At 40.7% G+C, this 72089-nt stretch overlaps 1 protein-coding gene and 1 long non-coding RNA gene across 2 annotated transcripts; both read left to right on the forward strand.

Annotated features, from left to right (window-relative positions):
• Positions 1–43836: 43836 nt before the first annotated feature.
• LOC124267332 lies at positions 43837–44501 on the forward strand. The gene is made up of 3 exons (XM_046702251.1): positions 43837–44032; positions 44147–44329; positions 44444–44501. The coding sequence occupies exons 1-3, from the start codon at positions 43847–43849 to the stop codon at positions 44465–44467; spliced, it is 393 nt and encodes a 130-aa protein (XP_046558207.1). The 5' UTR covers positions 43837–43846; the 3' UTR covers positions 44468–44501.
• Positions 44502–45109: 608 nt separating this feature from the next.
• Positions 45110–55436, forward strand: LOC124267334. Its single transcript, XR_006896006.1, has 7 exons — positions 45110–45137; positions 45351–45520; positions 47122–47227; positions 51944–52054; positions 54127–54211; positions 54857–55036; positions 55370–55436. It is a non-coding gene; the product is annotated as an uncharacterized LOC124267334 (long non-coding RNA).
• The last annotated feature ends 16653 nt before the right edge of the window (positions 55437–72089 follow it).

Raw genomic sequence — 72089 nt, forward strand, 5'->3', positions numbered from 1 at the left:
TTCTTACACTTTTTGAAATCACTCTTACAATCTTCAGTGACATGAGTAGTTTCACTACAGTGCGCACATGTGATACTATTTTTGCAGGAATTGACTCCATGGCCGAATTTTTGACATTTAAAACACCTCAATGGGTTTGGGATATAGATTTCAACATCAATTTTACAATAACCTGCTTTGACTGATCTGGGTGCCGTTGGGGATGAAAATGAAAAAAGGTACGTATTTGTTGGAATTGTTTCTGTACCTTGACGTCTGGTAAACCTTTTCACAAAGGTAACTCCCTGTTCTTTCATTTCGTAAACAATATCCAGTTCTGTCATATCCTCCAAAGGTCTGTCCCGATCTCTTATGATACCTCTGCTAGTGTTGAGAGATCTGTGTGGAGAAACAATTACAGGGACTCCAGCAAGTTCATCAGTTGACAGCAAGTTTGTGGCTTGTTGTCTTTTAACACATTCAATAAGGATTGATCCTGTTCTCAACCTTTTGATATTTTTTACATCACCCGCTATCCCTTGAATACCCTTAGCAACAGCAAAAAGGGTTCAGTTTAATTGGGGTCTTATCGGGTGTTTCCAGCACCAGGAATCTAGGCCAGTACTCAACAGATTTCGAAGTGAGAGAAACATCATCAGTCTCAGAATCGTTTTCAAGCGTTCGCTTTGATTTTTTAAGGGGGGTTTGAAAAGCCATGATTGTATAGATAAAGTTTCGTCATCCCCACTCGCCACCGAGTGCCAAGAAAGGCAGTATCTTATTGCCTGTGGATGACCTACCAGTTTGGCCCATGAGCCATCGCCTTCTGGCACCAGCATCTAGGCAATTTTCTCAAATTTGAAAATCCATGTATCATATATTATATACATACAAATAACAAAATACTTCCAAAATGTATCACAAAACCAAGCCAAATAATGACAGAGCAATAAAAGTTAAGTGCTCAGGGCTCGGCATGACCAGCCGATTGGTTGAACCGGGCCCATTCAACCACCCGTCTAGGTGAAGTAAGGGCCGAAGTGGTGTGTTAGGCAAAGGAACACTGTTCCTGGCTCCAGTGCCCTCAACCACCAGAATCCCGTCCTCCACCGACACAGGGGCGCAACCCACGGCAAACGGGTTGGTGGACCAAATATCCCCCCGGGTCCACAACGGGGGTTTGAAGGGCGCTTAGCGTTACCCAGCACCCACCACGAGGAGGTGGCCCTTCATGGGTGCCCATAATGGTACAGCCCTAACTAGATTGATGAGTAGAGTGTGCCCGTAGTTAATCTGTTCATGTTGTTGTTGAGTTTCTATAACAATGTAATGTGTTTGTAGCGTGTGGTTTAATCTCTCTCATTTCATGTTTGATCTGTTTAACACTTGTCAAAATGTTTTGTTTCAGTTTTTTCTCTCTAAAAGTCAAGCAAACTAATTTGTGTCACAACAAGAAGGGGGTATAAAATAATTCCACAAACACCTTGATGATCTCCATAGACCATCAAATCTCCCAAAACAATAATACAACTTTTTACCATTTTAAAAATTGTTATAAATATGTATATATGTCCTTTTAACTTTTCAAATCAGTTTTCTCTCAAATTTTCTATTTTTTGTTCCACCTCATTTCTTAATAAGTGTACTACCCCGTCGCTGGGTTTGCTCAACAGCATGTGGGCTACTGCGTTTATGCGTAGGAACGTAAGCTACGAGAAGCTTAAAGCTTTTTCACGACTTTCGTCAGGTAGTGATCTTTATTGTCCGTGAAAACGTGTGGAGAGTCCAACGTGATGTTGAGATTCCAGTTGATTTGGGATGCCACTAATATCCATTTGTTGTCGTCGTTGAAGATGAGTGTGTACTGCGTGTTTCTGGAGACAGCCTTGGTCTGCCGCAGAACGCTTGGGTTATCGTCCATTCGTCCTCGTCGTTGCCGATCAGGTCGTACCGCATGTTGTTGACCGCTCCTTCAGTATCCACGAAATCGCCTAGCTGGTTGCCACCAACACCACCACCAGCGGCAGTAGAGGATGGCAGTTTCACGCCTTTGTAAATGCTGTTTTTCACTTGCAAGGCATACAGTTTGCCGTCGACTCTGGGTTCCTCGAATCCGCGCGTGTCTCCGATGTTGGAGATCGCTATTTTGGCATTTTTTTAACGCATGTTCCTGGACCATGAGAATCCGTCATTGTCGTCGTATGTGCAGCGTCACGCTGAGATACCCTATACTTACGGGATCGTATTTAACGTCTAAAACCGATATTTTCAATTCCGTGATGTTGCCTCGGATTAATTTCTTGTAATGCCGCAACGAAAACGATTCGGTTCTGCCGTCGTTGTACTTTTCCTTTTCACCAGCACGGCTCTTAGCAGTGTGGAAGGTCGTTCGCCTTGAACGTTGTCGGTCATGCTCAGTAGTAGGTGATATCGCTGAGTGCAACTTTGAGCTGACCCGACATGTTATCGATCGCATGCAACAGATGAACGGACTTGCCGCTCGTGATTCCTGGAAGCGTCACATACATATTGAAAAGTAGATATGTATTCTAAAATATATAACAATTCAAATATGTACAAATCGGGAGTGTTTTATTCTAAAAGTGATAATATATGTGCTACCTATCTCATGCAACCGAGTATTGTGGTCGATGCAAAGGATGGTTTACATTTTATAGTTCAGTTCACCGACGTGTTTAAAAATTACAGGTTTTCGGTCATGAATGTGAAAACCACCCACAACCCAGTTCTACAATCCTGGCAGATTCAATTCAATTTCGCCGTGTGGTGCGCGACCACCAGGTGCGGTGTGACGTTGAACAACACTCGTCGTGAAAAGCTGAGTACATCTGTATTCACGTTTTACGTGTACTACCAGATCAGACGTATCCTCAAAAAAAAATCAGCGCTCCAATTCCGCAGGACAAGGCATGGAATGCTGTAAACAATCCATACGATAGACGTGCGTACGAACGCGTTTGCAGTAAATTTGAACTATATCCCAAGACGGTCGATTGGCGTTTGCCGGGTCCAAACCACGGTTTGGGCATTCCTATCATTCACAACATGCCTCTCGTGCAAGCCAGCAAACAGCTAGTGAAAGATTGGGGTTACAAGTCGTATCATTACGTCAAGACGAATGAGTGAATGGAACGACGATTACATGGATTTCAACGACAGCAAGGATCACCACGTTTGGAGGTTTGAGCAGGGACCAATGGACGATTGGAAAATGTTCATGCTGGACACTTCGAAAGGGTTTTCTCGTGCCGGTGTCATCAGATTGAACAATTCGATTCGAACGTATGAGTGGGCCGTGCTAGGCGCTCAGACACAAACGCGTTCCAGCATCGTGGGTCGTGAAGGGACGCCTGACAACGCGCAGAAACAGTTCCTGGCTAACGTCGAGGATGCCAATGCTAGACCGATCTATCTACCAAGTGCCATCAAACACTATGAAAATGCGCTGGAATACGCACGGTCGAAAGTCAACTATGTGCTCGGCACGAGATTGTACATGGCTCCGAGCGACATGCAACTGAGGGTGAATAAAGTGGTGGGCTACAACAATGAAATCGTCATCGCGACCGCTGAACAAAAGTTGGACTTCAACCAGGACGTCCATAAGGATGTCGAGTCGTGCCGCAGTACGAAACGGGCATCGTGGCACCGACACCAGAAGTACAAGTACCACCACCATGCCAACAAAAGCAGCAGCTGCCCCCGCACGTGCAGGCAAACAATCAGCGGCACGTCGATCGCAAAACGGCGATGGTGGTTGGCGGGATCGCGGTTGGACTGTGCCTAATTTGGTTATAAATTCCTTAGCCGTGACATACAACAGACCCGCCACGGCGACGACAAAAGCCCACAGGTTTGACCGAGCCACGTGACGTTTTTTGACAAGAATCCTAACAACCAGGAAACGATGCTGCCCAAGATGCCAGGCAGCGCTTCTGCAGCTTTGCCAGCCAGTTGAGCCAGGGCTTCACCGAGAGATTTCAAATGTTTTTTGACATCGTCGCCTGATGATGATGGGCTTGGTGGTGTTGGGCTTGTTGGTGGTACACCACCACCGCCGGTCAGCGACACGACCAGGGTCGATATGATGAAGCCCAAAGCCGCGAGAACCATGGCGATGGTGATTCCTTGTTCCCGGAAAGAAATCGGATCCTGTCCGCCAACGTGGTGTCCTCGCTCAAGACACCCAATTCTGAGACGGAGATTATCAAAAAGCCTTTGCTTAAATACTGAAATAAAGGTATTGAGGTGCCCTACATCTTGTGCAACCCAAGCAAATCCAAAGCCAAGTCTAAACAAAATGTTTTTGATATGTATAACCCAATTTGTTCTTCCACCTTCATCCTGTGACAACAACATATTACAGCGTTGCAAAGGCAGCCTATTTTCGTTCATATTAATAAGTTTCGTCCAGTACTTAACCGCTCTAGTCATATAGATATACTGAAGTGGGACTCTTCCACATTCTCCAAGAACCAACCTTCTCCAATATTTGTAGCATTTCTGCCAACTTTAAGAATCAATTTGCTTAATTTAATCTGAAACACTCTCAATTTTCTTACAATAATTTACACCCCATACTTCTGAACCATAACACAATATTGGAACAACTGTAGCATCAAATATCTTTAAAACCTCCTTACATGATAAAGTGCCAAATTTCTTTGAATCAGTATAAATAGCTAATAATGCTTTATTTGCCTATGCTGCAAGAGAATCCTGTGCCTTAATCCAGCAAAGTTTGGGTCTAAAAACAAGAACAAGGTATTTGTATGATGAAACATATTGGTTCTCCTTTGAAAAAAACATCTTTCAAATTTCCTCAATGGACCACCATTACGGAAAAACATTACCTTTGTCTTACTCAGATTAACTTTCATACACAAAGATGCTCCAGAGCATAGATCTTTTTTTTCTGCAACTGCAGACATGAATCAGCCATAGATGCCACATTATCAGCAAACATGAAAACAAACATATTATCAAAGGCTGAAGATAAAAAAACACCCCTGCCGCCACTCTCCTTCATAAATCCCGTGAAGATGCCGGGGTAGAATAGGTCTTCAGCAACCCATGTGCTTGCCATAAAAGGCGATTATGCTTGTCGTAAGAGGCGACTAACGGGATCGGGTGGTCAGGCTCGCTGACTTGGTTGACACATGTCATCGGTTCCCAATTGCACAGATCGATGCTCATGCTGTTGATCACTGGATTGTCTGGTCCAGACTCGATTATTTACAGACCGCTGCCATATAGCTGGAATATTGCTGAGTGTGGCGTTAAACTAAACTCACTCACTCACTCTCTCCTTCATAAAGTCTATCAGCTTAATTATGAAAATGATAAACATTTGTGGGTTTAAAATGCACCCATGTCTTGTTCCAATATTACAACTAAAGTAATTTGATGGACCGTTTGTAAGTCGCACACAAGCTGTCAAGTTGGAATACATCGATACTATGATGTTCATAAAATTACCACCCGCACCTACTGCCTGCAGAGTGTTCAGCAACACATCATGGTTAGTTTACTGAATCAAAAGCCTTTGAAAAATCTATAAATAGACTATAAAATCTTCCATTCTTTTTAAGTGCATACTTACGAACAACAGAATGCAAACAGAATATGCTATCAATAGTTGAACGATCCTCTCTGAAGCCGAACTGTGCTTCGTCAATAATACCATTTTCTCAGTACACCAACTCTGAAGCCTAGAGTTAAGAATAAAACAAAAAACCTTGCATACTGTATCGATTATCAGTAGAATGCCTATCCCCAGACTTAAACAAGGGACATATAATACTCTTACCCCATTGTTTGGGAAAATTGCCACTTTCAAAGATCTTATTGATCAATAAAACTAATACAGATGAAATATAATTTCTTAGTTTTCTTTAGAAACTCTGCAGTTAAACCATCAGGACCAGGTGATTTGTTTAATCCAATCTTATCTATATGAAACCAAACTTCCCTGAGGGTAATAGGAGTATTTAGACTGAATATATTTTAATCTCCATAACTCTCCAAATTGTCGTAACTGAAATCACTAGTAATAAACTGAGGGGCAAAAGAAACGTCCCCGATCATTTTTGTATCATAAAATGATACAAACACGTGCAATTCAATGTTGAAATGTTTGATATAATTTTTGAACATATTATGCAGACTGTCATTACAGAACAATTGAAACAATTTGCTGTAAGTAGAGTTTTTGTGACGTTTTTCACAGGAGGTTCAAATGTCCGGTGTTCGATCATGACAACACATGCACATCAGAACTGACAGAGTGTCTTTGAGTGTCCAACTCCTCAGTAGCGAGTGTGTCCACCTCTTGCAGCGATACATGCTGCCACACGACGTCGTGCAGAGTGCACAAGACGTCTGATCACGTGATGTGGGATGCGACGCCATTCTTCCTGTAGAGCTTGAGCCAAAGCGTTTCTTGTCTGTGGGGATGTTGACGTTGCTTAACCTGACGGCCGAGATGATCCCATAGGTGCTCAATAGGTGATAAATCGGGGGATCTTTGCTGGCCAAGGAATGACGTTTACGTTGTTGTTGTTCAGGAAGTTCCGGGTAACAACAGCAGTGTGGGGAGTAGCGTTATCCTGCTGAAACAACACGCCTCGATTCTGCTGGAGGAAGGGTAACACGACAGGTCGTAAAACAACATCAATGTATCGACGGGCATTCAGGTTTCCCTCTATCACCAACAAGTCAGTCTTCCTCTCGCCACAAATTTCCCCACACCATCACACTACCGCCGCCAAACGTCTCAACTTCCTGAACGCAACAACGTGCTGTGCGTTCGTTCCGACGTCTGTAGACTCGTACCCGACCATCAGCTTTGTTCAACTGGAAGCGGCTCTCGTCACTGAAGAGTACCCGGCGCCAGGTCCGCGGCTGCCTGCCGAACTCTACGTGCTCAAGCCAATCGACGACGTCGATGTTCACGCGTTAATGTCACGCCCCGGAATGGTCTGTAGGCTCTGATACCGAATCGGCGGAGTCGTCTGGATATGGTCCTTCTACTGACTGGATGGGTAAGGCTGGTTGTTGCTGATGACGTCACAGTCAGGAATCTGTTGCGCAAGTGAAGCACCCGTAAATGGCGGTCTTCCTGAGGGGTGGTTACGGGTGGTCTCCTGTCCTAGGCCTGTCTGCAGTCCGACCTGTTGTTCTGAAGCGTGTCATCAGTCTGTGTGATGGTTTTCTTGCTGCAACCCATGATTCTTGCAACGTGACTGTGAGAAGCACCCAGCTGCAACATCCCAATAGCTCGTTCTTCTGTTCTGCCGTGAGTCGAGGCATGTTCTTTGTGTCCAACGTATTGAAGTGATGAATTCGAACAGTCGAGCATAATTTTTATACTGTACTTTCATACGGGTATGTTTCCACAGAAGCATGCAAAAAACGTGAATAAAAGCAATTTTCATGCTTACAAAAAACTCCACGTGGATTTCCTTTCTGTGAGACGTGGGGATGCGTTCGGGAGATGTGTTCCTAAATAAATTTCCGTCATAACGAAAACAGAAGAAATGTTTTTTACAATTTTACTTTGGGGACGTTTCTTTTGCCCCTCAGTTTATCATCTACACATGAGAGATTGATCAAATGACGTGTCCAATCTTCACTTCCAATTTTCTGCGAAACAACATCACACACATGACCTTGCTTTAACTTTCTCCAAAATAATTTAGCATTACATCTACATTCAATTAAGTCTGTTTTCATTTTCCGCTGGATAATATTTCTTTTTGCATCTAAATTTGGCCTTGAATAAATTTCTTAATGTTCTGAACTCACAAAAATCCTTGCCATTATCTCTATGAGCTCTAAGTGCCTGGCACTTTCTCTGCTTCAGGTCTTCTAAATCCCTATCCCACCATGGAGGTTGACTATTACTTCTACCCCAACTACTCCGATAAATCCTCTTAGAATTGACTGCTGCTGATAGGTAGATGCTAATAATAGATGCTAAAGCTTTGTCTGTGTCTGTATAAATCTACTTACACAAATCTTCATAAACCTCAGATAGATTACACAAAAAATTATCAATAAATATTTGACTGCCACTTCCTATCCATACATATTTTGACCATTCGTTGACATCATCAGTGCCATTTTCAGACACATTTACATCAATCCTCTCACCTGGTCGTCCTTTCTGTACATTACTTTTATTCAGTTGAATTCTTAGAGAACAGTACAATGGAAAATGGTTAGACTCATCACGCACGCATACCAAAAGATGTTACCTCTGGAAATATATCTGTTGATGCCAGCATATAATCGACAGCACTCTGACCATTGTGTGTAAAACATGTAAAATTGCCATCTTTATCATTAAAAAAGTCTGCCATTAAATGAATGTATCCCCAAAGTACAATATAATTCAGTCAGTTTTATACCGTAATTATTACAATCAGTGTCTTTGTTCGCTCTTGGCATACAAAACTCGTCATCACCGTACCTATAGGCAAAGTCAATATTGTCATCTTGAATGAAGTCATCAAAGTCTTTTGTTCTGGCATTAAAATCACCAGCCATATATATTTTTTTATCATTTTTGGTCACTTGCAATAGTTTCTAGATGCTGTTCGAGAACAACCATACCATCTTCTTTGTCATGATATATTTGTGAATGTTCTGGGGAAAGGTAAACAAATATCATAATCGTGTCAAAGTTCCATGAAAGTTTGCTGGTTTTGAATAAGAGCACAATTACGTCTACAAATTCATCATACAGCCTGAATATATACTGATTCGATACCCAGTAGTTATTTATAAAAACACTCAGTCTCCCGCGACGTTTAGTTTTCCGGCGTACACTGCTGTATGACCGGAAACCGGACATAAACGAAGAAAAGTCACCTGGACTCGTAGCGAAAGTCTCACTCAATGCTACAATATCGTAATTTCTGCAAAAGAGTTTTACCTGTGATTGTTCACTGTCCTATTTTTTTTAATCCCTCAATGTTCCATGATAGAATACGGAAGTCAAGCGGGCCTTGCCCGTGCTTTAATTTTCTTTCGTTGTTTGTCCAGTGGAGAACTTGGATTTACTTCCCTTTATCGACCGGACCGAGAACCGGACAAGTCCTCACCACTGGTAAAATCCGTACTTTCTTCATCATTTATTTGGGAGAGTGAGTGAGTGAGTTATTATTTAACGTCACATCGGCAATATTTCAGCTATATCGTGACGAGAACATATTCGACATTGAAATGGAAGATATGTAAATATTATAAAAACCTGTCGACGAAGGACAGTAAAACAACTAGAATATCACAATTACAACTAAAACCAGTGTAGAAAAATAAAACTAATAGCACTATTTGGACAATACAATATAAAGAACTGGCTATATATCGCCAACAACTGAAGGTAGATCCCCAAACTAGGGACCATGGGGACTTACAGTACTTTTGCTACCTGCATGGACCCTAGTTGGATATATATCACCCCTTCAGCCGCTGGCGATTGAGGTCAAAGTTAGCCTAACTTAAAATGACAAGAATACTACATTTTAAACAGCTGGTAATATTTAAATTTCTTTTGAATTTTTCGGGACGTACCTACTCATTTATTTGGACCACTTTCTTATCAACGATGAGTTTGTTAACACGTATTTTCGGCCTTTTGCCCTCACTCAGAGTAAACATTGTAGACAACGGCCTTCGATCCTCCCTAATTTTCTGTGGAAAATCTTCACTCACTTTCATGCCGGAATCTTTCGGGAGTGTTTCACGGCTACGTTTATAAATGTCACTTTTATCTCTCGAGAACGTACATTTGGCCACTATAGGTGAATTGTCTCTTCTTGGGTTTAAACGATGGGCCCTTAAAATTTGGTCAGCGCTCGTCATGCTAAAATCCTTCCTCAGAAATGCACGTACTGTATCTTCGCTTTCCTCCCATGTTTCATCTCTCACACCTTTGAGACCCCGGGAAACCAAGTTGTCAGCCTGTTCCTGCACTCTAAGTATTCTAACTTTTCCTCCAAACGAGAGACAGTAACTTTAAGTTGTCTGTTTTCCTCCATTACATTCTCCATTTGCACGTGCAGGTCCATCGCCATATTTTGTCGACTTTAACCTTCAAGCTTTCAAATTTACTGTTCATTTCACGGAGTTCATTCTGAATATCCTTAAGTATGGAAGCAATGTTAGTGTCATCTCTACCTGTTAATCGGTCCATGCAGGTAGCAAAAGTAACGTAAGTCCCCATGGTTCCTAGTATGGTGATCTACCTTCAGTTGTTGGCGATCTATAGCCCGGTTTTATATTGTATTGTCTTCGTAAATAAAATAGTTTTACATGTTCATGCTAGTTGTAGACTCCATCTGTGATACTCTAGTTATTTTACAGTCCTTCGATGACTGATTATTTAGCAACTGTAGTTTATTGTTTATGTAAAACATTTCTCGTCACTATATGGCAGAAATATTGCCGAGGTGACGTTAAATTCTAACTCACTCACTCACTAATCCAACGATGCCAGTGCCACTTTTTGTGAGAGTTCTCTGGGGTCGTGGTCCCGCGGTCTGTTCAATGTCTCCGTCGACCACCGAGAGGACGCTGAACAAGAGTAACAGCCTCAGCGACAAAGAAAGCTGTGTCCCGCACATTGTAATACCCTGAAAACTTGTTTTCGATTGATTAGGTTGTGAAAACCCGCCAAATTTGGCCCTGTATTGGGCCAGGCTATCTCCCATCGCGAGAGCCTCAAACACCCGCGTCCTCTCGCTACTTGCGCATTGTTTATTCCAGCAATATCACGGCGAGGGACACCAGAAATTGGCTTCACACATTGTGACTATAGGGGGGAATCGAACCCGGGTCTTCGGCGTGACATGCGAACGCCTTAACCACTAGGCTAACCCACCGCTCCTATTTGTTAATGCTGTCCTTCATCGACAGGTTTTTATAATATACAGCTTTTCCATTTCAATGTCACATATGTTCTCGTCACGATATGGCTGAAATATTGCCGATGTGACGTTAAATAATAACTCACTCACTCACTCACGCACTATTTGTTAATGAGGTTCTGAAGTAGTTCAATTTTCAGAAAGCGCTCGTCTCAAGCCAACCGTTCCTTAAAGAATAAATCAAGACAAATGTAGATACAGGTTCTTCGTTACACGTTAATTAATGGAGCGAAGAGATACATATATAATTCGTTCCAACTGAAAAGTTTACAGCTATAGCAATATATATATATGGTGCATGAACATGGATAATAAGTTATACACTTTTCTCTCACTCAATACCGTGTTGCCTAGTGGCGGGTCATACATAAGTTCCTATTATTCTGTTCAAGATAAGAACACTAATATATATATCCACAGTGTCACTACACATTAAACATTTACATGCTTAACATATAAAGAATACAACGTTACATAGATACCAACACGTAAGTAGGGGTGACTTAAATAGGATGTAGGAATAATGTAGATACAGACGACACAGAGCAAATTATATTGGGACAAAATTGCTTTGTTCTACATTGAATCTTGTTTGCCATTGGATGGTTGATTTTTTCAAGAATTATCTTTTCAATAAACAATATCTCCAGACAGTGAGTTCTGACTTAAAACCGGTTTCCAGTAGGTTATCAAGTGAACACATTTAAAGTGTTGATTGCCTGGGGAATGAAAATTGATTTATATATTAAAATATAACGTGGATGTATCACTGAGTGAAACTTATTCTCTCCGATGTATAAAGGAAGTAGGTTTTTGAGAAATATGTTTTCATTTTTGAATATTTTAACACATCTTAACACAATTATGTCTAGTTTAGGGGTTGTCCATGTTTATTCCCACCACTGTCCCCTTCATTTGGACAAACGCAATCTTTCCTCCTTCGTGCCATTATCAACCCTTTACCAGAGCCTGGCCGGGATCATAAGGATCCCTCAAATTACCGCCCTATATCACTTACTATATGTGTTTGTTCCTAGTAAGGTGATCTACCTTCAGTTGTTGGCGAGCTATAGCCCGTGTTATATACTGTATTGTCTTCTTTAATTGGAATGTTTTAGTTTTGCTCGCTAGTTTAATATTCATTTCTGTGATAGTCTAGTATTTTTTACTGTCCATCGTTGACCGGTTTTAATCTTCAAAATGTTTTCCCTTTTTATTGTATAAATTGTTTTCGTCACGATATGGCTGAGATAATGCCGATGTGACGTTAAATATTAACTCACTATCTCACTATCTGTGCTTGTAAAACCAAGGGGTCAATGGACAACAATCGATTAATCTGGTACTTGGAGACCAATAACCTCCTTAGTGAACCCCAATGTGATTTCCGAAAGAACCGAAGTACCATTGAACATCTGGTGCGTCTGAAATCATTTATAAAATAATCCATTGTGAACAAACAACATACTGTATTTATCTTCTTCGATTTAGAAAAAGCATACGATACAACGTTGGAAACATGGTATCTTAACAGATTTACATGAATTTGGATTGAGGGGCAGATTACCTCAGTTTATATCTCAGTTTTTAAACAACAGACAATTTCAAGTACGGGTAGGTTCCACATTGTCTGATTATTTCCACCAAGATCAGGGCGTCCCTCATGGCAGCATCCTGTCTGTCACCCTTTCAGCATCAAAATTAACAGCCTCACTAACGTCCTGAACAGTTGTGTTGATGGGTCCCTTTTCGTGCATGATTTAAATATTTCGCGGTGGTAAGAATATGCACGCAATAGAAAGGTGGGTACAACTCTGCCTTAAGAAAATCAATGAATTGTTTATTGCTCCAAATGGTTCGAACCTAGCCTGATTTTTGGTCACATGTTTCAACCCGTCATTTTGATTCGTTAATCCTCCATCCGACCTTGCGCTCATGTGTGTCATGATTAGTTGAATACCGGGCAGCACCGTTCTGTGACTGACCCCTTTTTATTGGTTTGTTCGTTTAATCAGTTATATCCTTCACGACAAATGTGTTTTATTGGTCCACCAACCCGTTTGCCGTGGGTTGCGCCCCTGTGTCGGTGAAGGAAGGGAGGCTGGTGGTTGAGGGCACTGGTTCCAGGAACAGTGTTCCTTTGCCCAACACACCACTTCGCCCCTTACTTCACCTAGACGGGTGGTAGAACTGGCCCGGTTCTATCAATCAGCTGGTCACGCCAAGCCCTGTGTATAGACTATATCTATCTATGTCATTGCACACATTTGATTTGGAATTCTTTTAATTTCGGGCTTACTTCTTATCTAAAACGTTTGTGATTTTGAAATATGATGTTATGAACTTTGCCTAGAGTCTTATGCCCAGAAGGCGGTAGCTCATGGGCCAATCTGGTGGAATTATTAATCTTTAATTCTTCTGCTTGAGTATATCATCCGGGTATCCTTGGTGCTGCAAGTTGGAAATCCACTTGTTTTTAGTATTGTCCTTGTGATACTCCGTGGTGGGTGGGGAGCTCGGATGATGAAATCTAACAAAATAACCATGGCTTATCAAACTCCAAACAAAAAAACCAAACGTCCTCTTGACAATGACCCTGTTGACAACGAACTTAGACTGCCCAAACCAACTGATTACTGGCCACGTTTTGTTGTAATTCAGACCAAAGATGATACACCATTAAAATTAAATCCTTTTGCTGTGTCTAAAGGTATCCAAGGCATTGCTGGCGATGTGAAGAACGTTAAAAGATTATGTTCTGGTGCGTTGTTAATTGAGTGTGGCAAGAGGCACCAATCAAACAACCTACTGAACACTGAAACTTTTGTCGGCATTCCCGTCACCGTCACGGCTCACAAGACCCTTAACACGCGCAAGGGAATCGTTAGATATCGTAAGCGATTGCTGGCTGGCATGTCGGAACTAGATATCGTTTCCGAAATGAAGGATCAGGGTGTACTCTATGTTAAACGTTTTTCTACACGTAAAAACGATGCATCCATCAAAACCAATACTTATCTGTTTTCTTTTTCTTTACCCATTGCTCCCAAATCTCTCAAGGCAGGTTATTGTAACCTCAATGTGCAGACTTACATTCCAAACCCTTTAAATGTCAGAAGTTTGGCCACGGCGTAAATACTTGTACATTGTCTGTTGTGTGTGCTCACTGTGGTGAAAAGACACACACAACAGAAGATTGTAACAGTACTGTCAAAAAGTGCATCAACTGCGCGGGGAACCACCCAGCTTACTCTAAGGACTGTCCCGTATGGAAACAGCAAATGGCAATCAATCAAATAAAATTCAAGCAAAACATTAGTTTTGCAGATGCCAAGAAACTAGTCCACGGCTCAGAACAGACAGACAGTTATGTTTCCATTGCCAGAACAACGGCTGAGGCAACATCTAGAGTAACTAAAGTATCTGCTAGTTGTCAGACAGACATTTCAAGTGTTCTCGTCACGATATGGCTGAAATATTGCCGATGTGACGTTAAATAATAACTCACTCACTCACTCACTTAACCTGGGTCAAAACAGAATCTCCTAAACCTGTCTCGCCTGCTACATCTACACAAACTGTAAACTCACTTCCCGGTACATCTCGAATCCAATCAGAGACATCCCCTGATCATGAACCATCTTCTCAGTTGTCCACGAAGTCTCAGCAATGTCTCGTTAAAACCAAAACGTCCGTAGTAGGGCACATAGCTTGTCGCCCACCAAACAAGTGCGGGGGTAGATCCCCAATCAATCCCCCTAAAAGATAGGATATCAGCATAATATCCTACAGTGGAATTGCAGAGGACTAAGGACTAATTTCAATGAATTGCAGCTTTTAGTCCAGGATTTAACACCATCAGCGTTCTGTCTGCAGGAGACCTATTTAAAACAGACAGATGATTTTGTCCTGCGTTCTTTCAATGCATATCATTGTTTTTCACCTCCGGGTGACAGGGCCACGGGCGGATCTTCCATCTTAGTCAAACAGAATGTTATCCATAGCCCAGTTTCACTAACTACTCATCTGCAGGCTGTTGCAGTGCGAATTACTTTACATGTTGCGTTTACATTGTGTTCTGTATATATCTCTCCGTCTTCAACGTTTCACAAAACTGATCTTCAAGCTCTATATGACCAACTCCCGAAGCCCTGTATTATTATGGGAGATTTAAATGGGCACAACCCACTCTGGGGTAGTGTAAATACAAACGCTAAAGGTAAACTACTGGAGGAGTTTTGTTCAGACAATGATTTATGTATTTATAATGATGGTTCCAACACGTATTTACACCCTGGTACAGGAACCTATTCTGCTCTCGACTTATCAATCGCGAATTCAGAATTACTAAATGAATTTGAATGGTCAGTCCATGATGACCTCTGTGAAAGTGACCAGTTTCCTACTATACTAAAACCTGTAAACCCAACTGATATTACTCCATATTCGAGATGGAACTTTAAAAAAGCTAACTGGCCTTTGTATCAAGCTCTGTGTTGTAGCAGACTTAAACCCGAACTCTGTATAGAATGTACTGATCCTATAAAGGATTTCTCTGATGAACTAATTAATATTGCTGATGAGTGTATCCCCAAATCCTCTGCAATTCCACACATACGAAAACCATGGTTCAACCATGAGTGCAAACAGGCTAGGAAGGCACGGAAGAAAGCTGAGAAGTATTTCCGTCGCCATCCTATGGTCCATAATTTATATACATTTAAAATTTTAAATGCTAAGGCACGGCGCACCTTCAAGCAAAATAAACGTCAATCCTGGCGAAATTATGTATCAAAAATAAATTCACGAACGCCGATATCAAAAGTATGGAATATGATCCAGAAAATAAAAGGTAAGGGTTCTAAATCTAGCATTCAGCATCTTAAATATGGAGGCGAATTATTAACTAGTCAATCTGATATTGCAAATAAACTTGGAGAAACTTTGGCCAAACACTCTTCCTCATCGAATTATTTACCTCAATTCCAAAATTATAAAAAGCAACAGGAAAAGAAAACTATTAATTTCATTTCAGATAATGGGGAAGATTACAATGAACTATTTTCTATTCATGAGCTTCATACTGCTCTTGACCAAGCTCATGATACGGCTACAGGTGCTGATAACATACATTATCAGCTCCTGAAACACTTACCGGATTCATGCTTAGAAACCCTTTTAAACATTTTTTATGATATTTGGACTTCTGGACAATTTCCTACTTCATGGCGTGATGCTATTATTGTACCCATCCCTAAACCTGGACGTGATCATACTGATCCTTCGAATTATCGACCAATCTCATTAACTAGCTGTGTTTGCAAGACCATGAAGCGCATGATAAATAATCGACTTGTGTGGTACTTGGAAACTAATAACCTTATAACAGATATTCAATGTGGTTTCCGTAAAAACAGAAGTACTATCGATCATTTAGTGCGTTTAGAATCCTTTGTTAAAAATGCCATTATTAAAAAACAACATGCAGTGTCGATCTTTTCCGATTATGAAAAGCATATGACACCACATGGAAAAATAGTATTTTAAGAGATTTACACGATTTTGGATTGAGAGGCCGTTTGCCTCTTTTTATATCACAGTTTTTAACGGACAGGCAATTTCAAGTTCGCGTGGGTTCTACCCTGTCTGATTGTTACAATCAGGATCAGGGTGTCCCACAAGGCAGTATTTTGTCTGTCACACTCTTTAGTATTAAAATACATAGTCTTTCACAGGTTTTAAGTGATTCAATCGATGGATCTCTTTTCGTGGATGATTTTAATATTTCTTGCCGTGGTAAAAACATGCGAACTATTGAGAGACAATTACAAATTTGTTTCAACAAAATTCATAAATGGTGTCTTGAAAACGGGTGTAAATTTTCCAAATCAAAAACCAATTGTCTACATTTTTGTAGGAAATACAAACCCCATAAAGATCCTGAATTGTCATTAAATGGCACACCCATCAAAGTTGTCAAGGAAGCTAAATTCCTTGGTCTCATCTTTGATTCGCATTTAACCTTTCTGCCACATATAAAAAATATAAAAGCCAAATGCCTGAAGGCACTCGACTTGTTGAAAGTCGTTTCCAGTTCAAAGTGGGGAGGGACCAAACCACCTCCTTCATTTGTATAGATCACTGGTCGATCGATCGAAACTTGATTACGGCTCTATCGTATATGGTGGAGCCTGTAAAAGCAACCTCAAACTACTTGATTCTATCCATCACCAGGGTCTCAGACTTTGTCTTGGGTCTTTCAGAACCTCTCCCATTGACAGTCTCTACGTTGAGGCCGATGAGCCATCTTTAAAACTTCGCCGCATCAAATTGTCCCTACAATATATCACAAAGTTACATTCTAATGAATCCAATCCTGCTCACACTTGCGTCTTTAATCCTCTTTATGAGGATTTGTATAATAAAAAACCTTCACTTGTCCCACCTCTTGGGATAAGAATCCAACAATATATTTCTGCTGCTGGCATTGAGTTGGAGAATATATCTCCTTCTCGTCTTCTTTCTTCTCCTTCTTGGCAATTAGTGAGGCCACAAGTTGACCTAACATTAACGAAGTTTAAAAAATCCGAAACTAACGAATTACAGTATAAACAAGAATATAATCAATTGAAGAATAAATACAATACATACAAATCCTTATGTACAGATGGGTCCAAGGATGGTGGCGCGGTGGCTTGTGCCACTGCCATTGGATCCAGAACAATCTCCTCTCGTTTACCAGATAACAACTCTATTTTTACAGCAGAAGCAAACGCCATCTTAACAGCTTTAAAATATGTTCAAAAACACCCTAAATATCAACAATATATCATCTTTTCTGACTCACTTTCTTGCCTTCAGGCTATTAAAAATATTTCTTGTAAACATCCACTTTTATTAGAAATTATTGAATTGTATAATGAGCTTGCTACTGGCCAATGCGACATCGTCGTTTGTTGGTTACCCAGCGACGTTGGCATTTCTGGGAACTCAATGGCTGATCTTGCTGCTAAGGCAGCACTCAACAAATCTGTGACACCACTTCTGATTCCATACTCTGATTACAAAGATTGCATTAAAACTTACATCCGTGATCTGATGCAGAAGAAGTGGGACACCCAAGTAGGTATCAATAAATTACATGAAATAAAACCAAATATCGGTTACACTTACTTGGGTTGTCAGTCCAGATTTGAGGAGGTCATCATGCGACGATGTCGCATTGGCCACAGTAGATACACTCATGCGTACCTATTGAAAGGTGAGGATCCTCCGTTTTGTATCCCTTGTGATGAGAGAACCACGGTCAAGCATGTCCTGCTTGACTATGTTGAATTCTCCATCATAAGGGATGAATATTTTACTGTTAAAACTGTTAAGGATCTTTTTCGTACTGTTCATGTTCATTTAATTCTTGCTTTTTTTAAAGAAATTGATTTAATTAATGAATTTTGATAAATATGTTCTGTACATATATGTATTTTAATTATTGGTAGATTTGATTAGTAACTTAGATTGTTAGTGGCTGTACCCTCAAAGGGGGGTTGAAGTATTGTAAAATTATTGTCCTCCTGAGAGGGTACGTAAGTCCCAAAACATTTCAAGTACATTTAGGTATACCAGGTGTTTTAATCGTAGTATTTTTGTCATTTTAATGTATGGCTAATTATCGGTATAAACGCCAATGGCTGAAGGGATGGTGTAAATCCAGCTAGGGTCCTTGCAGGTAGCAAAGGTAATGTAAGTCCCCATGGGCCTTAGTATGGTGATCTACCTTCAGTTGTTGGCGATCTATAGCCCATTTTTACATTGTATTGTTTTCTTTAATTGGAATATTTTAGGTTTGTTCGCTAGTTTTATATTTATATCTGTGATTATCTAGTATTTTTACTGTCCTTCGTCGGCAGGTTTTTATAATATCTATATATATTCTATTTCAATGTCAAATGTTCTCGTCACGATATGGCTGAAATATTGCCGATGTGACGTTAAATTTTAACTCGCTCACTCACTATTTCGAGACATTTTGACTCCATTCCTTTGCTTAATGGTAATGACTCATGAGCAAAACTGCAAACCTAAATACGGAATCTGATGTAATTCTCCGATTGTTTAGGCATGTATTTTTACCTTATAACAGAACCTGCAAAACAATATAGAAACACAAGACATTATACACCACGTAGGAATAAGGCTGTGCCTTGGTGTTATAAGCCCTCTCTTGTGGACATTCTGTCTGTGGTAGCTAAGGAACCTTCTCAAACAATCTCTAAGTAGACATTCACTGCAATACATTACACTGCATTTCAATCAAACAGAGCCAGAAAACAATCCGTTTTAAAATCTGCCAAGATATCCAAGTTATGTATACGCAGCAGGTAACGCAAGAATCAATGCTGAAGCAGCTCTTGATAAACGGTCTTATTCCATATTGTGATATTAAAGCAAACAAAACTAATGCTTAGGATTTTATTAAACAAAACGTGAGACACCTCGGTAGGAACCAGTAGCCTGAATAAATACCCGCAACCTGTCGCACCTCCTTTGACTTTATCTTATAAATTTGACGCTGTTGTTGAAAGTTTTACACATTCAGGTATCGTATTCAATAAGTTTATAGTGTGGATTCTACTTTTCAAGGTAGAGAGGCTTCATTTGATCTAAATAATAACGCACTGTCGTTGTATCTTAATCATCGAATGATATTGTCTGTTTCCGATTTGATTTGTTGGATGCGTCGTGCGTTATCCGTCTGACGTATGGGGCTCTCATAAGACGTAAAATGTCGAACTATCACATCTGGGTTATTGTAAGCGGTTATTGGGCGCCTAAATGAACCTGTAATTGTATGCTGAACGTTATTGTTATCCGTTGCGCTACAAACGAATGTTCAGTATGGTTAACATAGCAAAACTAACTTTGTTTCCGTTGTTGCGGACTCCTACTGGATACTGGGTAATGTAGTTGACAGGTTTTTACAATTTACCATTGAGTACTATCTATCAAATTAATTGTTCTCGTCACGATATGGCTGGAATATTGCCGATGTGACGATAAATTTGAACTCACTCACTGACTTAAATCACTTGAAGAAGGGGCAAGAAGTAGCCCAGAAACGTCGTGTTATACAATAAAGAAGACGTTACCATCCATATACACGTCTTATAAATCTGTTTGTATGTTCTTCTTACGCTCATATTGTACCAAACCAGCCATCCCGTTCATTAATATTTTCGTGTTCAAGGTCGATTAGATGTATTGTCAAAGGCAAATAAAGAATTGATTGTCTGTCAAAACATGATGAGGTAATTTTACGACGATGGCCACAGTCGGTATACTCATGACTATCTGCTCAAAACAGATGGAGATGTACCTCCTAATTGTATCTGAGATGAAGTGTTCACCATCGAGGAAATTGATTTTTGTAATATGTTTTAACAATATATTGTGTATGGTGAATTTCCTGTTTTTAAATTTAGTGTTATGACTTTTTTCTAATTGTAAAGAATACTGCAATGAAAACATTTGTCTTTAAAGAAGTATGCATTTTATGGAACCCCTTTAAGCTTTGTACTTAAAGTGGACTTGTTTGTATGTGCAGACTTAGTATCGTCGCTATATGGCTGACATACTGCCGATGAGACCTAAACTTTTAACTCTCAGGCAAGTTCGAAGTTGTAGTCCTATTTTATCAACTTCCACTTAAATCATGCTCCATATTTCGAAATTTGTAACTTTGGGTTGTTTTTATTCTTAATTTCACAAACCAAGGCAGATATTTAAAGATTTATTTCTTCAACTTCACACCAAATCACACCATACTTGTAAAATTCATGTACAACCCTAGATAAGAGAAAATTTATTTCATTACTATGTTTTTACATTATTTTTTATCATTATGTCACGTGAGAAGGAAATTGATAGTTTTAAGTCTCTTTACGTGATTATCTAGTTGATTTACTGTTCTTTGTCGACAGATTATATACTATAAGTTTATTCTTCATACGTTTCTGACTGGGTTTACTCACGATATGGGTGAAATATCACCGATGTGACTATAATTCTTAACTCACTCTCTTTGTGGTGGCACCCGTGAAGAGCCACCTCCTCGTGGTGAGTGCTGGGTAACGCTAAGCGCTCTTCAACCCCCCGTTGTGGACCCGGGGGTATATTTGGTCCACCAACCCGTTTGCCGTGGGCTGCGCCCCTGTGTCGGTGGAGGACGGGAGTCTGGTGGTTGAGGGCACTGGTTCCAGGAACAGCGTTCCTTTGCCCAACACACCACTTCGCCCCTTACTTCACCTAGACGGGTGGTAGAACTGGTCCGGTTCTATCAGTCGGCTGGTCATGCTAAGCCCTGTACATGTAAATTTTGCTGCACCAGTTTTGAAATTGTTTAAATTTGAAAATATATTGGAATCTTGATTGTTGAACTCCAATTTTGTAATTTGCCTTGAGTCCTATGTCCAGAAGGCAGTGGCTCATGGGCCAATCTGGTGGAATAACTACTTGTTGATTATTCTGCTTCAATATATCGTCCGGGGGTATCCTTGGTGCTGCAGGCTGGAAACCCGCCTGTTTTTTAGCATTGTCCTAGTGATACTCCGTGGGGGGTGGGGAGCCTGGATGACAAATCAAAATAAACTCACCATGGAATACCAAAGCCCAAACAAAAAAACGAAACGTCCACTCGACAATGATGACGACGAACAACGACCCTCTAAATCCGTTTATTACTGGCCTGGTTTTCTGATTCTTGAGACTCTTGATCAGACTCCCTTGCGATATCAAAGGGTGTCCACGAAAAAGCAGGAAAAATCAAAGGCGTGAAACGCTTCCGTTCAGGATCTCTATTGCGTGAATGTAATAGAAAACAGCAAGCAACCAACCTGCTGTCCACCGAAATGTTTGTTGGAGTTCCGGTTAAGGTCTCTTCACATAGAACTCTGAACACCAGTAAAGGTATTGTAAGAGATCGAGATCGTCTATTTGCAGATATGACTGAAATTGACATTGTATCAGAAATGAAGGATCAAGGAGTGATATATGTAAAAAGATTTTCAACCCGGAAAAATAATCAGACTGTTCCGACTAACACATATCTTATTTCGTTTTTTCTGCGCCCGAATCCGCCAAAATCAATCAGGGCAGGTTACTGCAATGTTAACGTTGATTTGTACATCCCCAAACCTCTGCGGTCTTTTTAATGCCAAAAGTATGGACATGGTGTGAACACTTGCACATTGTCTGTTACATGTGCTCACTGTGCTGAGAATACACATGTGACAGAAGATTGTGACAGTAGTTCCAAAGATGTGCAAACTGCCACGGTAATCATTCAGCCTTTTCTAAGGATTGTCCCATTTGGAAAAAACAGATGGAGATCAACAGAATTAAATTCACCAATAATATCAATTTTGCTGAAGCCAAAAAGTTGACACAGTCAACTGATACTACTGAAACCTATGCAGCCATAGCCAGGAAACTATCAGAAACAACTCCAAAAGAAAACACTTCACCAGTAATTACTTTGTCACATGCCTGTCAAACAGACGTGACAGTACGGACACTCCCGAACTCTTTTCCCCTGAACAATCAACACAGACAGCAAATTCACTTCCTGATCAGCAGAACCTCTCTCAGCAACAATCTCCTATTTCACTCACTCGATCTCAACCTGAGAAAACTGAAAAACAAAAGTCAAACCAAGATCAGAAACTTCAAGAACAAATTCAGCCCCTAAAGGGTCAGACAAGATCAAATTATCCAATAAGTTTGGGTCATTGGAAGATATGGATGTGTCAGATAACATCCATCCTTGGGCACATAGCTCGTCGCCCTCCAAGAAAGTGCAGGGTAGATCCCCAATCAACCCACCAAAAAAGATAATGTCTTCCAGAAATATAGTACAGTGGATTTGTAGAGGATTAAGGACTAACTTTAATGAGTTACATCTATTAGTCAAAGATCTGGCACCATCATCATTCTGTCTTCAGGAAAACCATCTGAAACAGACATATACTTTTAATCTACTACTTCTCACCTCCAGGTGATAGAGCCACTGGTGGATCTTCAATCCTTGTTAAGCAGGATGTTATTCACAGCCCTGTCCCACTTACAACTAATCTTCAAGCCGTTGCAGCGAGACTTACACTTCATGTTGTCTTTACATTATGCTCACTGTATATTCCGCCTTCATCAGCACTTCACCTGATTGATCTTTAAGCTCTTTATGATCAACTTCCGATATCCTGCATTATAATGGGTGATCTTAATGGCCATAATCCACTCCGGGGTGGTACAAATAATAACACTAGAGGTAAAATACTGGAAGATTTTATCTATAATAATGACCTGTGCATATTCAATGATGATTCAAGTACTTATCTGCATCCTGCAACAGGCACCTACTCTTCTCTGGATTTGTCTCCTGCAGACTCTAATCTACTTAATGAATTTGATTGGTCAGTCCACAACGACCTCTTTGGAAGTGATCACTTTCCAACGATACTATCAAAAACGTATCCAACTGATTCTCCATCTTCTACAAGGTGGAAATTTTCCAAGGCAGACTGGTCCTTATTTCAAACTTTATGCACATCCAAACTAAGACCCGAATGTTTCAGTGATATTGCAGATCCTATTCAAGTATTTTCTGGCGTTTTAAATGTAATAGCTGATGAGTGTGTTCCAAAGTCCTCTATAACTCCACATGTACGAAAGCCATGGTTTAATACAGATTGTAGGCAAGCCAGAAAAGCGAGGAAAAAGGCAGATAATTATTTCCACCATCATCCAACTGTCCACAACTTAAATAAATTTAAAATACTCAATGCGAAGGCACGTCGTACCTTCAAACAAACAAACGGCAATCTTGGAGGAACTATGTCTCCAAAATTAACTCACGCACGCCAATGTCCAAGGTATGGAACATGGTTTAATGAATTAAAGGCAAAGGATCAAAATCTGTTGTTCACTATCTTAAAGATGATGATAATTTAATTACTGACAAATCTAAAATTGCAGATAAAATTGGCGAAACTCTTGCCAAAAATTCTTCATCGCCAAATATGTCCTTAGTTTCAGAGATATCAGAAACAACAGGAAAAGACTGAAACACTTACCTAAACAATGTCTGATGACACTTTTGGATATATACTAGGCACATAAAGAAACTGTGCATACAAAAATTTAAAATCTAAATTTATCAAACATGTGTAGACACATAAGGATTTAAACTCAGAGATTAGTGACATGTATCCAACATGCATGCACGTGCCACGTTCCGTGACGTCAGTGGGTTCGTCCTTGAGACGTGCATTCCGGGAAAGAGAAACAGAGCAAATGAATGCCACACAATACTGTCACTTTGGAAAGCTCAACCCCTTCCCCTCTAGCGATCGTTCAAAAAATTAAACGGCTATTGAAACGCATAGCATGCCAAGGCTCACGTCTGCACAACGTCATGAGGCCATTGGGATGGTCCATGGGGGAATGTCTCAACGACAAGTGGCTGCACATTTCCACTGCCACTGGAACACCATTTCTGCACTGGTGAGACTCTACCAGAACACAAATGATGTTATCGATTGGCCACGTTCTGGACGTCCACGTGTAACAACGCCAAGACAGGACAGATGGATAAGGGTGGCCCATCTTCGCCACAGGTTTCAGACTGCAGTGATGACTGCCCGAACCATCCCAGGACTTCGCCGTATCCACCCCAACACTGTTTGACAACGTTTCCGTCATCACGGGATCAGACCATGACGTCCCGCCATACGGCCTACTCCTGACACAGCGTCATCGACAAGCTCGCCGAATGTGGTGCCGAAATCATGTCTGCAGACCCTTGTTTGGTGGAGAAATGTTGTTTTACAGATGAGTCCAGGTTTAACATTTCCCATAGTGATGGACGTCAACGTGCCTATACGCATGGGAGAACGTTATACACAGGCCTGTGTCTTGGAGAGGAATCGCTTTGGTGGTGGTTCCGTGATGATTTGGGGTGGAATAACAGCACGCCAAAGAACACGTTGATGATTGTTCAGGGCTACAGGGATCAGATTCTTCGACCTGTGACAATTCTTTTTCTGCAACGTCATGGCCCTGGGTAAACATTCCAACAGGACAATGCCCGCCCTCGTACGGCAAGGGTTGCTATGGATTTCTTGCAATACCACAACGTTGTCTTACTGCCTTGGCCTGCAAATTCACCGGATCTCTCCTCGATAGAGCATGTTTTGGGACGAGATGGATCGACGTCTACGCCGTCTTCCTCATCCGCCAGATAACGTCCTTGACCTTGCAACAGAACTTGAGTGCATCTGGCGTGACATCCCACAAGCCTTCCTTGCACGTTTGATAGGCTCTATGCGTCGTCGATGCACTGCTGTTCTCAATGCCGATGTTGGACATACCCGTTATTGAGCTTGTGAAATGGTCGTTTGACCCCTGTCCCGCTTGTGGACTCGTGACGTCATTGTGATTAACTTTTCAATTGAAATTCTCCCGACTTGTTATGGTCTCATGATCCCTCCATTAAAGTTTATATGTACCTTTGACATTGTTATCGTACTTATCAATTGGGATAATATTTTGACTATGCACAGTTTCTTTATTTGGCTAGTATATTTGACCAAATATGGACGACTGGAGAATTTCCTCCTTCCTTGCGTAATGCCATTGTAGACCCAATATCAAAACCTGGCCCGGGATCATACAGATCCGTCGAATTACAGACCGACAAAACCTCGCCGGGATCATACAGATCCGTCGAATTACAGACCGATATCTCTAACTATTTAATCCCCTCCATGAGGATTTATACAACAAAAACCTTCTCTTGTCCCGTTCATTGGGCACAGAATTAAGCCCTTCATTTCTGCTGCCGGCATTGAGCTGGAAAATATAGCTCCTTTCCGTCTTCTTTCTTCTCCTCCTTGGCAACTGGTGAGGCCTGAAGTTGACCTAACTCTGACAAAGTTTAAGAAATCTAATGAATTACAATATAAAGAAGAATATAATCAACTAAAAACTAGCTATAATACATACATATTTTCACAGCAGAAGCTAACGCCATCTTACCAGCGCTTAAATATATTAATAAACACCGTAAATATAAGCAATACATCATCTTTTTCGATTTTCTTTCGTGTCTTCAGGGTATTAAATATCTTTCTTGTAAACATCCACTTTTATTCGAAATTATTGAATTGTACAATGAACTTGCTTCTGGCCAAAGCGACATCGTCGTTTGTTGGTTACCCAGCCACGTTGGCATTTATGGGAATACAATGGCCGATCTTGCTGCAAAGTCAGCACTCAACAAATCCGTGATACCACTTCTTATCCCATACTCTGATTACAAAGCTAGCATTAGAACCTACATACGTGATCTCATGCACAAGAAATTGGACAACCAGGTAGGTATCAATAAATTACATGAAATAAAACCCTACATTGGTTACACCTACTTGGGTTGTCAGTGCAGATTTGAAGAGGTCATCTTATGACGATGTCGTATTGGCCACACAAGATATACACATGAATATTTGCTTAAAGGTGAGGTTCCTCCGTTTTGTATCCCTTGTGATGAACGAATCACGGTCAAGCATGTCTTGCTTGACTGTGTTGAATATTCCATCACAAGGGATATCTATTTCAAATCACGAACTATGAAGGATCTTTTTACTTATGTCCGTTACCAATTATTTATTGCATTTTTAAAAAAAATAGATTTGTTAAATGATTTGTAAATAGATAAATATGTTATTATTGGTAGTTTAGATTAGTAACTAAGATTGTTAGCGGCTGTACCCTCAAATGGGGCTTAAAGTACTGTAACATTACTGTCCTCCTGAGAGGGTACGTATGTCCCAAAATTTCCAAAGGAAATTTAAATTTTCCAGGATTTTTAAACGTAGTATTCTTGTAAGTTTATGAAGGGATGATCCAGCTAGGGTCCATGCAGGTAGCAAATGTACTGTACGTCCCCGTGGACCCTAGTATGGTGATCTATCTTCAGTTGTTGGTGATCTATAGCCTATTTTTATATTGTGTTGTCCCCTATGGTTAAAATGTTTTAGATTCAATTACTCGTTTTACATGTATATCTGTGATGTCCTAGTTGTTTTACTGTCTATCGTCGGCAGGTATTCATAATATCTATATATATTCTATTTCAATGTCAAATGTTCTCGTCACGATATGGCTGAAATATTGCCGATGTGACGTTAAATAATAACTCACTCACTCACTCACTCACTCTCATCCTAACATGAATGGACATATGCGGTTTATAAGTGGACTATTATTATATTATTACTATCCGACAGTCCAATATCTTTTTTAATAATCTCGCATTACCATGGCAGTTTGTAAAGCCACAGGTTCATTAAACATTAAAGAAGTACATAAATCCGAATAATTGATCATGAAGAGTATATCCAATTAAAACACGCGTTCAATAATTACAAATGTACATTTCCAAATGCGTCCAATGATGGGTCCCGTGCTCCCCTGCACGGCTCTCTTTAAGAAAGAAAATTATTAATTCATTGTTGGCTGTGGCATTAAACGATACATACTTATTAAAATCTGTGGAAATTACTATATTTTGTATCAAATATAAATTACAAATTATAGGCTGTTGGTTATTCATAATCCAACCGTAAGATTGCCATGAATGAGCTTTAATGTATCCACAGTAACTGTTTAATTAAGTTGTTATTAAAAGCAGTGGGTACTACCTTAATGTCATCGAAAGGTAGTAAAATAAGTAGAACATCACAGACGTACATAGTCAATTTAAGTGTACCAGGTTTTTAATCGTAGAATATGTGTACTTTTAAATTATGGCTAGGTTTCTCTTCTGTCGCCAATGGCTGAAGGGATGGTGTAAATCCAACTAGGGTCCATGCAGGTAGCAAAGGTAATGTAAGTCCCCATGGTCCCTAGTATGGTGATCTACCTTCAGTTGCTGACGATCTATAGCCCGATTTTGTATTGTGTTGTTTTGAAATGATTTAACATTTTACACTGAACTCAAACTAGTCTTATTTAATTTGTGATAATCTAGTCGTTATACTGTCCTTCGTTGACAGGTTTTTAAAGAGTATAAATGAATTTCTTCTTTGTACATAACTTTTTGTCGTCACGATATCGCTGAAATACTGCCGATGTGACGTAATTTTTTCAACTCACTCACTCAAAATACAACAAGCAAGTAACCACAAAATGATATTTCTATACGGATTTTACATTATAAAATCCGGCTATAAATCCCTACAAATATTCCCCAATGCATAAAGTGACGACTTTCGTCATTATCATGACAGTGTATATATACTCACACGCAAAAGTAACGCAAATCAAGTATAAAGCATATATGTATGTAATTTTCAATATTAAACACAAGAAATGCAAACAGGGTCAGATAGACAGATTTCATTGGCTAACAAGAATGATGACATCATTAAGTTTTCGAAAGGTAAAGGTGTTGACAAGAACGGATCTCGCTGGTGTTGATGGGTAATGTGCCGATCTTGTCGAGGGGTGGTGACCAATGGATGACCGCTGCGAGGAAGGTCATTTGTGGTCTTTGTAGCGTTGTATCGATGCTGGAGACGGTAAATAGTGGTTATGTTTACGTCGAAATGACGGGCACCATTTTGGGAAGACACTCCAGCTTCCGAACGTCTGATAGCCTGGTTTCTTTCTTTCAATTGGAGTTAAGCGTGGCATTGTTGAACAAAAAGTAATAGACATAATTTTTGTACAGTCTTATACCCACTTGGTGGTGACAAGACGTGCATGTCGGATTTCACGATAAGTGTGTGCTTGATACCCACATGTCCATTGGTATGGTGCGTTTTGGTGATTCCTTCTATTGATTTGTTTTGTTCGGGCCTTCCAAAACGCAACAAAAGGCATTGATAACATCATCAGGCTTCACTATATGCCAAAAAAAACATATCAATTTAGGGTCCGAGTTTGTTTCCTATTTGGAAAAAAAAAACTTGCGTTTCTTATGCGTGTGAGTATATATATATATATATTGTTAAGAAAATCACAAACGCAAAAGATATGGACAACGCACACACATATATATATATCTTTTGCGTGTGAGATTTTCTTAACAATATCATCATTATCATAACAGATAATTCTAATTATCAGCTTTAATCCACATTCCAGTGTTTGAATGTAATGAACGTAGCTTGCCTATACCGTGTGTTGAAGTCACATCCTGACTATACCGACGATCGTTAATAGTGGTTTTACATATCGATCCTATTACTGATCATAATATCATTTGCACCAGTGCTTTGATTGGTTGAAATAAACAACGTCCGAGCAATTCTTCGACAGTAACCAATGGCATCCTGTGTTTGTAAGTAATTATTCCCTTGTCAATTTCACATATATAATATGGCAAGAGTGAAGTTTTGGCGGGTAAGGCAGTTGACCAGAGGATAGATGCTAACCTGGGCGGGAGTATCCTAAATATCGTCACAAGTAAAGGATCTTCCGACAGTCAACTGTAAAAGACCTATGACTACTAATGATGTCGACTGCTAAGACAAAAACGACTGACATAGGAAATATAATAATATGATGTTATTGTTACATGTAATCCGTGAATGTCTTGAACATAGCCCAAGTTATTTTTGTGGAAATATTTGTCACAACTCTTATTACTTATTTGAATGTCAATTATATTCAGTTTAGAGAGAAGTGTCTAATTACGCAGTATTGTCCAAAACAATGTAAACTGCAAATCTGAATCTATGCTTGCAAAACACGCAATCAAAATATCTTGTGCGTGTGTTTTTGTTTTTTTTTTGGGGGGGGCGTGAAAAACGCAGGTCTCTGCGTTAACGCGAACACTGTTATCGGTTTTTCACTTTATAAAAATTGAACGTGTAAGGATGTATTGTGTGTTTTAGGACTCAAACAAAAACATGATACTGGGGAAGCACGTCTGTATATCTCAATTAAACTCAACTGACAAGCAGTCAATTGACATATTGCTTACATATCGCTACCATTGCTAGAATGACTTAAAATATTTAACGTGACGAGGTAGTGAACGAGAAGCACACCCTTTAAAAAAAAATACATATACGCCTTTTTGGCATATTTACAAGTATACGGACCGATGACATACATTCAAGTGAGAATTTATACGTACATGTTGTAAAAGAAACAATTGATTGAAACGCTGTATCTATTAAGACAAGGACTTTTAGAATGATTGATTAACATTTGAACGGTATCCATGGAAACATGTAAGCGTGTGTATTTTTGGGTGGATGTTTAAGTTTCATCAGTCTGTATTAAGTATATAAGGCCTCCGACCCTGAATACGTTTGGATATTTGATACAGTTAATTTGGTTTATGAGGAGAGAAAGAAACACGATGAGACAAATACATGACGTGCATGCGTGCGTAAATGCAACCAGCTGGTTTCATTGAAGCATTGATAACTGCCGCAGTGAATGAAACAGACACATTATACTGACTCCGATATGTCCTTGTTGTACCCTTTTTAGGTAGGTTGGTTGGTAGGTAAGCGACCTTCCGTCCGGGCGGGCGCTCTAACCACTACACCACGGGCGGCCTAGGAAAAGCTTATATGAGCGCCAAACACTTTAACTGTTCTAGTAATGTTTATGTAAATTCTGTCACATCATCCCGTTTCTATGATGGTGTTTAACACAACTCTTTGTGTGCCACCATACATTAGATTATCCCCGAGTGTTGTGTTAATTGCACAAAAATGTTCATGGTTTTGCTAAGAACAGATATGTTGATATCCTGGTATTTCATGAGCTGGGGGCGGTGAGGCAGCCTAGTTGTAAAAGCGTTTGCTCGCCACGCCAAAGAACCGAGGTCGATTCCCACATGGGTACAATGTGTGGAGCCCATTTTTCTGGTGTTCCCCGCCGTGGTATTTCTGGAATATAGCTTAAAGTGGTGTAATAATCACTCACTCACTCATGAGCTGGTCAGTCATAGAGACAATAGTGAACCGGTTCTTGGCAGTGTACGCTATAGTATTCGAGCAGAGGAGAGATGCAGTTATTTCAAATACATCTGTATGCATTCAAGCCACAGTGGCCTAGAATAAGGTCAAAAGAACTTCTCTTCGACAACATTTACAGCGTAATGGTTTTAATTGTTATCCATATTTTCTGATTGACTGAACACCTGATACTGTTGTGTTTAAGGGTCTGCTCTATACAATTGATCTAAAGAAGAGTGTTTGTCGCGTCCAGAGGTTAACCCTTCCATTTGGTAGGTTCTGTGTTACAGGTAAGTATCATATGCAATGTATACTTAATATATATGTTACGGTAAAAGATGTCTACAAGGTCATAGTTGATTAATGCCGCATTCAGCAATATTTCAGCTTCGGGGCGGCCATCTGTAAATAATCTAATCTGCACTAGACAATCCATTGATCAACGTCATGAGCATCGACCTATGCAACTGGGATACGATGACATCTGTCTGAAACACCGGATCTAAGTGCTCCTAAAGACCAATTCTAAGCCGGATCTTCACGAGACAAATGTGTCTTAAAGCCTCACTCGAATAATATTGATGATGGTCTCTGATGGATAGCACTGGTGTGAAACTAGCGGGTACATATTAAGAAACTGGGGAGATAAGGTTGCCTAGTGGTTAAAGCGTTCGCTTGCCACGCCAAATACCTGGATTCGATTTCCCAGATGACTTCTTTGTGTGAAGCCAATTTCTGGTGTCACCCGCCGTTATATTGCTGGAATATTGCTAAAAGCGGTGTGAATCCATAATTGCACACTCATCGACTACGAACATGATAGTTCCTACAGTGTCAAGGGTTGATTAAGGCATGTTATCAATGTTGTCTTGGACAGTACAAGTTTCCACGGAATATTGTGAAAAGCGGATTAATATTTAACTCACTTACTATTACGTAATGATAACAATTGCCTTTGTGTACAACAAGTTTTCACAACTTGTCTGTCATGACAAAGATTAAGTAATTTAGTGAGTTATCTGTTTTTCAGATAAATTTAAAAAAGCCTTTGACTTCACTCTTGGATTCGGAAGTAACTCACTGTCATCAACAATTTACTATGAACTCGACCGTGGCTTTGGTCCTCCACCCCAGCAGCGTGATGAGCGGCTTCGTTGTTGTCTCGAAAGAATGCATTCCTTACAAATGGACCTCTACGGAAAGGATAAATAGTGAGTAGGATTTTGCTCCACTGAATTTGCTTTGTTGCCTTTACTGTTAAAGGAAGAAAACTATTCCGTGACGTTTTATATTTCTGCCTTCTTCAAGGATCTATGGAATGTTCTTACTACCTATAGTTACTGTGGTGATCTGCAGGGCGAATTTTGATATCGTCCTGTTGATTAAGTGTTGTTTTGCTTTAATATTGCTATCAAGCCTCTTTTGATTACATATCTTTTGATATTCTGGTTATTATACAGTTAATGGAAATGACAGGGTTTCCTATTCACACAATATTCAGTATTTTATATTCAGAAATTTTCGTCACGGGAAAGAAATTTCACAATATTGCCGCTTGTGACGTAAAACTTTCAGCTCTTTCGAGTTATGTTCAGGATTACTTTTAAGCAATCACTCATGCTTAGTATTTTTATGAAAAGAATCTTTATTTAAAGCTAGCTATCTGTTTTGAGTGCATGATGTCAGTCCTATCTTCAGGAACTTGTTTATTGATTACCAAACCGTTTCAAACGTGATATATGCTGGAAATTTGCTAAATGTAACGTAAAAACAACACTTTCTCACTCACTGTCTATAAAGAACAGGTAGCAAATGGATGCATGCTTCATAGAGTGGGATGGCTTGCTTGTGGTCACCCCAATACCACTGTATCAAAATGGTCTAGGCTGCAGTACAAGCTTTTTTACAACCACATGTACGCACACACAAGTGTGCTTGTACTCATCTACTTTGCTGACGTGCCATGATCGTTTTAAAGTGTTTATACTCGTAGCTGAGCCCGGAAAACGACATTTAAAATGAATGTAAGTACACTTTGATTTGATTTGGTTGTTGTTTAACGCAGCACCACAGCAATTTTGAATATATTTATATTGTCAAGGAGGATGTTGAAGTAAAATTAGCATAATTTGTATTCCTATTTAGACAACTTCCTTCAATCAACGGGGTTTTCAAACCTCGGTGCAGAGTTCGATGAATCTGTCTTTGATCCGCCAGATATCTGCCCAAAGTGTTCACAGGTAGGTGATATCATTTAAAGATGTATCTTAATGCAAAACAGATACTTATATTCCACTAAATGTGCAAATAATACAAATTTGTATAAAAAGAATTCTTACTTAAAATATTTGATTTTTCGAGAAAAAACCCCAAGGTCCTTCACATTTTGTAGCTGAGGCAAAATTATTTGCAATATATTTCCAGGATGAAAAGCTGCATTTCACGCCAGGCGGATTCAACAAGCAACCATTTTGTCCTTTTCAGTCTACGATGACGGGGCTTTCCCCTCTTTTCAAGAGATCCCTATGTGAAGTTTGAGAAAGTCGTTGAAACATGTGAGCAAAATTATTTACAATGCTACCACAGAAGTTACAATGTTCAAGCGTTACACCTCCTCGAGCGAGAATCAGGAAAAGAACCAAAAGCGCCCAGCCGAGCAAGTGTTCCAACATGACAGCGTGCTAAACTGTTGATGTTGTCTGTTGAACACTACATTTTCCCTCTGAATACTAGCAGATGCCTGTATCTCCTTCACATTGGTATATTAGGATAATAGAAACTGTTGAAAATTACACCCAAAACCAGCGGTCATTCTTGTGTATAATTACTGGACGAAACGCTGAACATTCCAGTCTGTGGATAATGTTGTGTATATAATGATCCTTGTATTCGCCCCTCGCTGTAGTATGTTATGCATGTCAAAGCCGAAATAAATATTTTGTTTTCTGCATGGACACGTGTGTATTTGAGTTGTTATTCCACATCCTCAAGTGTGATATTAATCCACTCCCAGGTCACCCGTGAAGGTCTGTCTTAGAATTAGCCTTCAACAACACATGCTTGTCGTAAGATGTCACTGACAGGACTAGGTGGTCAGGCTTGCTGACTTGGTTGACACATGTCATCGTATCCTGATCACTTAGACGGATGTTCATGCTGTTGACCACTGGATTGTCTGGTCCAGACTCGATCACTGCTGAGTGCGGCGTTATACAAACACAATCCATTCTCAGCTTACCAGTACCCGATTCCAACAAAATCAATCTTTTTTATTTCTAGAATAACGAAGTAAATGAACAAGATTACCTTCATTAGATGTCACGGCCCTGCATATAGAGGCAATGGAGAGATATAGTTTGATATTATACCATACAGACACCCTTCACACAGGCCTATTATGCCATACAGACACCCATCCCACACGCCTATTATACCATACAGACACCCATCCCACAGGCCTATTATACCATACAGACACCCATCCCACAGACCTATTATACCATACAGACACCCATCCACACTGAAGGCCTGTTATACCATACAGACACCCATCCACAGGCCCTATTATACCATGACACCCATCCCACAGGCCCTGTTAGCGCCATACACACCCATCACACAGGCCTATTATACCATACAGACACCCATCCCACAGACCTATTATATACCATACCAGACACCCATCCACACAGGCCTGTTGTACCATACAGACACACCCTTCACACAGGCCTATTATACCATACAGACACCCTTCACAAAGGCCTATTATACCATACAGACACCCATCACACAGGCCTATTATACCATACAGACACCCATCCCACAGACCTATTATACCATACAGACACCCATCCCACAGGCCTATTATACCATACAGACACCCATCACACAGGCCTATTATACCACACAGACACCCATCACACCCATCCCACAGGCCTATTATATCATACAAACACCCATCCCACAGGCCTGTTATGCCATACAGACACCCATCACACAGGCCTGTTTAACCATACAGACACCCTTCACACAGACCTATTATACCATACAGACACCCATCCCACAGGCCTATTATACCATACAGACACCCATCCTACAGACCTATTATACCATACAGACACCCATCACACAGGCCTGTTATACCATACAGACACCCTTAACACAGGCCTATTATACCATACAGACACCAATCCCACAGACCTGTTATACCATACAGACACCCATCACAGGGTAGCATGCCACCATACAGACACCCATCCCACAGGACTATTATACGCATACTGACACACCCATCCCACAGGCCTATTATACCATACAGACACCCATCACACGCCTATTATACCATTCAGACTGCCCATCCGCACAGGCCTATTATACCATACAGACACACCCATCACTTTTTTGGGCCTATTATACCATACAGACACCCATCCACGCCTATTATACCATACAGACTACCGTATCCCACAGGCCTGTTATACCATACCAGACACCCATCCGCACGGGCCTATTATACCATACAGACACCCATCCCACAGGCCTATTATACCATGCAGACACCCATCCACGCCTATTATACCAGAACGCAGATTTGCACCCATCACGCAGGCCTGTTATACCATACAGACACCCATCCACAGACCTATTATACTATACAGACACCCATCTGCAACAGGCCTGTTATGCGCATACCTTTTCCAATCAAACGGGCCTGTTATACCATTACAGACACCGGTATCACATACCTATTATACCATACAGACGCACCCATCCACGGGCCTGTTATACCATACAGACAATTCCGTCCACACGCCTATTATATACCTTACACACACCCATCACACAGGCCTGTTATACCATACAGACACCCTTCACACAGGCCTGTTATACCATACAGACACCCTTCACACAGGCCTATTATACCATACCGACACCCATCCCACAGACCTATTATACCATACAGACACCCATCCCACACGCCTATTATACCATACAGACACCCATCACACCCATCCCACAGGCCTATTATATCATACAGACACCCATCCCACAGGCCTGTTATGTCATACAGACAGCCATCACACAGGCATATTATACCATACAGACACCCATCCCACAGGCCTATTATACACATACAGACACCCATCCTACACAGACCTATTATACCATACAGACACTTATCCATCCACACAGGCTTGGTCACTGTTATACCATGCAGACACCCGTTTAACACAGGCCTCAATATGACCACATTGCCATTATACCATACAGACACCCATCCCACAGACCTATTATACCATACAGACACCCATCCCACAGGCCTATTATACCATACAGACACCCATCCCACAGGCCTATTATACCATACAGACACCCATCCCACAGACCTATTATACCATACAGACACCCATCCACAGGCCTATTATACCATACAGACACCCATCCCACAGGCCTATTATACCATACAGACACCCATCCACAGGCCTATTATACCATACAGACACCCATCACACAGGCCTATTATACCATACAGACACCCATCCCACAGGCCTATTATACCATACAGACACCCATCCCACAGACCTATTATACCATACAGACACCCACCACACAGGCCTATTATACCATACAGACACCAAAAGGCTAAAGGCCCATTAAACATTTAAAAGGTAAAATTACACAATGCAGACATTGTGTTTACAAGGCAACAGGTAGCATCACATACATACAATAACACAATACCCACACCCAGTAAACATACAAACAAAAACCAAAAATATAAAAAACGGTGAGGTTTTCTTTTCGGCGCCTAAACATTAGTGATACGAGTGCGGCTGAGGGTTTAACAAACTTTTCATTCAGCACGAGGAATATAGTCTGGTCAGTAAGGTACATACTAAGAAATAATGGATCAAATAAAGTTGTTTTTTCCACATGTCTGAATAAAAATTACAGCTTAGGAAACAGGGAGTTTCATTCTCAGGTATGTTTGCTCTACAGAGCTTACAGATTCGATCTGGCAGTTATCATTCTTAGTACGGCAGCGAAGTTCACTCAAAAGACTGCGTTGTGATTCATAACTGTCAACATATTGTTGTACGCCTTAATCCTGTTAATGCTTGTTGTAACAGGTGACTGAAGGGTTTGGGTGGTTGGGCCCGGTACATAGTAGTTTACATGTAATTGTGTCCCAATTGCGCAGAACGATGCGCGTGCTGTTGATCACCAGATTGTCTCGTCAAGACTCGATCACTTACTGACCACCGCCAGATAGCTGGAATATTGCTGATTGCGCCATTAACCAACAAACCAATCAGGCTGTGATGGGTGTATAATATCGCATTAACCAACAAACCAATCCCATCCTAGATGGGTCTATAATCCAGCAACGATCTCATCCAAAACAATCATCAGACCGGTGGGCCAACGCTAAGCGTTTACAACAACCAGATGGGTAAATCCAGACCTGATGGGTCTACAGCGCAGCAGTTTATCAACAACCATCCAACCAATCCAGACCTGATGGGTCTACAACGCAGCGTTTATCAACAACCATCCAACCAATCCAGACCTGATGGGTCTACAACGCAGCGTTTATCAACAACCATCCAACCAATCCAGACCTGGTGGGTCTACAACGCAGCGTTTATCAACAACCAGCCAACCAATCCAGACCTGGTGGGTCTACAACGCAGCGTTTATCAATAACCATCCCAACCAATCCAGACCTGGTGGGTCTACAACGCAGCGTTTATCAACAACCATCCAACCAATCCAGACCTGGTGGGTCTACACAGCGCAACGCGTTTATCTAACAACGTTTATGGCAACCAATCCGAAAATCCAGACCTGGTGGGTCTACAACGCAGCGTTTATCAACAACCAGCCAACCAATCCAGACCTGATGGGTCTACAACGCAGCGTTTATCAACAACCATCCAACCAATCCAGACCTGGTGGGTCTACAACGCAACGTTTATCAACAACCATCCAACCAATCCAGACCTGATGGGTCTACAACGCAGCGTTTATCAACAACCATCCAACCAATCCAGACCTGATGGGTCTACAACGCAACGTTTATCAACAACCAATCAACCAATCCAGACCTGATGGGTCTACAACGCAGCGTTTATCAACAACCCAATCCAACCAATCCAGACCTGATGGGTCTACAACGCAGCGTTTATCAACAGCCATCAACCAATCCAGACCTGGTCTGGGCAAACGTTTATACAACCAATCAACAGCCATCCAACCAATCCAGACCTGGTGGGTCTACAACGCAACGTTTATCAACAACCATCCAATCAACAGCCATCCAACCAATCCAGACCTGGTGGGTCTACAACGCAGCGTTTATCAACAACCATCCAATCAACCACCATCCAACCAATCCAGACCTGGTGGGTCTACAACGCAGCGTTTATGAATAACCATCCAAACCAATCCAGACCCGATGGGTCTACAACGCAGCGTTTATATATAAGCACCAAACCAATCCAGACCTGGTGGGTCTACAACGCAGCGTTTATGAATAACCATCCAAACCAATCCAGACCTGATGGGTCTACAACGCAGCGTTTATCAATAACCATCCAACCAATCCAGACCTGGTGGGTCTACAACGCAGCGTTTATGAATAACCATCCAAACCAATCCAGACCTGGTGGGTCTACAACGCAGCGTTTATCAATAACCATCCAACCAATCCAGACCTGATGGGTCTACAACGCAGCGTTTATCAATAACTATCCAACCAACCCTTTTGAGTCCACAATGCGGCGTAAAACAACAGCTGAAATACTGGTATATGTGGCATAAAACTAAACTCACATACTCACTCATGTTGCTTTGAAGAACAATTTCTGGAGAATGTTTGCAGACGATGTAAATAATGTTTATCGATTATGATGTCTGTGGCAATAGTGGTATCAATGCTCCTATACACTTAGGGACCGCCTCCGTGGTGTAATGGCTATATTAGAGCGTCCGCCCGGAGAGCGGAAGGTCGCGGGTTCGATCACCGACCGCGTCATACCAAAAGACGTTAAAATATGGTACTTGTTGGTCCCTGCCTGGCGCTCGGCATTAATGGGTACAACAAGGACTGGTCGGCTCGGAGGCAGTATAATGTGTCTGAGTGGGGTATTCATGCTTCACTGCGGCATGGTATCTCAGTGGGATAGCACTAAAAAAATAGCTTTAGTCTGGGCTAGTACAAGCAGCCGCACATACACATACACACGCATGCACGTCGTCATATGAGCGAAATATTCTCAAGCACGACGTGAAAACACAATTTCACCTCACCTATAAACTTAGGACTACTGGATATTTCCAGCCGGTTAACATGTAACTCATGTGTCATCCTGATTAGACTCCTAAAGCATGCCACTGTGATACTGTTACCGTGGCTTTAGCTAAGTCGAAAACTTCATGTTTTCAGGCGGATCAAGCTCAGTCAATCGACTGGCATAGATTACAAGTCAACTCCACATACACAACAGCAATATGGCTGTTACATATTTTACCTTGGATAAAAGAAAAACAAAACTGAAGTTGATATTTGGTGACAATGTATTTTACATCTGAGAGGAATACACAAGAACATAAAACACACAGTTGAAATGAGTTGAGTTGAGTTGAGTTCAGTTGGGCTTTACGTCACATCGGCGTTATTCCAGCCACATAGTGACGAGATCCCAAAAGGGAGGGGAGGGCTTCGTTTTCGGAGGAAAACTCAAAAACCGTTCAATATCTTTCAAGAAAACTTGGCAGATATATGAATCAGAACATAAAGTGGTGCTTTTTGCTATTTATAGACGTTTTACAGTTTTAGTTGTCTAGGTTTCCATGGAAACCTTTTGACATTAGTCTGAAAGAATCAAGTTGGACTTTAAGTAACTGTCAGATGAATTGTTCTTTCAAATCTGTGTGGGCTGAAGGGATTTTTCATCCTTTGATGACTCTTGTTTATCATATGCTGAAGAAAGTCCTTTTACAGCAACCAGTGAGCCCGTTTTAGTTAATCGCTGGTTGAGTGACAGTCTGTAAAGGCATAGCATATCAATTTCAAATCGAGAAACATAAGATCAGTAAGTATACCCAAATCACTGATTTGCGATTCCAATGACATTTCCTGTAAATGCAGTAGATTGAATGACATTGGAAAAAAGCCGTTCGAAATTTCCAGCTGGTACAAACATGTAGTTCAACCTGTTGTTGTAAACAGCTACCATATCGGAAATCCACAATGGTAGATTAGATGATAGAGACTAATTCATGGCGGTGTAATTTATTGTTAAACTGGTCGTAATTGTATTATATTTTTCTGTCCAGTACAGGCCCAACACAATGTGCTTTGACAATAATTTGCTGTCAGCAATATCTTTGTATCGAAATTGAGCAGTGGCGTGGAAGTTAACCTATTCAGATACATTGAAATCTTCCAGTGAGTGAGTTAATATTTATCGTCAAATCAGCAATATTCCAGCCACATCGAGACGAGAACGATTAATAAATATATTAAAGATCAATAGACCAGAATTAAAAACCTGTTGATGATGACGAATACAACTACAAGCTTATCACAGATATCAAAGTAGAAATAGCATGCTATCATAGCACGATATTATGAAAAAGAACAATACAATATAAAAACGGGCTATAAATGGAAAGTAGATTACCAAACAAGAGGCAATGGGGAACTACAATGCATCGGCTACCTGCATGGCCCCTAGCTGGACTTATACCACCCCATCAGCCATTGGCGATTTGAATCCAATTAGGTAAAGAATAAAATAGCACGTATACTGCGATTAGATACACGTAGTATGGTCCATGCCCCGAATTAAATCCCAAACATCCCCATCCCCTGGCCCCCACCCCACCCCATATCCATGCAAATAAGCAAATGCCATAGATGTAAAATCTGTCACTTACGTTGAAGACCGTCTTGGTACAGGGCAGACAGGTCAGGTCTGGTATCAGACTTGATCATAGGTTACGACAAGGTTACGATCACCTTGCGTATTCGGAATGAACTCTAGATTTACTTGAACATTAGCCATGGTGATGAATGACAGTGACTAAGAATTCTCCTGCGTAATATTTAGCTGTGAACAAGATGAATACTTTTATTCAGTGACATTAATTGAACATTGATAATTGGTGAGTTGATATCAGTCTGACAATCTATCAGCTTGGAATCTGTCCCTTGGCCATGAGTTAAGTTCCTAACCTAACCTAATGGATACTAGGTTTCAGTATCCGGAAACAGACAATGAGAGTTTCCGCATAGTTTACAAAACTAAAACTAACAAGTCAAGGTTTCCGTCATGTTTCCACAACTGAAACTAGCATTATGTGTTTATAGCAAAAGAACTTAGAACTCAGCAAACAAATCAAAGCATTATGTATGTATGTGCGCGCGCGCGCGTGAGTGTATGAGAAAGTACATCAAGAGGGAATATTCAGCATTTCAGAACACAACTTCTGTATGAATATGCAAAAATATAAAAATGTCAAAACCTCACAAAATGTGTATGTATGTGGTGAAATGAGGCCAACGTGTGCAAGCAAATCATACTTGCTGTGGTATTTATTAAACAGATTTGAAGCTGTCTTAATGTATCTTAACATATACACACTATCATAGTAAAGACTTGGCAACTCGCTGACAATCATGAAGCTTCTGTTGCACTCATACTGAACAGGCAGCGATCCTCTGATTGGTATATATGAAGCAGGGCATGAGTTGAGACATTTGTTTTGCCACACAGAGATCTCTAGAAAGGGGAAATGTAACCAAGTCGATCAAAACAAGGATCTCTAGAAAGGGGAAATATAACCAAGTCGATCACAACAAGGATCGGCCCTGCGATGTGGATCTGTACTGTGATCCCGATTGGTCAGTGGCTCTGTAAGGTGATCTAGATCTGTTAGGTGACCATGCTCGGTCCGATGATCTGATTCGAGGTTGTGGTCTGGATCGGTCCAGTGATCTACTTCGATGTTGTGATCTGGAGCGGTTAGGTGACCTAGATCGGTAGGTGATCTGATTCGAGGTTGTGATCTGGATCCATTCGATGATCTCGATCGGTCCGGTGATCTGATTCGAGGTTGTGATCTGGATCCACTCGGTGCAAGTCGTGAGATATTTTAAGTTTAAAAATGTACTAAATTTACCTAGGAAAGTCCTCCGGAAAAAAGTCCTCCTTTTATTTTTTTAAAACAAATGTTAAGAAAAAACTTAGATAGTCGGGTTTTTAATATTTTATTCACATACAACTATGTAATTTGACAAAATACATTTGCAGGACTTTTTAATTTTTTAATACTTTATTTTAATACTTTACACTAATTATTCTTTGATTCAAGCAGCAAAAATCCCATTTTATTTGACAAACAGAACTCAAACAGTACTCCACAAGGCAGTTTGTTAAAACAATCTTGTTCTGAACACTAATTTTTCTTTGATTCAAGCAGCTAAAATCACATTTTGACAAACAGAACTCAAGCTAAATCCTGGATTAGATCTGCCAAGTTAACATATCTTTGTTCTTGGTCAACTCAGTATTTAATCCATGTTTTTTATAATAATAATAAATGTGCATTTATAATGCGCGCAATCCAGACAGATATGCCTGCTCAAGGTGCTACAATGGGAATGTATAAAGATAAAAGTCAGGGAGTGTTGGGTGGAGTTAAATGTCACTTGTCACATGATACTTGGAGAACATATGGGTCTTTAGTCTTGATTTGAATTTCTCAAAGGTTTGACACAGTTTCAACTCTGATGGAAGTGAGTTCCAGAGGATAGGGGCAGTGCTGGAGAAGGATCTGGAGCCAAATGTCTTCAGTCGATATTTAGGAACTTGGAGGAGATTTTGGTCACTTGATCGGAGTTTACGTGCTGGAGTGTATGGAGTCAAGAGTTCAGACAGATAGTCAGGGCTGGTGTTATGGAGGCATCGATATGTGATACAGAAGCTTGAACTCTATTCTAGATTTTACTGGCAACCAGTGGAGGTCTCTGAAAGGAACAAATATACTACGTTTAAAAGACCTGGAAAAGACATACGGACATCGCTGCGAAAAACTCGCAGTGCCACGACCGTGTAAGGTAAAACCAAAGTTGTTTGTTGTCAAATAACGTTTAAAGAATTATTTACCTTCCGGATTGGTAAACAAGTTAATCTTGCGAATGTACAGACCCCGTGCAAAAACGTATTTGCACATTTGACGTAATTTCCATAGACTTACATGTTATTTCAGTGTAGCATAAAGAATTTTCATGAAGTGAGTTTCGGATGGATCTTTATAAAATTTGACAGGCAAATTTGAAATTATCTCTGCTCTGCGCACATAATTTCAGTTCAACTAATGACATCACATTTATCAACTTACGTATTATGCACAACCCCATATGTTGATTAAATTGTTGTCATTCGATAAGTAAGGCACCGGAAAATGTAACAGAAATTATGTGATTGTTAGTAAGATGATTCCTCACAAATCTGCAAAATATGACGTGGATCTTACGAGAATTAAATCCATGAATAAATTTTATGCTACACTATATTAACATGTGAGTATATGGATATTAAGTCAAGTGTCCGAATACTTTTGGCAAAAGTTGGTGAACGGTCCATAATAGACAACACCCTCCCCGACCCCCCTACGGCTGATATAACGTTTTCACAATCGTGTAGACTGGTTCGCAGAAAGGTAAGAAGGAAGCTCGCCGATTCATATGGATTCACATATGTCATTCGGGAAAGTACAGATGACACTCCTTCCTAAATATATAACTTCATAAATGTAATATATAATAAATATATGTATAATTAATAAATACATAATATATAAATAAGTTGAATGTCATCATGGTGTATAGTAATATTTTTTTGTTTCAGAAATCAACAACTGCTCGAACATACTGGCGCTGCAGTGTCAGAAACAAGACGACCACATGTCCTGCATCAGTTATCCAGTTTGGGAAAACACCGCCACTGTCATCCACCCCAACATGGCCATTTGACAGCAATCAGAGTGAGAGTGGAGGTATTTATTTTGTGTGTTTAATAATTTACAGTCCCAGTAATTTAGTAGATTGTTAACTGGCCTTTAATTGAGTAGTGTATTAATCGGCCTGTGTAATTGTTATATATTCTGCAGGCGAAGGAAAAAGCTGTGGGTGATATCTACAAGTCGAGCGCCAGCATTGTAGAGGAAGCTCAACAGAAACATATCAACCCTGACAAGCCTGGTGGTCGACAGAACCAAGCTACCCTAGTACGGATGGCCAACCGTACGAGGGAGCTTCTTCGTTCGAAGGAACCTAGGTCCTTGGACTTTGAAGTAAATGGTTTGTCATATGGTTGAGTAAAATACAGTGCAGTTATTATTTAAATTATATTTCATTATACTTCAAATAAACTATACATGTGTAATGGTGCTATTTTCTACTTTCAGTTGGATGAAAACTTCCTGCCCTGAAGACTTCTTTCGTTGTGACGTGGGAAACAAAGGCAAGAGGCATCTAGTGTTTGCCACTGACCGGCAACTACAACACTAAGTCTTAAGTACGAGTAGGCAGTGGTTCATGGACGGTACTTTAAAGATTGTTAAATGCCGTTCCATCAACTACTGACTATTCATGCTTTTGTGCGTTCCGGTAGGGACTTTAAGCTTATGCCTCTTGTCTTTGTGATTATGTCAAGGCGAATGACATCGGACTATGTGAATGTATACTAGCGCCTACTAGAGGCTTTCCCCAAACAACTGCAAGTGAAGACTGTCATCCTGGATTTCGAGCAGGCTGCCTGGAAGGCCCTGAAGAAGACTTTGCCTGACATCCGCGTCCGTGGATGCTTGTTCCACCTGACACAGGCAGTTTGGCGAAAATGTCAGAGCTGGGCCTACAGGTACGTTCGAAACTTTGAATTATTCAATCATTGATTGTTATTTCGATAATATATAATTTATTTCATATATTCATATGTGTATGTACTATTTCAGGTAGCTTACATGGAGGAAGATGACATTCATAAATTCGTAAGAAAGTTGATGTCACTCCCATTTCTTCCCGCGGCTGATGTCTCAAGGCTATTCCAGAAGATATCTGATCGGGTTCGCACTCATGCTGCACTGACTGACTACTTTGAGAGTAAGTGGATCTCCTGTCCTATATTCACACACCACCCCACCCCGACACCTGGCCAGTCTTCAACATCGCAGTCCAGGACGAACAACTTTTTGAAGGCATACATTTCTTAATAAAACAAAGATTAATAGAATTATTACTGATTCTTATACTATTTTGGCATTGTCAGGTTTCCATTTTAGAAAGTTTTGTGAAAATATGTTTTCTTCTGTTCAGGCTGGCACAGGCGAATGAATAACAAGGTGGAAGAGCAGTCATTGGGACTCTGCATGCTCATCCCAGAGCTCCTTCGTGAGGCCAGCCTCCTACCCCTCCAGACCAGGCTCATTCAATAAGGAAGACCTGAGGCTTACATCCACAAGTCATCATCAGCCAGGCAGGAGGAGGTATTCGAACTGTGGAATTTGTTCAAGGATGGTGACATGTCTCTGTCACAACTTCTCTCAACATGTGCAGCTATCCGGCCATGGACCAATCATTCAGTAAATTCATGCAATGCATGAAAAGAGTCGTTACATTCTTACAATTGAGAGAAGCTGCACAACTTCTCTCAGATGTGCAGCTATCCATCGAGCATCATTCAGTGAATTCATGCAATTCATGAAAGAGTCGTTACATTCTTACAGGGGTTTATAATGTGTTATATTGACGGTGCTGTTGTTATCGTCTTGCCAATCTTGTTTTTTTAATGAAATGAGTGAGTGAGTTATGGTTTTGATATGCCAGCTTTGATATGACGGGGGTACACCAGAAATGTTAATTAAATAAACTCAATGTTTTATATATGTTGATATAATTTTGCTAATGTTATAATGAAAAGGAAATAGAACATAAAAGTCAACTTCATACTTTGTTTTTCATATATGGTGCCGTTTTAGCTCAGAAATCCGTTTAGTTGTTGGCGATCTATAGCCCATGTTTTATAATGTATTGTCTTCTTCAACTGGAATATTTTAGCTTTGCTTGCTAGTTTTATATTCATATCTGTGATTCTCTGGTGTTTTTACTCTCCATCGTCGACAGGTTTTAATCTTCAAAATGTTTTCACTTTTTATTGTGTAAATGGTTTTCGTAACGATATGACTGAGATATTGCCGATGTGACGTTAAATTTTAACTCACTCACTCACCCACCGTTTTTGCCAATAGGTTGCCTTTTTTTTGCCAAATACATTTGGTGCCGTTTTAGCTATAACCCAAGTAAAATAAGTCTATTTAAAAAATGTACTTGCTCTACTATTTTGAAAGATAATTTTACAGGTGCATAACATTGGATTTGTGCTTACTATGGTACATAGATACCTTTAGTAAATGTTTATTGAATATGATTATTTGTATATAATGTATTTGTTATATTTAATGGATTTTTTATGTTCATTTAGGCTGTTGTGAGAAAACTGTTATCATGACTAATCCTGGAGAAAAGATGACTCTCGCTTATTGAAGGTATGTGTTTATGGTACTACAAAACAGACATAATTTCTTTTTGAATATTTCATTACTATGCTTCCCTACATACATTTCCACAAAATGAAACATACTAAAGTTCCATTTTCAAATGGACTTGAATAACCGGTAAACTTAATAATCATGATTTCAAATTGGAACAAGCAAAGCTTAACTTCACATCTGTTTGAAATTGCAACCAAACTGACACCTTGATCTGTTGTGACTTTCATTATAAATAGTTCATTATTTCCAATGAATCGTGCAGAGACAAGGTTTATAGATGTCAACGTCTTTATTATGAGAAAACACGTTTCAGAGTGAATGCTTACTTCATCAGGTGAAGTCTTGTGTTATTGACTTCTAAATGTACTCAAAGGCTTAATGGTGTAAATATATGTTATTCAATGCAGACATTGGACCGGGATCAGTAAACAAGCCAACATGGCTCACATACTTTTGCCTAACAAGTGAAACAAAATAAATGAAACACACTCTTTCACTTAAAACCTAAAACATAATTCCCTTTTTTTGCACATGAGCGTTTTGGAGAGAGGCGGAACAGGCGTGATGATCTGAAGAGACAAGAAACTGGAAAGGAGGCATCACACAGAATAGCAGCAAAACAACAACAAAAAAAACAAGTCCGTACGTTTATATATTTAAATTTTAAAATTTAATGTAAAGATGTTGTTCTTTGTCATAACAAGGGCTGATGACAGATACTAATTTCCCGTCTGTTCAGTCAAGACAATTTTATGAACAACTGAATGCACCAGGAAAACAAATAGTATGTGTCTTCAAATTTAAAGAATATTTCCTTCGTATATTAATAATATATGTAACACCAATATTCTGAAGATTATTTCATGTATCTTTACATTTAAGAATCATCATAATTTCATCATCATACAGTATCTACTGGGTGAATATTCTTGTGCCTTCAACAATACGAGTCCCAAGTATGGTGAACTACCTTCAGTCGTTGGCAATCTATAGCCTGTTTTTATATTGTATTGTCATTTATAGTTCAAATATTTTAGATTTAATCACTAGTTTTAAATAGATATTTGTGATACATTAGTAGTTTTACTGTTCTTCGTCAACAGGGTTTTAATTTCTAACTATATTGATCTTTAATAGAATTATAAACTGTTCTCGTCACGATATGGCTGAAATATTGCCGATGTGACGATAAATATTAACTCACTCACTCACTCAACAATAAGAACTGTAATAGATTGAATACAGTATCACATGGCAATGCCATGAAAACCTATTACTAGCACCATCATTACTACATAGAAAATGCAAGAAATATTCAGATATATATAACATATTACAACCTCTGGTCTGGCAAGCAAGTTTTTATAGATTTTGTGTCCTCTTTAGAAAATAGGATATTCGATTCTAGCAATGAAGTGTGATGAATTTAATAATTTAAGTTTTGAGAAAAACAATGCAAAGTGTGAATGTTCAATTTGGTTCTTATTTTTATTCAAACTTCCTTTTGGATTACTTATTTTAATTATCCTTGGCATTGGCAATTTTCTGTTGAGTGATGTTTGTGTAATTTATTGAAATAACCTAGTAATTCGTTATTACCTGCCATTTTCAGAAACTTGCACAACGCCTAAACAGACTAGCATCTATCGATTGGTCAGATAGATGAAAGATAAAGGTAGCGACAATCCTCACAATAGACATGACATCACCAGTCGTGAGTGACGAAGATAACGTCAATTTGTTGCATTCCGCCCCCTTTGTCTGGGAGTCCAGCAAGCTTAGGGCATACACGACGACACTGGACTTGCCAAGGCCAACATGAAAACGAGGATGAGGCATCCAACCAAAGTAACAAATGGATGTCCCTATTAACTAGCTGACCAGATCCTGCAATTTATTTGAATTTATTTTCAATTTCATAATATAATGTTTATTGTGTTTTATTTTTGTATTGCAAGCTGTATGTTGTGTTATTGCATGATGTATCTCATAGTGGATGTTTGGCGATAGTTGTGACAGAGAATGTGTGGCTGACTGTCAAGGCGTGCAAGGGTTATTTCAAAATAATAACTGAATGAAAGTTTAACTGATGATAGTACTACCTTGTTATAAATGATATATGATTTCGTGAATTGGATTAAGTTATCCCATAAATGTTTCGACCTGTTCTTTAGTGCTAGTTTATTAGTTGTATGTATGATTTTCATTTGTCTTCAATGCGAATTCATATTCATGTTGAGAAAATAAAACAGTGAATCATATTATATATTCTGTTGTCCTCTATGTAAACGTTGTGATTATAACAAATTGCGTATATTGTTTTAAACAAGAGCTTATAATAAGAATACATAAGAATGTTTAAAATTGGCTCAATGGAAAGGTGTATGAAAACCTGTGAACCTGAAACTGAAAATTGTAACTGAAACTATGCGGAAACTATGTCGGGTTGTTGGTAACTGAAACACTGCGGAAACCTTTAGAAAAGAACGGAAACTCACTGGATTCTAGGTGGAAACTTCAGCTTCAGTCCACTTTCCATCAGGTTTCTGCATTGCGGAAGCCAAGTTATTTTTTCTGTTAAGCTGAAGCTCAACGAGGAGTGTTTTCTGGTAGGGACTACAGCTCGCCGAAAACAGACCAACATCAGGTCGTTTCACTTTGGCGAAACCTCAGTTCTACTATTTAACAGTGTTAGGGACCTTGGCGTGACTGTTTATCAGGAGTTGTCATTGGAGGTGAGGTGAAATTGGGTGTAACGTCGTGCTTGAGAGTATTTCGCTCATATGACGACGTTCATGCGTGTGTATGTGTATATGTGGCTGCTTGTACTAGCCCAGACTGAAGCTGGTTTTATAGTGCTAGCCCACTGAGATACCATGCCGCAGTGAAGCCTGAATACCCCACTCAGACACATTATACTGACCCCAAGCCGACCAGTCCTTGTTGTACCCATTAATGCCGAGCGCCAGGCAGGGACCAACAAGTACCATATTTTAACGCTCTCCGGGCGGACGCTCTAACCACTAAACCACAGAGGCGGCCTAGTTGTCATTGGACCAGCACATTACCAACCTGTACAAGACATGATACCTATTCCTCCGAAATATTGGAAACATCCGAAAGCTACACACAAAGGAGTCAGCTGTTATCCTTGTCCCCTCACTGGTGATGACAAGACTGTATTGGTGCAACAGCAAAATAATGCCAGATTGATAGACTTCAACGGATCAAGAATACAGCAGTAAGCACAGCCAATGTCTCCCCGGGTCAGCTCCACCACCCCTGTGTTGGAGGACCTTCACCGGATGCTCATTCTACAGCGCATCAAATTTGAACTCGGTATTCTCACCTTCAGATGTCTCTCTGGAAATGCATCTCAATATCTGTCCGATCTCATTTCTCCAGAAAAACCAACAACATCCCTCCGCTCCAAGACACATAATCTTCTGTGCATTCCAAAAGTCAGAACAGTTACATTTGGTCAAATAACTTTCTTTTCTGCTACAACTTCAGAGTGGAATCATCTCCCACAACATTTTAGTGAGTGAGTTTAGTTTAATGCCGCACTCAGCAATATTCCTACTATTTGGCGGCGGTCTGTAAATAATCTAGTCTGGACCAGACACTGACGTGATCAAGAGCATCGATCTGCGCAATTGGGAACTGATGGCATGTGTCAACCAAGTCAGCGAGCCTGACCACCCGATCCCGTTAGTCGCCTCTTACATGCATGGATTACTGAAGACACAACATTTTAGAGAAATAAAATAACTTTCAACCTTTCAAACCGCACTTAAGGCTTACCTTTTCCAAACAGCCTTCTCATCCTAACATGTGCGCTTTGGGCATGCATTGTGCATAGAAATATGCGCTTTATTAATGCTCTATTAATACTCTATTAATACTATTACTACTACGAAACAGTCCAATATGTTTTTTAGAAAGCTCGCATTATCACTGCAGTTAGTAAAGCCACCGTTTCATTAAACATTAAAGAACTACAGAATCCAAATAAATGATCAAGAAGACTATATTCAATTAAAACACAATTTATTAATTACAAATCATCATTTTCAAATGCATCCAGTGATGGGTGCCGTGTTCCCATGCACAGCTCTTTTTGAGAAAGAAACGTACTAATTGATTGTTGGTTGTGGCATTAAATGATACGTACTTATTAAAATCTGTGGATATTACTATATTTTGTATCAAATATAAATTACAAATTATAGGCTGTTGGTTATTCATAATCCAACCGTAAGATTGCCATGAATGAGCTTTAATGTATCAACAGTAACTGTTTCATTAAAATGTTATTAAAAGCAGTCGGTAGCCGTTTTATCTAATAAAAGCGGATTAATATTAGATTCCTCCCCCCACCCCCAGAGGGTTTTATTGCTTATAAGGTAGAGAACCTCGGCTCGCACCACACATTTGGCGATCACCTGGAAACATTGGAAACATGTTGGGGTACATAATCCTGCTGTCCGTGTTGTCCACTTGTGTGGGAGGGGCAAATGTCTGCTGTGCCCCTGATAAGTGGTTTGCCCAGAGATTCTCCGCTGGTCTTGCTCTGTTAAAAGTAGAGGGGGTGAATGTTCCTTTCGTCGATGCTGTAAGTAATCTCTCTCGATAAATGGACTCTCTGTCTCTCATTAATTCCACTCTACACTGTCCCTTGAAAAATGCAACATCTTACTCTCTTTCTCGTCAATCGCAGTATCCTTCGCTCGAGAAATCTAGTTACTATCTGTCGTAAAAGGCACTCTTTCTTTTTCTCCCGTCTTCAAGCTCTCCCCCATCGTATGCACAAACCCACTATCTCCCGTTACATGCTGTTTATCAACCCATCGCAAAATACACTCTTCCTTTCTCCTATCGTCAAATAAACGAACTTACTCTCTCTGTCGTGAAATGCACCATCTTGCTCTTTCTCGTCCAAGCACAATTCCTCCCTCCCTTACGTTCTCTTCAAAAGCACTCTCTAACACTAGTTAAATGCTTGGGGGCAGCTCTTGCGATAATGATAGTGAGTGAGTGAGTTTAGTTTTACGCTGCACTCAGCAATATTCCAGCTATATGGCGGCGGTCTGTTAATAATCGAGTCTGGACCAGACAATCCAGTGATCAACAGCATGAACATCGATCTGCGCAATTGGGAACCGATGACATGTGTCAACCAAGTCAGCGAGCATGACCACCCGATCCCGTTAGTCGCCTCTTACGACAAGTAGTCGCCTTTTGTGGCAAGCATGGGTTGCCGAAGACCTATTCCACCCCGGATCTTCACGGGTCTGCGATAATGATAGACTATTGTAACATACTATTGCGACCAACTCTTGCAATGCAATGTTTCAGGGGAGTTCTATAGAATATTACGATGCCGCCAATGAAAGGATAGCCATCATCAGCAACTTCAGCCTTGACAACACCAAAGGAGAATCCAAAGTCATTGCCGATCACAAAGGGGTAAGGTTAATCTTACCTTTCTTTTTGTTCTGTTTCGCACTGGTATTTCGTGACTGACCTATTTAAGTTATAATGTGACTTTGCAAACTATGTAGCTTATAAAAAATAAACGGTTTAACTATCATCAAACGGCAGTAAAATAAGTAGAATATCACAGACTTATATATACAATTAGCAAGTAACCACAAAATGATATTTCTATAGACGATTCATAATAAAACCTGGCTATAAATCCCATAGTGATGACTTTCGTCATTATCAGTTTTTTTGTGTTGTTGAAAATTTAAATTTAAAATAAAAGGATGTATGTTTAGGGTTCATACAATAACACAATACTGGAGAAACACGCCTGTATGTATCAGTACAACTCAATATCTACTGATAAGTAGGGATATCACATTGCTTCACACGTCGTTAGTATTGCTCAAAAGACTTTAAAATATTTAATGTGACGCGCTTGTGAATGAGTGGCACACCCTGATTTAAAAATAATATTCGCATTTTTTGGCATATTTACAAGTATACGGACCCGGTGATATACATTCAAATAAGAATAACATGTGCATTATGTCAAAAAAACAATTGATTGAAACACTTAATTTATCAAGACAAGGACATTTAGAATGATTGATTAACATGTAAACGGTATTCATGTAAACATGTACGAGTGTGAATATATATTTTATTTTTATGATTCATTAGTCTGTTTTCAGTATACATGGCCTCCGACCCTGAATACTTTTGAAAATTTGGTCCAGTTAATTCCTTATCAAAAGAAATACGATCAGACAAATGCATGAATATGTACAACCAATCTGGCATTAAAGCATTGCAACTGAATGAAACGTCATTATATATGTCTGTTTAGGTAGATCGGTTGGTCTTCCGTTTATACCTTTATATGATGGTTGGTAAGTAAGGCTTTAGGGCAACCGTGGGCCTGCAAAGTATAGTTGAGTTCAGTTGGGTTTCAAGTCACATCAACACTATTCCAGCCATATAGTGATGAGATCAAGCCTGAATGAATACACATTTTAAGTACAAAGTCCAAATGAGTTTCATTTTAAAAGCATATATATTCATTACATTGTTATTGCAAACAGAAAATGTCATAGCCCTAAATTGAAAAGCACGCAATTCGTTATTCACATTACATAGTTACAATTTATGATACAGGTCAACTTCCCTCAGGATGTGAACAATGAGATGCCCGCTCACGCGAGAAAACAGATCTTTCAGATTTCTCTCATCATAATGTGATTTCCTGGCAGTCGCAAAGTCCACACAGTCAAGCTGAATATGCTTGATGGTGACCAACCCATCGCAAGAGACACACATGGGAGGTCCATCCCTATCAATTTTCAGCAGATAGTCATGAGTAAACCGACTGTGGCAGATACATAGTCGTAAAAATTACCTCATCACGTCTTGACTGACAACCCACGTGGGGATAACCAATCGTTGGCTTCACCTCAATGAAGTGTATTTCTTCCTACATAGGTGTCCCACCTTTTAGCATAAGGTCCCGCGTATATGACTTTTGATAGTGTTTGAAATCGTTGTACGGGATCAGCAGTGGAGGTAAGGGCTTGTCAAGAGCTGCTTTAGCTGCAACATCGGCCTCTGTGTTACCTGCTATGCCGACGTGACCCTGCAACCAGCAGAGGACGATGTCATAAGATCGCTTGAAAATTTTATATGAGCGCCAAACACTTTAGCTCTCCAAGAAATGTTTATTTAAATTCTGGCACATCCCCCGTTTCAAAAGGGGTGTTTTTGGTTTTGTTAAGGTCAGCCACATTTCTTTCTGGTGTCCCTCGCGGTGGTATAGCTGGAATATTGCTTATACTCACTGAATCATAGAAACAATGCTTAACCGATTCTGGCAGTGTAAGTTATAGTATTCGAACAGAGGGGAGATGCGGTTATCTAAATGCATCTGTATGCATTCAAGCCACAGTGGCCTAGAGTAAAGTTAAAAGAACTTCTTTACGGCAACATTACAGTGTGCTGGTTTTAATTGTGATCAATATTTTATGATTGACTGAATTCCTTATATTGTCTTGTTTAAGGGTCTGCTGTATACAATTGATCTAAAGAAGAGTGTATGTCGCGTCCAGAAGTTAACCCTTCCATTTGCTAAGTTCTGTGTTACAGGTAAGTATCATATACTTAATATATATGTTACTGTAAAACATGTCTACAAGGTTGTTTGTTGCTTAACCCCGCGTTCAGGGATATTCAGGACATATTCGAGTCCACCCGACCTTACAGCTCACTCATAGGCTCCCCCTACATCTCTCAGAATAAAAGTTGACCCATTTAGGCTTTCAACTCGTTGTGCACTCAAGATGAAAAGGAAGTAGGAAATTTCTGAAGTCCACACAACAATAAATAAACCCATTTGACATTTGTAACATAACATAGTGGGGTTGCCTAGTGGTGAAAGTATTCAATGTGTGAAGCTTTCGATTGCCCACAATGTGTGACGCCTGTTGCTGGTGTCACCCGCCGTTATATTGCTGACATGTTGCTGGATAATTGCTATAAGCAGCATAAAGCCATACTCACTCGTCGACAACGTACCATGATAATTCTTTCAGTGTCAAAGTTTGACTGAGGCATTTTGTCAATGTGGTGTTGGCCACTACACCCTTTCACGGAATATTGCGAAAAAGTGGCCTTACATTTAACTCACTTACTATTACGTAATTATAACAACTACCTTTGTGTGCAACACGTGTTCATAGCTTGTCTGTCATGGTAAATATGAAGAATCTTATTGAGTCATCTGTTTTTCAGATAAATTCAAAAAAGCCTTTGACTTCACTCTTGGATTCGGAAGTAACTCGCTGTCATCAACAATTTACTATGAACTCGACCGTGGCTTTGGTCCGCACCCCAACAGCGTGATAGACAGCTTCGTTGTTGTCTCGAAAGAATGCATTCCCTTACAAACAGACCTCTACGGAAAGGATAAATGTGAGTACCATTTGCACCACCAGTTACTGTGTTCCTTTACTTAAATATGAAAACTATTCCGGGTTTTTTCTCTCCCTTCTTCAGGTTCTAAGGAATGTTCGCCTTAGTTACTGGCGACCCACAGCCCATTTTGATATCGCCCTGTTGAGTTTGAAGTACAATACTCGTTGGCAATGTTTATATTCATTTCTCAAAAACGACTTTTAGATAATAATTGATAATTACTTTGATTTGGTTTGGCTGTTGTTTAACGCCGCGTTCAGCAATTGTGAATATATTTATGTTGTCAGTGGATGTTGGTTTAAAACTAACCTACTGTGTACTCTTATTCAGACAACTTCCTTCAATCAACGGGGTTTTCAAACCTCGGTGCAGAGTTCGATGAATCTGTCTTTGATCCCCCCAATTTCTGCCCAAAGTGTTCACAGGTAGGTGATATCATTTAAAGATGTATCTTAATGCAAAATAGATACTTATGTTCCAGCTAATTTGTACATTCTACAATTTTGTAAAATATAAATCTTGTATAAACTATTTGATTTTTAGAGAGAAAAAACAACAACAATACGGCCTCTGGCCCTTCACATTTTGTTAGTCAACCCCATCCCGCCCAAGCGGACTAAACAAGCAAACATTTGTTCTTTTCAGTCTACGATGACAGACAATCCTTCTTTTCAAGAGATCCCTTTGCTGTGGAGAAGACGTGGCCACATGTAACCAGAATTATTTACAATGCCACCACAGAGGTTAATGTTCAGCGCTACCTCCTCGAGCCAGAATTCAAGCACGAACAAAAAGCGCCCTCAGCAATTGTTCCAACATGATACTATGTTAAACTGTTGATGTTGTCTGTCGTAACACAGTTTTCCTCCTAAATAGCAGATCCCTGTATCCCCTCAATATTGGTATATTAAGACAATGGAAATTGTTGGAAATTGCACCCCAAACCAGCGGTCATTCTTGTGTATAATTACTGTACGAAACGCTGAACATTCGAGTCTGTGGATACTGTCGTGTATATAATGATCCTTGTATTTGCCCCTCGCTGTAGTATGTGATGCATGTCAAAGCCGAAATAAATATATTGTTTTCAGCACTGACGCGTGTGTAATTGAATTGTTATTCTGCATATTCCAGTGTGATATTTTATCCACTCCCAGGTCACCCGTGAAGGTCTGGCTTAGAATTGGTGGGCTCTACATTGTCTGATTATTTCCACCAAGATCAGGGCGTCCCTCAAGGCAGCATCCTGTCTGTTACACTTTTTAGCAACAAAATTAACAGCCTCACTAATGTCATGAACAGTTATGTTGATGGGTGCCTTTTCGTGGATGATTTCAATATTTCATGTCGTGGTAAGAACATGCAAGCAAGAAACGCAACTGCAACTCTGCCTTAACAAAATAAAAAAATGGGCCAATGAAAATGGCTTTAAGTTTTCAAAATCCAAAACAAATTGCATATACTATTGTTTTAAATACAAACCTCACAAGGATCCAGACCTATCTTTAGATGGTACTCCCATCAAGGTAGTAGAAGAGGCCAAATTCTTTGGACTCATATTCGACCGTCACTTGACATTCTTACCTCACATAAAATATTTGAAAACAAAGTGCTTGAAGGCTCTTGACTTGCTAAAAGTCGTTTCAAATACATAATGGAGAGGGGATCGAACTGCCCTCTTTCACTTGTACAGAGCATTGGTTCACTCTTAACTAGATTATGGCTTCATTATCTATTATGGATGGGTTTATAATGCAGCACTGAAGACAAAACAGCTAACGAATCCAGCTTTGGTGGGTCCATAATGCGTCATAAATCAACCAACCATCCAATAGAGTTCTGGTGGGTCTGTAATGCGGCATTAAAGAAACTACAGCCAACCAATCCAGCCTTGATGGGTCCATAACGCGGCGAACAACAGCCAGGCAACTATTCCAGCAGTGTTGGATTTATACGGCGGCGTTAAACAACAAGTAACCAACCATTCCAGCCCTGATGGATCTATACTATGGCATTACAGAAAACACAGCCAACCCAGCCCTGATGGATCTATACTGTGGCATTACAGAAAACACAGCCAACTCAGCCCTGATGGATCTTTACTGTGGCATTACAGAAAACACAGCCAACCCAGCCCTAATGGAACTATACTGTGGCATTACAGAAAACACAGCCAACCCAGCCCTGATGGATCTATACTGTGGCATTACAGAAAACACAGCCAACCCAGCCCTGATGGATCTATACTGTGGCATTACAGAAAACACAGCCAACTCAGCCCTGATGGATCTTTACTGTGGCATTACAGAAAACACAGCCAACCCAGCCCTAATGGAACTATACTGTGGCATTACAGAAAACACAGCCAACCCAGCCCTGATGGATCTATACTGTGGCATTACAGAAAACACAGCCAACCCAGCCCTGATGGATATATACTGTGGCATTACAGAAAACACAGCCAACCCAGCCCTGATGGATCTATACTGTGGCATTAAAGAAAACCCAGCCAACCCAGCCCTGATGGATCTATACTGTGGCATTAAAAAACCCAGCCAACCCAGCCCTGATGGATCTATACTGTGGCATTACAGAAAACACAGCCAACCCAGCCCTGATGGATCTACACTGTGGCATTACAGAAAACCCAGCCAACCCAGCCCTGATGGATCCATACTGTGGCATTACAGAAAACACAGCCAACCCAGCCCTGATGGATCCATACTGTTGCATTACATAAAACACAGCCAACCCAGCCCTGATGGATCTATCCTTTTGCATTACATAAAACACAGCCAACCCAGCCCTGATGAATCTATACTGTGGCATTACAGAAAACACAGCCAACCCAGCCCTGATGGATCTATACTGTGGCATTACAGAAAACACAGCCAACCCAGCCCTGATGAATCTATACTGTGGCATTACAGAAAACACAGCCAACCCAGCCCTGATGGATCTATACTGTGGCATTACAGAAAACACAGCCAACCCAGCCCTGATGGATATATCCTGTGGCGTTACAGAAAACACAGCCAACTCAGCCCTGATGGATCTATACTGTGGCATTACAGAAAACACAGCCAACCCAGTCCTGATGGATCTATACTGTGGCATTACATAAAACACAGCCAACCCAGCCCTGATGGATATATACTGTGGCATTACAGAAAACCCAGCCAACCCAGCCCTGATGGATCTATACTGTGGCATTACATAAAACACAGCCAACCCAGCTCTGATGGATATATACTGTGGCATTACAGAAAACACAGCCAACCCAGCCCTGATGGATCTATACTGTGGCATTAAAGAAAACACAGCCAACCCAGCCCTGATGGATCTATACTGTGGCATTAAAGAAAACACAGCCAGCCCAGCCCTGATGGATCTATACTATGGCATTAAAGAAAACACAGCCAACCCAGCCCTGATGGATCTATATTGTGGCATTAAAGAAAACACAGCCAACCCAGCCCTGATGGATCTATACTGTGGCATTAAAGAAAACACAGCCAGCCCAGCCCTGATGGATCTATACTGTGGCATTACAGAAAACACAGCCAACTCAGCCTTGATGGGCCCATAAAGCGGCATAAAACAACAACCAACGAATCAGTCCAGCTTTGGTGACTGTATCCTGTGACGTTTAACAACAACAAACCGACCAGTCCAGCCCTTAAGGGTCTATAATAGCGCTAAACAATCAAACAACAACAAGAAAAGGAAAAAAAAAACGAATTTATTTCGCCACTTTCTGAAAGTCGGAAAACCGTTTTGAGATTGAACTCGCTTACATGTAAAAGTCTATGAGTCTTTGTAACTCAGACAGTGTCTAGACACAGCGGTAGCCAGCAGGAGTTCGGGGCTCATACTTCTTCTTCTTGCCCTGACGGGCAAAAGTTAGTATATGACGTTTTGAACGTCCTGTAACAAAGACATACACCGAAATTTCCCAAAAATATTTAATGCATCATAATAAAAAAACACTTGAGCTGTAAATCACAAAAAATCAACAATTTCATTCAAGGAGTTTGTGAGCCGCTGTCAAGTAAACACGCAAGGGGTGGAATTTTGCATAAATCGATTATCACAATCTGAGTTTATGAGTCAGTAGCAGGGGCATTCCTTGAATACAGGATCTTGTGCACATCAGTATCGTGTGTGACCCCCTGCTGCGTCAATGCATGCCCTCACACGTCTCCTCATTGACGTCGTCAAACGTCGAATGACGTCATTGGGAATGCGGTTCCATTCCTCTCTGAGTGCTTGCTCTAGCTGTTGCCTGTTCTGTGGAACTTGTTGCCGACCTCTGATCTTCCTGTCCAGATGATCCCAGAGGTGCTCGATCGGGTTCATATCCGGTGAGCACGCTGGCCAGGGCAGGACGTCAACATTGTTCTGTTGCAGAAAGTAGCGAGTCTCTCTGGCAGTGTGAGGTCTCGCGTTGTCATGTTGTAGGAATTACCCCGGGGTTGATTCTGTAGGAAGGGTACCACAACTGGCTGTAGGATCTGTCCGATGTACCCCCGTGCATTGAGATTGCCCTGCACTACAACCAGACGGGTCTTCTGGTCTCCACAGATACCGCCCCAAACCATGACTCCTACCCCGCCGAATGGTTGAACTTCTTTGATGCATGGCCTTGCTAAACGTTCCCCTCGTCGACGATATACCCGTTCTTTGCCATCACACTTGTAAAGGGTGAAACGGCTTTCATCGGAAAAAAGAACACGTCGCCAATCTCGGACTTGCCACCTGTATACTTGCCTTGCCCACCGCTGTCTGTTTTGGCGATGTCTGAGGGTCAGGACCATTCCGCGGAAAGGCCGGTAAGCCCTTATACCAGCTAATCTCAATCTTCGGGTCACTGTGCGACGACTGATACGATGCCCGAGTGCCGTAGCCGCCGTCGACGTTGCCGTCACGAACCTGTTCCGGAGATGGATAGTCCGGATGTAGCGGTCTTCTATGGGTGTAGTGACCCGTGGCCGTCCACTTCTCGGCCTGTCTTGAGTGCTACCAGTATTCCGGTAACGTGTGAACAGCCTGGAGATTGTTGCTGGGGTACAGCCGAACGTTCTGGCAAGATGAGCTTGGGTAGCTCCCATATCGCGCATTCCCAATGGCTCGCTCTCGCTGAATTTGTGTCAGCTTCGGCATTTTTGCATGTGCTTTCAGTTACTGTGATATGCCAGCGTGTATCCATCCCATTTCTACCCGACTGGTGCACGTGCATGTTCGTGATTTTCAAAGATTACATGTTATACCTTTTTTCTCGTGCTAGGGGTCACGTGACTACATCTACTGACATCACTACCATTCTGCAATATTCTTGTGACTTTGACAATGTTTGCTTTGGATGTTTCATTGGAATTTAGACATGCTCAATTTCCCCAAACCAAATTGAAAACGTTATACTAACTTTTGCCCGTCAGTTTAGTTACATATCTATATCCAGCGGTTTGGGACAATATGACCAAACTGAACGCAAATAACATCTACTTTCACTGAACAAAAGTGACGTATCAAATGCTGTACTTTCTCATTCCTAACATCTGGATGCAATTTGAGGGTAAGACATTCCGACAAGTGGGTGTACCTTTACACCGCTTTTAGCATTGTCACAAAGGAGGATGATCTGTCATTCAAATATACAATTCCCTTAGAGTGGTTTGGAAGGTGTTACATTCATAAAACATTGTGACTGTCGTCTCGGCCCAGCAATTCTTTCTGCAGAGTTGAGTTCCCAAGGATGCTATGATCCTGGTTTCAAAATACAGTATTCGCCCCGAAGGTGTTGGTTTGATTTGTTGTTTAACGTCGTTGTTCATTCCAGCTATACGATGGTGGTATGTGAATAATCGAGTTTCGTCCAGACAACCCATTGTCCTGAAGGTGTACCTTGCCAGCAGCAATCCTTGACAAGCCAACGGTTCCCAAGGATCGCCTGCGTAAGTCATGTATTTAAAAATTAATACTGTCTCAATATTCTGTTGTATGTGTCTTTAACCACAGTGAGCACAGACGACAGAAAACGTGCAAGTGTAGATGCTAGGATTTCGAACGTAGGTCTCTACACTGATGTTCAGGGTTCATTCTAGCCTTAATAAACATTGGGCCTATGGCCCACCTGTCCTCAGTCATGTGAGCCATTTAGAGAATAGTGTGGGTCATGTCAAGTTGCTGTGACTTGTCAGACATACAGTACAATATTTGACGTCCAATACAGGTAAGGTCAACACTTTGAACATGGGGAATGAAGAAAAAAGAAAGATTTGTTCAACATTTATTGAACAGTTAGGATTAATTCAAAATGAATTTGAAAAAAGAACACTCCAACACTGAAACAAGTTTTCACAATAGTATTTAAACATCACAAGTCGATGCTTAGCAATGAAAAATGACAATCATGTTGTTACAATCAGGTAATGTAATACCCGAAACCGCTCTAATGTCAGTTTTTAATTTTCAAAATCAACTATAAAGTATAAACTGAATACTTGTTACGCTAAATAGTTTCCTCAACAGTCAGACACATATATTGTCCTCAACTTCTGGTAGAAGTATTAAAACAATACTTCTGAACACCTCAACACTGTACAGTGTTCTATCAGAATCAATTTATCATGTGAAAAGCTGCAACCACGTATTTTGAAAAACACGTGGACGTGAAACATCGTCCTGGAATTTCTTCTCAGACCCATCCTCTTTTCGGTAACATTGTTGCGGTTGGTTGTGCTCTCTGTATCGTCACCATGACAAGGTTTTTGCTTTTTCGCAAGAAAAGAAAGAATTTTTGATTGACATGAGAGTTTGACAGCCGGTGTGTCCCCCTTGGCAACAAACGTATAAAATTGCTACATGCAACGTGATTGGCTCACTCAAAGAAACCTACCAATCGGATTCTGCTTTACAAAGCGCATCAGATTTTCTCATAACACTGAATAGTAGGCTTCAAACTGTCGTTTGAAACATCTTGCAACTGAAAGTGGTGTGCAGAGTTCTTGGTACTCAAAACAACAGCTCGGTTCAGTGAGGGGAGGTAGTGCATTTGTTAGTTAGCTAAGCATGCGTTTTAAGTTTTGCTTGAGTTGAGGCATGAAAACAAACACGTAATGCATTTCAGATTCATGTTTAATGTTTCGAGTGCGCCAACACGGCCAGCCAGTATTTTTAAAGTGCGTCATATGAACTTTCATTTGCGCGAATGGCGCAAGGGCGCGACCTAGAATGAACACTTTCGTCGACAGATTTTTTATAATTTAACGGTATTTATCATGAACTTATTACTAGTTTTAGTCACGACATGGCTGGAATACTGCCGAGATGACTAGAAACGTTAATTCACTCACACTCGTCAAAAATCGATCACTGTCCCCAATGGTTCCTTCGCTGGTGTTGAGCTTCCTGTGAGAAGAGGCTGATACTGGAATGCCGACAAACGCTTCTGTAACCATCAGACTAGCTACCTGATGCCCTTTACTGCATTCAATTGCAGTGCACCTAGATGTTTGGTGTGTTTATTGTCACTTTTATAGCTTTTCCTACTGCGAAAGGGTTCGTATCTTGAGTCACAAGCACTTAGAAACGTGGCCAGTTGCCTTTTGATTTTGGTTGTTTGTCGTCTTTATAAGCTGTACGCTTTTCTCGAGGGTAAAACGGTCTGACGTACGCCTCTCTGTACCAGTGTTATCCGAGCCGAGGAGAAGCACACAATGTGCTTAAATAATGTTTCTTACCGCAATGTGAAATGTACAAAATGTCATGTTATTGTATTTTCAGATCGCTACTGACTACATGACATATGAGCAAAATGGCGTCAGCCTGTCGACTGGATTTTTAAATTCAGTGAAACATATTCTGACGAGCTTTTTACTGCTATGAAAATGGTTAATTATGTTTCAGACGAGTGTGCAAACGATTCAGTGCATGCAATAGTTTCAATAAAGCAGCGAAAGTCTGTAAAATAAATGTGTACATAGTGAACTCAAAAACAACTAATCGCGTTTTTGAACTCTGGGTACTGCATGCGTCATATTATGACGTCATACGATTGGTAGCGATACAGCTTCTCGGTGGCGATTTTGCCGTTACCGTGGCAGCGGGTAATAATTTTGTTCCAGTTGTAATCCTCCTGGGATTGGTGACGGGAAACTTGTTAAAGCGTCACTGACCAATGAAATGGAAGTATTTTGCATGAAGGTAAGATAATATAACCACTATCAGTGTGAAACAAACATTTATTTTTAAGGGGGCCTTGTAAGCCAAATTGCATCATGCAAGCTCCCCACCCCCCGAGGAGTGACATAAATAAGAGTGGAGATCCGACTGTCAGCACCAATGATACTTAGATGATATATCCCAGCAGAAAAGCTAATGAATAAATTATTCTACCGGACTGACCCATGAGCTGCAGCCTTCTTGGCATTCGACCCTTGGAGATTCGGGTTCGGGTGGTGAGGCTCGCACACACACATTTGTTTTTTCCGGAGGAGAACTTTAAAACCGTTCAATATTTCTTCACCAAACTTGGCACATGGATAGATCTGGTGGTGTACTGGTGCCTTATGGTACGTTGGGTATTCTGAATTAAATATTTTTGGCATTTCCATGGCAACAAGATTGACTTAGACTGAAATTGGTGGTAGTGCTCTTTTCCGGAGCAGAACTCTAAAACCGTTCGTTTTTTCTTCACCAAACTTGGCACATACATAGATCTGGTGGTGTACTGGAGTAGTATACACAATGGTGGAACTGCGTCAGGTCCTCACCAAAAGCTTAATTTAAAAAAAAAAAAATGAAAATTAAGCCTTTGGTAAGTTCCTATCGCAGTTCAACCATTGTGTATACTACTACTGAGTTTGACGAATTTGACGAAAATCGATAGAATAGTTTCTGAAATATTTGACTATTAAGTGAGCATGGGGTCGGTCGGGAAGAAAATCAAGGCCTTTGATTCACACACACACACACACACACACACATTCACACACACACACACACACACACACATTCACACACACACACACACACACACACACACACACACAAAATCATAGAATTATCATACAGTGGGCGATCGACAAGGGACTGTGTCATGAGGTACGATCATTAACTCCTCTCTGCTAATGCTCTCGGCAGCCCGTCCTATAAGTAGTACAAGTTCGGTTCGCCATCTTTGATGTCGACCGGTCGATGTTGTACGTTTTCATGGACCATATCGGATTGGTGGCACGTTTTCAGCTGTCTCCCTAGTATTCGCCGGGCTCGTACAAGTATCTAACACTTACCCGGTCTGGTAATGTTTTCTCCGTTTTATCGCGACGTGCTGCTGCCGATTTGGTGTTGTTAACAGATTTCATTTTTCGACGGGTCTCTTGCCCACGAGTCTGGTTACTTCATTGTTGATGTATCCACCACTGGCGGTAAGCGTACGACCCATTCCGTGTTTCTGTTTCTGGGATCCATTAAATCCTGCGAGTACTGGTGTGAGAACAGGCATTCGGCTAAGGGGCGATTGAATCTCTCCACGATTGCTTGTCTATGGTGAGCTCCCGCTATACCTCGTCTCACTTGGACTTTGTGTAGCAGCTGCGACACGGCTCCCATGAACTCGTGTCTGGCATCAATTTGCAATACGGCAGGCCATGTCAAGCGACTGCGTTTGTAGATGCGTTCTAAGGCTTTGGCGACTTCGTTCGTATCTTTGGTCGTCAACGGTTCGGCTTCCTTGTAATGTAACGATTGTCAGGGCGTACTTGTAGGTTTGGCGTCTCACCCTGTCGTGAGGGAGAAACAGGAGGTCGGCTTGGTGCACGTGATTTGGCGTTGAAATGCCGAATTTTCTTCTCGGAATGTACCGAGGCGCTGGCAGGTAGACTTGCCAGATGGCTTGTTTTTTAGCTGCTTTGGCGAGTTTTGGGATGGTCGCGCCGGCTGTAATAAATTTTCTCCATCATGTAATATTGCCTGCGTGTTACTTATTTAATATGTGTGTGTAAGTGGTGACTCGATGCCGATCCATCGCTTCGTGTTCATGGGAGACAGCGATGTCTTGTATATTCTCAGTCCGTATATCTTGTGTCCGTCTCTTCTCAGCATATTCATCTGGTGTATGAACGTTTTATTCTTGAACAGGGCTTCCTTGAATATGACGTGCTTGATGTGTTTTTTCACCACGTGTTTTTTCACGCCTTTCACCTTTCTGATCTCGGCGGCAGCGGCTTTCCTGATGGAATACATCTTGGGTCTCAAGCCGACGTACTCGGCGATCGGCGTGCCCACGCATTCGTCCTTCATCTTGCCGAGTACTTTTTGTTGACTTGGCTGTGCATAGGGTGATCTTTGGGGTAGTCGCTGGTGTCGTACAGGTGCATGCTTGTTTTCATGTCCTCGTGCACATCCTCGGTGTGAATTTCCATCAGCAGGGAATCCGTGTCCGTGTACAACACTTCACATCGATTGTCGCGGTACTGTTTCCTCAGCGCGTTGTAGTAGAAATCGTACATCCCCAACGACAAGTACAGCTGCAGGTTGCGATAGTGAACAATGTATTTTGACTTGTTCATCAAGTTGGGTACGAGCTTTTCCACGTTAGTTGGTTTGTTGTCTCCCAGCATGTTTCGTTGACATTCAGACATCCAGTCTGGGTTCACCGTCAAGCGTTCAGGAGCCAGCGGATAGCTATTGTCCAAGTCCACTTTGAATATGTATCCTAACTCGAAGTCTTCGGGGAGAGCTAAGATATTTTGCGTTCACTCATACAAACCTACCGGTGGGGAGATACTGAGTCATGGCCCAGCGGTACATGTTGTTGGCATCGAGATAGAGGATGTGTTTGTATTGGTTTGTATTACAAGGGGGTATGCACATTAAATGAAACACCGAGAACAAGTAGAGGTGGTCTAAGTTAACGCTCATCACAAACCGCACGTGCATTTGTTTCACTGTTCCAACTACTGCGCTTACCCCTTTGTAATACAAACCAATGATAGCGATTTCAAAGTATGATCGTTTGTTAAACGACTTTTATCCTAAGATGAATAAAATTCTGAGATTTAAATGTTCAATTGGCAAGGTAAACTTATGACGATTCGTAATATTAATTTCACTTTATTTGATTTACTTTTTTGTTTAAAGTGAAATTCATCGGTACGTTTTCACTGCAAACAGACTATACCTCTGTAACTGTTCACTGTTGTAACCGCCTGGGTTGTTTAGTGAAAGTTATCTGAAACAAATGTGATGTGTTGTCAGTCTGACGTTAATCATTATTTGGTTGGTTCGTTTATTGTTTTACGCCGCACTCAGCAATATTCCAGCTATGTGGCGTTGGTCGGTCTGTAAATAATCGAGTCCGGACCAGACAATCCAGTGACCAACATCATGAGCATCTATGCAACTGGGATACGATGGCATGTGTCAACCAAGACAGATACCCTGACCACCCGATCTCGTTAGTAGGGAAGTTCAGAGGCTAGAGTGTTTACAATTCCAGGTTGGTTATACTCAGTGAAACCTTTTGTATGTCGCCAGGTTAATGTAAAACGCGGCGTAAAACCTTTCTCATTCTTTTACTGGTGCAGAAGTTATCGATCTTTGATTGGTTTTAGGTGATAGATTTGCTGATTGACCTCTATACAACCTTTGACTCGATCATCGAACATTTCGATGTTTATAAGGTAAGTATCCCTTCGTTGTAATGTCCCGTCGGTGTAAATGTAGAGAAACAGTAGCACCTGTCACATGTTTCATACCATAAGACATTGTCAGCGTCGATGTCAATCTTCTGTATTGATAAATTGTTAAAATGATTGTTGAATGAACTGTCAGATGACCTGCATCGATGAAGTGCACGCTGATTGGTCGTCAGATGTGAAGGGCGATATTTATTCCAAAGAACCCTGCCAAATAACAGCATTTTGTTAATAACACGTACTGTACATGAATTGTTCCAAAAATATATCAGAAATCGAATGATATTGACTATTACTCAGCACTTTTAAAGCTATAAGAAATCGATCTGAAGTAAAAGTGAATCTGAATCAGACGAACTAGTGATTGACTGGTTGTATCCCTGTCTGCTCTCCAGGTGTGTATTGAATACGGTATTCTAATTTTCTTATTTGACATGTTACCTTGTACTTGGACAGGTTGAGACGATAGGCGACGCCTACATGGTGGTGTCAGGATTACCTGGACGAAACGGGAAACTGCACGCGCGGGAAAAAGCCCGGATGTCGCTGTCTTTACTTAACGCTGTCCTGTCTTTCAAAATCCGCCATCGGCCGCAATAGCAGCTGAAACTATGGATTGGCATCCATTCAGGTAAACGAAATATGATTCACTTTGACTTGCTGACCGTATTGTGTTTTCTTAAATGAATAAGGTTTTGGTAGGGTTACGATTTGGTATTAAATGTTCATGTGTCCTCCCCTTACCTCCCTTTGCTGGGTCCGCCTTCTCACAGTAGCCAATCAGATTAGCCGTTACAACCAAGCTTGCCAGTGTCAACAGAGATGGCGGCCCCGGATCCGCGAAGGTTTGCTCACTGTGCGACTCAGATTTAAGGAAAAATCGTACAGACAAATTGACAGGCCTGAAATCTTCAAAAAATGTAAGCCAGTTCTCCTTCTACCCCTTTCAGAGTACCTCTGTAACAATTGTGTTGCCAAGTTTAATCGATTAGAAAAAAGAAGCGAAAGTGAGTTATGACAGAAGCCTTGTGATTGGTACGTTCAACTTCCCAGCGTAGACACCTGATTGGATAAAAAGCCAGCAAAGGAAGTTAATAAAATTATCGGTCCGAGCCGTAGATGCATCCAGGTGGAGACTTATCGGAACGTATACCCTGTGATGTTTGTTTTGTATATGTACAGTGTGTTTGCGTGAGCATGTGCGCGTGCGTGCGCGTCTCTGGGTGTGATGTTATTTTGCTCTATACTGTGTGTTTGTGTCTGTCTGTCTGGCGAATTTCTCTCTTTAACGTTGTGTTTCTATCGACATGGTGTGTGTAGACTGTTTAACCTTCTCTTTAGAAATATATGGTTTGTATTTTCTCTCTACAGGGTCAGTGTGCGCGGGTGTTGTTGGGCACAAGATGCCGAGGTACTGCTTGTTTGGCGACACCGTCAACACAGCGTCGAGGATGGAGTCGAATGGCCTGCGTATGTATCTGGCAGTCTTGTCGTTGATCACTGGATTGTTTGGTCCAGACTCGATTATTTACAGACCACCGCCATATAGCTGGAATATTGATGATTGCAGCGTAAAACTAAACTCACTCACCCACTCACTCACTCACTACATTCGCCCTGGTGTTTTACTACGAGCACTATATCCATGCTTGTCGTGAAACATAACAGACCTGTGTCACTGCCTCACACATTATATTGACATGCTATGAAAGTGTCGGTAACACCAGAAAGTATGGTTACCGATACGATACAATTTGATGCATTTTCCTGGAAAATTATGATATTCGCCTACATTTAAATATCATCTACATAGATGTAAGTATCTTCTCTACGTGGATGTAGGAATATCGCAGGTAGATGTAAATATGAACTACATAAACGTAAACATTTTCTTCGTAAATGTAAGTATCTTCTGCATAGATGTATCTTGTACGTTGGTGTATCTTCTATGTATCATCTTCGTATGTGAAAGTATCACTTACGTAATGTAAGTATCCACTACGTAAACTTCAGTATCTTCTACGAAGATGTAAGTATCGTGTACAAAGATGTAAATACCGCCTGCGTTGATGTAAGTATCGTGTACAAAGATGCAAATACCGCCTACGTAGATGTAAGTATCGTGTACGCAGATGTAAATACCGCCTACGTAGATGTAAGTATCGTGTACGCAGATGTAAATACCGCCTACGTAGATGTAAGTATCGTGTACAAAGATGTAAATATCGCCTGCGTAGATGTAAGTATCGTGTACAAAGATGTAAATACCGCCTACGAAGATGTAAGTATCGTGTACAAAGATGTAAATACCGCCTACGTAGATGTAAGTATCGTGTACAAAGATGTAAATACCGCCTACGTAGATGTAAGTATCGTGTCCAAAGATGTAAATACCGCCTACGTAGATGTAAGTATCGTGTACAAAGATGTAAATACCGCCTACGTAGATGTAAGTATTGTGTACGAAGGTGTAAATACCGCCTACGTAGATGTAAGTAACGTCATCGTTGTTTGTTCCTAGGGCAAGGTGAGCGTGAAAACGTACTGGTTGCTTGGGGAGCGGGAAGTGACGACAACCTGAGTACCTTATGACACAGCTGTGACGTCATCCTCTTTGCATATTCTGTCACGTGGTCCACCGACATCGAGGCGCGTGCGCCTGAAGTGGATGATTCCATTTGTGATTTGCTGAAGACTATGGGGTGCTGATGCGGCAATGGATATTTCCATGCCATGAAGAGCGTATATTTGTATTTTATTTATGTCATTGTTGTAAAGTCAACTCTCTTTGATATGCACTGCATGTAGTTCGATCAAGTGATTTACGTAGCAAAGCTTCACTGGATATATTCAACCAGGCCTGAAGGTTCGCCTTTGTAGGACGCTGCTCGGGCATAGTCGCATCTTTCCGCCACGTTCATGGTTCAACATTCGTAACCACTCGGCTCATTCCGTAACCCTGGCACGGTTGGCAACAAATCATGGTTGTGGAATGAACTGGAGTGTTAGAGTGAATTGTAGTGAAGCTTGTGGAGTTTATGGACAGCTTGCAACTGCAAAATGAACACACGCGTGACACCAGAAGCAAGTGTATTCGACTGTTTTGTCGGGTGATGGAATTCCAGGATTTCCAAAGTCTGTCAGTTTCAAATTTATTCATTCACCAAATTCTACTCAAGTGTATGTTAACGGTTCTGTATAAATATCGCCCCGGATACATGTGCACTTGATTTTCGTTCTCAGTTTCCTGGGACTACACAACTCAAGCTCTCCGTGAGGCTACAGGGGGTCACCAGTGACATTATATACCCGCCCTACCGGGTACCCATCTGCCATGCGTCAACTCAGTCCTGGTCCTAAGTACATTGTATTGTGTTGCTGTAATAATGGTCACAGTGACCTACATCCCAGATTCTCCCCTGAATTGTGTAATGTTGTCACTAGAGGGATGAGTTATCTCCCCTGAATTGTGTAATGTTGTCACTAGAGGGATGAGTTATCTCCCCTGAGTGGTGTAATATGGAAATCCCCCACAACTGTTACATGTCCCTGTGTTGAGCCAAAAGCGTTTCAACGAAGCCAGTGTGTGAAAAATCATGGCACGTAATCGAGCCACACGGTCGAAAACCATGCCACTATAATGTCGAAACAAGATCACACAAATGTAATGACGTCATAATGGCGTTTTGGAAGTATTCCCGCGCTATATCGAATCACCTTGTAAGGTAATTGCATGATATCACGCCCCTACTCGCAGTGTGTTGATGTGGAAAGGTACGTCACGTGACACCTGTTATTGCGAATCATGCATATTTATGTAATCATGACTACCAGGTATTATTATTATAATTATTATTATATCTATTTGTGCGTGGACCTTTTACTGTTGTTGACGAATCCATGCAACGATATTTGGTTTTGGGGACTGTTTGCAGTTTCTCCAATATCCTGCCTTAACAAGACGTTCTATACTTCCTTGTACGTTGTCGCTTATGTCATGTAAATACTAATAGTGCGCTTATTTCCAAATTAGGTTTTTTTCTTATATCTTCTGTTTTGCCCTACCAACGTTATTTACATTTTAAAACTTGCTTTCTTTATATTGTTCACCCAAATGTTCCTTTACATCTCAGGCGACGTGGTAGTCTAGTGGTTCAGGTGTCGCCCGTCACGCTTAACACCCGGTTCGATTCCCGAAATGGTAAAAACTGTGTATCACGATTTCAGTGTCGTTAGACGTGATATTGATTGAATATTGCCAAAAGCAGCTTAAAACCATATTAACTTTGCTTGGACCAATTTATCTCGATTTAGTCACGAGTCAGATAGAATCCCACAAATAGGCACATGTGTATTTAATCTCTACGTTGTGTGAGATCGTCACGCAAAAGCTGCATTTGTTCAGCGAAGCGTGAGGTAACCTAATGGTTAAAGCGTCAGTCGTCACGCTGAAGACCCATGTTTGGATCCCCACATGGGTACAATATGTGTAGTCCATTTCTGGTGTCCCCTGCCGTGATAATGCTGAAATATTGCTAAAAGCGGCGTAAACTCATACTCACTCACTCCTGCTTTAAGTTTCGAGTTCGTGAATGCAAGAAAACCGCTTTTACAAATCAGACAAAACATTGGGTATAACACCAACATATGCATGAGATGCATTGTGTTAATGTATACACGTCATGCATTATCTAAGCTTTATTTGAGGATGTTGATATACACTTTAAAGCATGATGCATTATCCAAGCTTTATCTGAGGATGTTGACATACACTGTAAAGCATGATGCAATATCCAAGCTTTATCTGAGGATGTTGATATACACTTTAATGCACAGCAGGACACAACTGATCTCTTTGGTTGTAAATGTTATATATTCACGTGTGTACAGATATATTTGTTTTCAAGACTTAATGTAAATAGCTATTTATTCTTGACACGAACCCTTCACGTTACAGCGACGTACAGTGTCGCTTACATCACCTGCTTTTTATGTGTATTTCATTTATTATTTGATCACGTGATTTGTCACAATACATAATTCATTTATAAATCGCGTTTGAACTGCTGTGTACTTTTAAGTCATTTTCTTCTACTTTTGTTATATATCTATATTGTATATTATTTCGTTACAGTGAAATGATATACAGATCACCTGCGCGTTATATGTCAACAGCTGCTCGGGGTTATTTGAATGAAATTTGTGAATTCGATAAAATGTTGTGCTCGTAATGTAAAGGGTCGGGCAATTGAAAGGATACCATGAAAACTGAATTTAATCAAACAGTTACATCCGCTATTGAGAAATTACCATGTAGAAGTTAGTGGCCTAACATTGCAAATTTTATGTCC

The sequence above is a fragment of the Haliotis rubra genome, unplaced genomic scaffold (genome assembly GCF_003918875.1).
Source record: "Haliotis rubra isolate DU_JTF1 unplaced genomic scaffold, ASM391887v1 Scf1303, whole genome shotgun sequence".
NCBI lineage: Eukaryota > Metazoa > Mollusca > Gastropoda > Lepetellida > Haliotidae > Haliotis > Haliotis rubra.

Bases quoted from the DNA above. Each gene is read 5' to 3' on its own strand.
- LOC124267332 (XM_046702251.1), top strand. From the start codon at position 43,847: ATGTCATCATGGTGTATAGTAATATTTTTTTGTTTCAGAAATCAACAA. The intron at 44,033-44,146 runs GTATTTATTTTG...TATATTCTGCAG, and splicing joins CAATCAGAGTGAGAGTGGAG to GCGAAGGAAAAAGCTGTGGG. The intron at 44,330-44,443 runs GTAAATGGTTTG...TTCTACTTTCAG, and splicing joins CTAGGTCCTTGGACTTTGAA to TTGGATGAAAACTTCCTGCC.